The sequence below is a fragment of the Cryptomeria japonica genome, chromosome 9, assembly GCF_030272615.1.
Source record: "Cryptomeria japonica chromosome 9, Sugi_1.0, whole genome shotgun sequence".
Lineage (NCBI taxonomy): Eukaryota > Viridiplantae > Streptophyta > Pinopsida > Cupressales > Cupressaceae > Cryptomeria > Cryptomeria japonica.
The window spans coordinates 462,843,143-462,905,037 of record NC_081413.1 but is presented as its reverse complement, the minus strand read 5'-3'; the positions used below and the strand labels follow the sequence as shown (position 1 = coordinate 462,905,037).

The following is a 61,895-nucleotide window of genomic DNA, read 5'->3' as shown; positions in this document are numbered from 1 at the left end:
TGCTCACTTGTGGAAATTATCATTTTTTTTTCGAGCCATGGTCCAAAAGTTGTATACGCTACTGCTCTTGGTTATGAATATCGTCATCATCAACAGAGAGGGGAGGCTTATTTTCCATGGTGGGGGAGAATTTGGAATTAGATTAGATGACTCAAGTGTAATATTTTATGTGTGGATGTTGTGCCAAAATGAATTCCTTGCCTAGGATAAAAATTAGAAGAGAGCCTTTTAGGGACAAAAGGAATCTATGATCAAACAAAAATAAATAAAACACTTTGGCTTTAAACCATCCCGAAGTGGGTTGATTGTTTGTTTGGGATTGTAGTATTTTTTTCTTTTTGTGGTCTCGTTGTTGATTCTCTCGGATGCTTTTGGTTTCTCTATTGTGTTTAATGCTTATCCTTCTAATAGTAGAAAGGTTTGGACACTTTCAAAATCCTTACTTACCTTAATAAACGAAATTAAGAATACAATTTTTGATATATTAATATAATAAATATAATAATTAGATGTTTTTAAATATATGCAAAGAACAATGTGTTATCATTTTAATATTTTATTTGAGAAAAACTTTTGTATAATAATAAATTTCACTATTACATAAATAATTAACAATTACAATAAATATTAATACATCTTAAAAGACAATTTGACAATTTATATGAATACTTTAAAATCATAATTAAAAATAATAAAAATTTATATATAAAAATTGTAGGTTACACTAGAAACAGATTGACCATATGAAAATTTAAATATTAAGCATTATGTATGGTGGCCACTCAAAAATGATACGAAGGATGGGAATATCAAAATCCTAGAAAATTGTGAAAAGGAGAGACCGTTTAGCAGAATTCAATTAGAAAACAATAAATTTGATTAAAAATTAATAATGAAACAGAATGGACGATTACCATATAACTCCATCGCCATTAAAATTCAATTTATATTTAGTCTATGGCCAAGTGCGTGCCTGAAATTAACAGAACTTTGGTCATATTCCTTTTGTTCAAAATAAATATACTGCTTAATAGATTAAGTGAAACGAAAGCTAATGATACAAGCTAACTCTTGCTATGGAATGGTTGTCTCTTAACAATTATTAGAGGTAGTTCCGATAGTTAAAGCGACGTTTCTCTTTTCTTCTTTCGCTTCCTGGAAACACTTTGATAGTCTTATTATGAAGAGAGATTACGTTCAAAGTCAAGTGCGTACGCATATTCTAGGTTTGGCTGGTAGTTATACCCTATCATCCTATCCTTGTTGCGCATTTGAAATTAACTCACAAAAATGGATATATTTTAAAAAGTTTGAGAGAAAAATTTACTTTCTATCACATTGTCATTATTGAAGGTTTGTACTTCAATTGATTAAATATAATGGGCGAGAACAAGGATCTGTTTCTCATAGCAATGCTATATTGAAAAAAATATATAATTTAGACTTAATCAGCTTTATCCCCACAAACAGAGTTTCTGATGACCAATCACACCAGCCAAAACGTCATGTAGTTATAACATAATATTAATGCTGATTACATACATGTAGAGTTTGCTTCTATGTGGATATAAATTGAAGACCTAATCAATATTTGTTCCATGCACAATTGCTAGAACAATTAAAGACAAGATAAAAATGACAAGCATGTGGCTTCTTCTTGTTGTTGTCTTTTCTGCAATCGTATTTGTGTGTGAGGGAGTTGAGCTGTGCAATGATTTCTAAGGCGATAGCTGTCCATCTGCTGAGGACATTGTTAAAACAGTGGTAGAGAAACACATAGCCAAGGATCGCACTCTTGGAGCTCCTCTCTTACGCATGCATTTCCATGACTGTTTTGTGCGAGTCAGTAATACATTAAACCGCCCATTTGTTTGCGATGGGTCGGTGCTTCTGAATTCCACAGCGAACAACGCAGCAGAGCGAGATGCCATTCCAAACATGAGCCTGCGTGGATTTGAAGTAATCGATGAGGTGAAAGCACAAATAGAGAAGAAATATCCAGGCGTCGTTTCATGTGCTGATATTCTCGCACTGGTTGCACGAGATGCTGTCGTTTGTGCGGTAATAAACAAAACGCCAACACTGATATTTTTCAATTGATATTTCTAATCGTACTATATATTGAAAATGATTTCTGAACATATATATGGTGATTGTTGAGTGTTGTGAGTATACTAACTTTATATTGAAAATAATGAACAGAACGGAGGACCATTCTGGGAGGTGAGGACTGGTGAAGGGATGGAATGGTATCCATTATGAATGAGGCTTCCAACAATATTCCATCCCCATTTTTTAATTTCTCACAACTTCAGTCATCATTTGCAAGCAAAGGGATAAACATTTCAGACCTAGTTGTTCTGTCAGGTATATAAGAAATAATATGTTTTACTCTAATCTTAGTGATATTGTTGGATTTGAATTTGTAAAGTCTTTTTTTGGTTAATTTTTCGTTGTTGTGATGAATAGGTGCGCATACGATTGGAATTGGTCACTGCAATCTATTCAGCAACAGACTGTATAATTTTACGGGCAAAGGAGACATGGACCCTTCCCTGGATTCCAACTACGCTCAATTGTTAAAGAGTAAATGCACCAGCCTCGCGGACAATACAACCACAGTAGAAATGGATCCCAACAGCTCCAACGCTTTCGATAACGACTACTTCAGCAATCTGAAACAAAACAAAAGACTCTTTCAGTCTGACTCCGCCCTTCTTACAAATTCCATCGCCAAAGAATTTGTCGATAATCAGGTGAACACGGATAGTTTTCTCCAAAATTTAGAAGTCCATTCAACAGATGTCCGAAATCGAAGTGCTCACCGGAAACGACAGGGCAAATAAGGAGTCAGTGTTCCTTCGTCAACTAAGAAGCTCAGACGTATTGTAATAGCCAGCAAACTAACGGCTATCCACCAATAAATTTAAGTCTTTATGCAGGCATTGTTTTGTAAGGAGGGGTAATTAAAATTGTAAGGGCTTTTCAATTTGATTTTTTAATTCAGATTAATAAAAGTTTGCGTTATTGGGAGTGCAGAATACAATTGTTCAGCAATAATTTCTATTTAACCATAGCGACAAATGTGTTTTTGTCGGTGAAGTTCATTTATCTTCGTTTTGGGTTTCACTTAATAATCACAATTCATATATTTCAGATGGGGCTAGAAAGTGTCTTACCAATTTTTGTCATTTCTCAATCATTTGCAATTTTAAATTCTTATTTAAATTTTATAATTTTATATTTATTTGTTTTATTCAATTGATATGCAAAGTAATGAAATTCATGAGACTACTAGCTTCTACGATTTTCAGAACTTAAACTTCGAAGTTTTAACTCTAGTACAAAATTCTTGGAACAACCTTTCATAAAATATTCTTAAAATATGTTAGCAACACCCATTGATTTTCTTATGGAAAACTTCATATATAAGACCCCACCCTTAAAATTAACCTTTAAAAGAAGATTTTTAAATAATAAAAAATTATGCAAATTTAATACCTATAATAGACAATCTCAATCAATCTAATTTGCAAGACATAAAAAGCCTAGAAATGCCTTTAATTTCTCCCTTCCTCCTACCTAGGAAGGCCCTTACCTTCTGGGAAAGTTGACTGCTTTGTTTCAACAAACCTTCTTGAAAGGATTCAACACAAGCTAAAGGGATGGTCAAGGGTCCTTCTTAGTAATCTAGGAAATCTCCAACTTCTAAGACCTCTATTCAAAGCTCCCCAATCTACCTCATTTCCCCTTTCAATATGCCCTCAACATTGTCAGACAAAAAAATCTAGAGGTATTTCGTTTGTTCAGATACTGAGAAGAAGCAACATATCTCCCTAGTGGATTACGAGATGATTTTCTCTCACAAGAAGAATGAGGGATAAGACGTAAGAAGAACAAAAAAGATGAACATGGTCCTTCTCACTAAATGTAGTTGGAGTCTTGTTAAGGTCCAAGGACAACTCTAACTAGGCGAATATCATGAAAGCCAAGTACTTAAATGGTCGGAAAGGGATCTCTTTACTCCATAATGATTTTCTCCTTAGATTCTCTAACATATAGAATAAACTCTTCAAGAGTAAAGATACTTTGATAATGTGCATCTTATGGTAGATAGATAATGGCGAAACTATGATATTCTAGGAAGATCCTTGGATTTCTTCTTATCCTTGGAGTTTCATCTTGTTTTCTTAGCCATTTAGTTTGCCCTATCTAGGAGATTGGGCTATTTAGTAATAGACTATTAATATGCCTCCTTAAAACCTTCCAATTCAAGATTAGACTCCAATTAGTTTGATCCTCTGCTTCATGTTGCCATTATAGAGTTCCTTACTTTCATATCCAAACATAGATTCTACATAGTCAATTATAAGGATATGCCTATGTGGATAGACTCCAAAGATGGTAACTAATCTGTAAAATTAGGATATAACTTCCTATCCCCTAAATGAGCTAACCAATTCAATTCAATGAAAATATGGGTCGTCCAAAACCATGCCTAAAGTGTGCATGTCTTCTTTTAGATGACTTGACATAGGAAGGTACTCACAATAGATAGTCTCTAGAAAATAGGTATACAATTAGTTAATTGGTGTTTTATGTTTGAGGAGGATTGGGAAAGCTTAGACCAACTTCTTTTTCAGTGTGATTAATCTTATAAAATTAGGGAAAAAATCACTTGTCAATTCCTCATGTCTTGGTTTTGGAAAAAAAGATTTGAATAATTCTACTAAGAGATGGACCTTGATTATTCTCCCATCCTCTCTAAATAGAACTTTGGAGGTAGGATTCCATTCATGTTAGTTGGGGTTTCTAGAGAGAATGTAACAATAGAGTTTTTAGAGGCAAAAATAACTCATGGGAGGTGGTAGTAGATATAATCACTCATAATATAAAGGACAATACCAAAGGTGTTATTTCTCCCAAGCCTAAAAGGCTCCCTTCCTCTCCTGACATTAGCATTGCTAAAAGATAGGATAATCCTGATACCTTTAACGTTTTGTCTTAAAAAAATTATGCCTCAAGAAAGGCTACCCTTTGGCCCCATCCCTAGTTGGTCCAAACTTAATTTTGATGGCTTTGTAAAAGGGAACTTAATTATGTTAAGGTGGAAGCAAGGAAGGTTTCACTATTGTGGTTATTGAAGAAGATTATAGAATTGTAATGATGATGTATGCTCACGCTACTCTCAACTAGTCCATTTATGGCTTCATTGATGATTCTTGTCTCAACATGATGAGATTAGTGAAGAGTAGACTCAAGCATACCTTCAAGGAATGTAACACATCAATAGAAAAGAAATATCAAGGTCTAGACTAATATGTATTCTCTCTTGAAACATATAAGTCCCTTGATTACCAATAAAATTAATTTAATATACATAACATCTAATATCAAAGTCACAAAGGAAAACCTCCCCTATGATAATGACTCACACACTTATATAAGATATAACAATGAAACACCATGCACAAGAGAACAATAGATTTATATGGAAAAACCAAACAAGGAAAAACCATAGTGAGAGTCAACTCAAGGTATATGAAATGAAATTACAATATAGTTTTAGGTTCACTACCAAGGAAGTGTATTTCTCCCTAAAGGACTTATAGACTAGAGAGAACCCTAGGGTAAGATACAAATCTTTCAATTTGAAGATCACTTCTCTAGAGAAGGACACAATGAATATATGAATCGACAAAAAGTAGGAATTTAGCAATACTACCTCTAACAATATCCAAACATGAAGTTGTCCTTGAATATATATCTTTAGCAACCAGCTCCATGATAATCACCACACATTGAATTTGTCACAACTAATTTTTTTAAATGATATAAACATGTATTCATAGCACACATTGATTGAAACACACATCTACACTCAAATAATCACACTCATGCTTGCCTTAAATATCAATTTAATCTTCTATATATACCATCTTCATTGTAAATATTAATTAGGTCATCTAGAATAAAGGACAAGCATAGGTTCTATCAAATTGACCACCAAAATAAAATTATGGTGAAGATGGTGCAATCCACAAGATACAGAGGACCTAAAACATCTTAACATTTCTTTCAAGGAGGTAGGAACAATTCACACACTATCAATCATCCTCCAAATGTTGACAACAAGGTAACATGTAGATACACCAAATACCATGCCATAGGTTGGCCCTAAACATATCTTCCAAATGAAAAAATGTATTTTGGATCCCCACATGCCTAGGTAGAACCCAAAATCAATGCAACACAGATTTTTAAGTAAGCAAAGAGATCCAAGGATTCACCACAAGCCAAGGAGCAACACTAGTCAGCCAAACCAAAGCAATTATCCTAAAATACGGATTCCAATCATCATGCATTATAAAAAAAAATATCTAAAATTATGCAAATCATACTAGGATGTTCCATAAACATCCAACAATATTCTCAAATCCTTCCTTCACTTCTTCATATCAATATAATACCAGCACAACATAATAGGTACTAAACACTTCATTTCATAAATCTACTTAAACATAGAACATAATTTAAAGACCACACCATCATCTAGTAATTAAATTGAGGGACAACATAGAAATTTCTAAACATGTTCTACAAGCCACAACAAAAAAAAAATCAGTGCAAAGAAATGCAGAGCATTTATTAGACCACTTCTGATAGAGAACCATATTGTCAGCCAAGAAAAATTACTAGCCATATCAGCTGCAACACCAAGGACCTAAAAGGATAGGAGTGCAATGTCCACCAAGTTTCAACATTATATCCAAGTCCACAAGACCATATCTACAAATGTGGAGGAATGCAGAGCATTCTTCTAGGCACACATCAATGCATACATCTTATACCAATTTGCTCCATCAATGTTCTAGGTACCAAAGTATCCCAAAAACATCACCTTCTCATTTTGTACATCATCTTGATTATACTATCATGAATATAATATTAATATTAATATATCAACCTGTTTGAACATCAAGATATCATCATTTCCATCAATATTATCAATAGTATCAATACAACCAACTAGGTGCAAACATCAGACACCAAGGAGGTGGATATTTGCAAACCATTTGTGACCAATATACATAGAACAACATATACTATTAGACATTAGGTTGACATCAATGACAACACATATTGCCAGCAATGAGAACCCCACTTCCAACAACCCAATGACAAAACAACATCCCTATCATCCATATTGTTAAAGAAAATTATTAAAAAAGCCACAAGCACAATGGTAAATTTTTAGTTTACCTGACACTAGTGGCTTCTAGTGTTTAGAGATCTAGGAGTGCAATGTTGGGAGAGAAGGCCCTAGATGGTTGGATCTCCCATTCAAAGCTAATTTTTTCAAAATATGCAAAGCATTCTAAAAAATCCTCGCCTAAAGCCACCTACAAAACATAATAAATAGATGTAATGAAACATATGCAATGAAAATTTTGTACCATTCCAATATTTTATTTGAGAAAATATTTTATATAGTAATAATTTTTACTTTTACATGAAAGAAAAATTAACAATTTAATAAATTTTAGTAGACACATCAAAAGACAATATTACATTTTATATAAATACTTTTAAAATATATTAAAAAATAAAACATTATCTATAAAATAAAAAAGATTAAAAAAAAATTAAAATTTTATATTTAGATTTCTTATCTTATTTAAATATAAAACTGAAAAATACATTATATTCCAATCTTTCTTTCATTTAAATTTTGCAGCATTGCATAGAAATAGAAGAGTGAAAAGACATACAAATATTCTAATTAAAAAAAAAGATACAAGTATTACTGCTCATAAATTTCATCATAAGTGTTGCAAAGTAATATGTATCTTAGAACAAAAAGGGCGGGTAAGAGGGTTCCAATAGGGTTCTATAGTGGAGCATTTTAGCTTTGCATTTCGAAAAATTTACTGCTCACAGAGGAAAATGGAGTGGAACTAGAGGAACCAACAGGCATGGAATTGGGTAGGCCTTCCTCAGTGCTTGGATCGGAGGGGCTCCTCCTTGAGTCAAAGCTTATCATGCCCTTGGCGAGCAAATGAACAAAGTCTTTAGACACACGGAGATGTGAAAGGCCTAAGTATAACGAGTTTGAAATGACAGAACCATGATATGCCTCGTAAAGTTGGGCTATCTCGACACTCAAGACCTAAGCCTTACCAGAATGTTGTTTCAACCAAGTTCTCTAACTTGGAATCTTGGGAAAGCAAAGTGGCAACTAGTCCAAATAGCATTCCTCTTCAAACAAGAAAAACCAACTTTGTTTCGACCAAAGAGGTTTCTCCCTCCCAAAAGCAATCACCTTCTCGGCGCCTCCATTCTCATTTTAGTAGTCTTAGAGAGATGGATAGTCATAGAGACGATGGGGTTTCAAGTTTTGGAAAATCCTTTCCTCCTTAGCAAGTCCCTCCTTTCGATCATAAGTTCCAAAAATGGAAAAGGAAAGGAATGGGGAGAAATCTTTTTGTCCTTCTCTCGGATTCTTTAAACCCAAAAATTTTCCGCCTTCAGGGGAGTGCCTTATTTTCTCAATGGTGTGGTTGTCGACGAGATAGAAATAATATCATGTCTTGGTGGACTTCCTCGTTCCCAGTAATGATCTCAATCAAACCTTTGTAGAATGATTTTTTCTTTTTAGAATGTGTGGACTCCACCCTAAAATAAGTCATCATTAATGGTAGCCCTCTCTTCTTTCAGGGCTCGACCTTCTATTTCTTAGACTAGAAACTAGGCTTCGACCCTACTAATTACAGATTTCAGAAATCCCCATTATGCCTTTCTTTAGTTGGTCTACCTTATGAATTCTGGTGTCCGGAGGCCTTTCTAAAGATAGGAGATGCTTTAGGATCTCTAGTGGGCATTAAGGAAGACTTCCTAAATGGTCTTAAGGGTTATGTGGCTAATATCTATGTGGAAATAGATTTAAAATAGGGCTTTTATAGCGAGTTAGAGATAATATCGGAGGTTGGTAGATGAAAGCAGAAAGTTCAAAGGCTGAGGAAGGAGACTCCTCGTAAATGCATCCTTTGAAACCAAATAATGCTCAACTACTCTATGGTTTCTTCTAGAGGTGCACTCTCTCCCCTTCAAACAGTTGTAGTTCTAAAAAATAACGATAAGAACCTTGAGATGGGGAAGGATTGGCATCTCCAATAGAATCACCTGTAGTTGCTGCCTCATGCCATATTCAAACCCCAAGGGCCTCTTATCTTTTTGATGCTTTGATTGAGAATCTTAAATCTCAGTCTCTTCTAGGTTATTTTTCACCCTCTTCTTCTCAGCCTCCCCCATCCATCGCCCCACTCATTCTATCTCTGATTGTTAAGATTCAAAGCAACAAGACTGTGAGGAGTTTGTTTGGCCTAAAGAAAACCCCTTCTCTATCTCAAGGGGTTTTCAATATTTTTTCTCAGAATCCTAGAAAAGCCTCCAAAAGAAGGAATAGAGTAAGGTGAAAGTGACAAGGGGGTGCTCCTGCTTTAATAGAGACAAGCAAAGGAAAACTCATGGCCCTAACTAATATTTTACAGGAGGAGAAAATTATCACTAATGACATAGTAGAAGACCTGGAGGATGTAGATTATCTCTTACCTTCAAATGGAAAGGATTCTTCAGATAGAGCTCAAGCCATTTTGCCTCTTAGCCCCCTGCCTCCCTCCAAGAAGAGCCTCTCAAAGGAGCATCCTGATTGCTCGAATTCCCCACTCAAAGATACTCTGTCTTCCAAACAAGGATTTAATATTTCCTCTGAACTTTCAAACCCTCTTCTAATTTCGCCTTCTATGATGCCACCCGATTTGGAAATGTGCTTGGACCTAAAAAACTCAGAGACTTCTCCAAGATTATATGATTGATGATGAGGATATGGATCTTGTTCTACAAACTCCCTTGGTTATAATGTATTCAAAGATCAAGGAGAAAAGGAAACTAGGATTAAACTAGTTGATAGATGGAAATGTGAAACCTGATTATGGTCTTTCTCCTCCCAAGAAGGGTCGCAGATCTTTGAATGAAGAAAGAACTCAAGAAGGGGCAACAGATAGCCAATCTAAAATCATAGACCTTTGGAAAGTAGGGAAGGGTAATACCCTTCTTGAACAACAATGAAAATCCTTTCTTGGAATGTTAGGGGCCTTAATGCCCCTAACAAATAGAGGGTGATTAAGAGAAGGATTCTCTTAGTCATTGTAGATGTCACCCTCCTTCCAGAAACTAAGCTAGATTGTCAGCAAGCAGTATCTTTTGGTTTGGGAATCAACTCTCTTTTTCAAGCTTCTCTTCAATCCTTAGTTTCTTTAGAAGGGGCCTCGGGGGGTCTAATGATAATCTGGAAGCCTTCTCAAGTTTAAGTGGAAGGTGTTGCTTCTAACAAAAATTGGCTTCTAGTAAATATCACACACTTTCAAACAAATAAATCCTTCTTTATCATCAACACTTATGGACCAACATCTCCTCACAACAGGTGACTCCTTTGGTTAACCCTTGATGGGGTCATATCTCAACTCTTGGATCAATAGCTCATCATAGGTAGAGACTTTAATGCTATTAGAAATTCGTCAGATAAAAGGGGAGGCATTATCAGGCTAGGCAAATCTCAACAAGATTTTAATGATTGGATAGATAAGAATGGGCTTTTAGATATTGACTCAGGAGACAGTTCTTTTACGTGGACAAATAGGAGAATTTTTTTTAGCAAAATTTCAGAGAAAATTGATAGATGTTTCTGGTTGTGGGATCTCGGCTCCTTCCCTTTCTCTTTGGAGTGCTCGGTCCTAGCTTACTCAAGGTCTGATCACTTTCCCATTATGTTAACCCTTCAAGGGGTCTCAGACAACTCGAAATATCCCTTCAGACTTGAGAATATGTGATTGAAAGATTCAAACTTCCTAACCTTGATAGAAGACTGGTGGAAAGAAGAAACATTTGAAGGCTCCAAACTTTATTGCTTCATTTCAAAGCTAAAGTATGTTAAGCAGAAGTTGTTGCAATAGAACTCCCAACACTTCAAAAACATCTTCTCTTCCAAACAATCTTTAGAAGAGAGGATGGCTGATTTTAATGGAAAAAATATCTCTAAAGGCATGGATCAAGATTCCTTTGATCAAGAAAAGAAGCTTCTCATGGAATATGAGGATATGCTCTGTAAAGAAGAAATTTTCTGGAAGCAGAAATCTAGAGAAAATTGGGTTCGGATGGGTGATAAAAATACCAAGTTTTTCATTATGTGACAAAGATTCATAGAAGCATGAATAGGATCTCAAAGTTGTATTTCAATCAGAACCAATCTATAGTGGACCCTGAAGGGATTAAGAGAGAAATAGCCTCATATTACTCAAGCTTACTAAACAATGAAGATGGTTCCCATCTTATAGAGCATAGAAACTTCTTGGCCTTGAATCCAAAGATCATTATAGATGAACAAAAAAAGAAGTTTAATGAGAGATTTTAATTGGAAGAAGTAACTCAAGCTCTTAATCATCCCTTCGAGTAAGGATCTTGGCCTAGATGGTTTCCCTACAGACCTCTTTTAGAAATGCTGGCATATTTTTGGACAAGATATAGTTGAGGCTCTGGAGTTGGCAAGAAGATCAAGCAATTTGCTCAAAGAAATCAACAATATGTTTATAGCCCTTATTCCAAAAATGGAGAGATTCTAAATTAGGATACTTCAAGCGTATTTCACTTTGCAACACGGTTTACAAAATTCTCTCAAAGGTTATGAAAAATAGAATGAAACCCTAAGTATGGCTTGCATTATATCAGATGAACATATTAGATTTGTCCTTGGTGGTTCAATTCTAGATGGTGTCATTTTTTCCCAAGAAGCTATCCACACTCTCTAAAATATGAAGAGACCAAGTATGATTGTCAAATTATATATTTCAAAGGCTTATGATAATGTGGATTGGCAGTTCTTATGCAAAATTATGCAGGCTTTTGGGTTTGACAAAAAATGGATCAACTAGATATTTGAATGCATTTCTATGCCCAAATACTCAATCTTGGTAAATGGGAAGCCAGTTGGTTTTTTCTCCTCATCAAGGGGCATTTGGAAGGGAGATCCTATTTCTCCATTTATTTACATCATCATGGTGGAAGCTCTAGGGAGGGTTATCATATCAAAACAATCTAGCAACCTCTTGGAAGGAGTTAAAATAACAACAAATTTTGTAGTCACACATCAACAATTTGTAGATGATAATCTCATGTTGGGTGCAACAAAGATCAAGGAGGAAACTCAGCTAAAAATGCTTTTGGAATCCTTTGGAAAGGCCTCAAGCCAAATCATCAACAAAGAAAAATAAAAAAATTCTTCTTCTCCACCCTTGCCCCCTTAGAGGTTAAGATCCAAAGAATTTTGAATTGTAAAACAAGCATCCTTTGTTGTATTTACCTGGGCATTCCAATTGGTAGAGGATTGAGGAACTCAAAACTTTGGGATCCTCTAAAGCTAAAGATGGATCAGAATATTAATTCCTGGAAAGGTAAATGGCTCTCATGGGTTGGTAGGCTGGCAATGCTCCAAGCAGTTATTTTTTCTCTACCCATGTACCTTTTATCCTTTTTATCCCTTACTGCTAGGGCAAATTCTTTCATCATTAAAAAGATGAGAAAATTCTTCTGGGAAAGCACTGAAGAAAAACAAAAAATTGTTCTAATTGCATGGCATAAAATCTTCAAACCCAAGTCCATGAGGGGTCTAGGAATAAAAAATCTTCACTTGCAGAACAAAGCCTTGGGAGGTAAACTAGTTTGGAAGTTTATTAAGGACCCCAAAGCAATATGGGTAAGGATGATGACAACAAAATACCTTATAGATGGGGATCCTCAAAACCTCCTAATATCTAATTCTCATCCAAAGGGTTCTAGGACATAGAACTTCATTGTCTCATGCAAAATTTTAATTGCAAACTCTTTGTCTTGGGATATACATGATGGATCCTATAGCCTTTTTTGGGAAGACTCATGGGGAGGATATCCAAGCATTAAAAAATCTCTCAATATTCCAACAACTAAGCGCTATCTTCAACAACACTGGGGATCCCGAATTAGTGATTATTTGGTTTTGGACAGGGATTCTAGCATGCAAAGATGGAGCTTGAAGCTTTTGGAGGGATTGCCTATTCCTACTGTTGAAATCAACTAGCTTTCAGACCTCATTAGAGAAAGAGATATTAATCCCAAAAGAGGGAAAGATTCTCTTATATGGGCTTGTTCTAAAATAGGACAATATAATGCTAAAGATGGCTATAAGGTTCTAGCAAACTTTGGAAAATAAGAGGAACAAGATATTCCACTAAAACTCTTTCGAAGCAACAATATTATCCCAAAATCAAGAATCTTTGCATGGTTTGCCTTCAAAAAGAGGATCCTCATAGTAGAAAGATTCACTAAAATGGGCTATGAAGGGCCCTCAAGATGCATTTTATGCAAATCTGAAGAAGAGAATGTAGACCATCTCCTTTTAAACTACCCATTTGCTTCAAAATGTTGGTGATGACTTTGTGCAAAATTGGAGTGGATAACAACCCTCCCTAATGATATAGTCTCTTGTTTTCAATGCTGGCCACTTCCTTCTAAGGAAAGCACTTTAAGTCAGATTCTGGAAATCTCTCCTTCTTGCCTTGTTTGGGAAATCTGGAAAGAAAGGAATCGAAGACTTTTTGATGACAAAGCAAGAAGATTTGAATCAGTTTTATCCTCAATTGAAACATCAATTGTTGAGGCAGTAATTTGCAAACAAGCATTCTCAACAAAGTCTAGCAATTTTTTTTCTTCTTGGGATGATATAATAAGAAATAATTGGCAAGGGATCAAGATTCCCCCTTCCTTTGGGAGAAAACCTAGTCCAAGAAAGGATTCTATGTGGTCTCCCCCTACGCAAGGTTGGTTCAAGCTAAACTTTGATGGAGCCTCCAAAGGAAACCTAGGTGCTTCAGGTATAGGATATGTGGTTAGAGATCATTCATGAATAGTAATTGGAAAGATGGCCATGCCACTACCACCGGATACCAATAATATAGCAGAATTCAAATATTTGCTCCTAGGCTTACTTGATTGCCACAATCATGGGATAAGAAACCTCATAGTAGAGGGAGACTCAAAGATAGAAATCAATGTAATTAAATAATGAAGAACCCCAGACTGGCAGCTATAGGCAATTTTGGATAGCATAATTGAGGATTTGGTCAAAGTAGAGAAATATGAGGCTAAACATGTCTACAAAGAGGCTAACACAGAGGCAGACTCTCTCTCAAAAACTGCAGCAAAAGGCCTTTCTTTACATTGGTGGGAGAAGGACAGCAGTAACCATGGTTAAAGCTATAGAGAGTTTATCAATATTGCTCAGTAGTGGATTCTTGTTTTCATACGTCAGACATAAAACTTTTCCGCCAAGCTTGGTCAAAATGGCTATCTCTTCAAATTCAAACTTTTCTGCCATCTTATAATATTAAAATTGTCACGTCAACTATGACGTCATTCATTTTCGGCCTTCTAATAGCGAATTTTCCCACTCTCCTCCCGAAAAGGCAGCCTGCGGTCTGCCGTCATTCCATGTACGAGGCATGCATAGTCCATTGGATAGAGCTCGATTTTTTAGCCTGAAGATATGGCATGATGTTAGACAAATATTCCTTTCCACCTTTGCATGCGAATTCATTGCAAGGCATTTTGCATTAAATGCATGTTAAAGACAACGCTCATTAGCTTTTATTTGGCTTCCTTCGCAAGACTATCAACTAGATTCTCTCTACAACCGTCTACATAGAAGCTAAAACTACTACAGTTTTCTACGCGATGTTTGGGGAGGAACCGTTTGGGTTTATAATGAGCATCTACCCCAGACCAATCTCTTGCTTTGGAGCAGATACCCCCATCTCTCTCTCTGCCTCAACTCGCCAATTCTCTTTTAGACAAATCATGGACCTGAGATTGAAGAGGCTCCTCCTACTTCCTAAGCCAACGGTCATCCTGGCTGTTAAGCTCATTCTTGGTAGTGGGCATATCAGCAGAGAAGAATACCCCCGAGACAACATGAGCATTTTGTCCCAGTTTGTCACCTCCCTGATGGACCTCAAGCTTGATAAGCAGAAATTCTGGAACCTCACCAGAAGACTCTTCCCAAGTGACATCTTTCTTGAATTGCAAGAAGTCCTAAACAAAGCACGACATGACTCTGGTGCTCTGTGTCCGAGTGAGAGAATCCTCTTCAATGTCCCAGGAGAGCTGATTAAATTCTATCCATTTTTTCTTGACCTTATGGGAAAGGACTTACAAAAGCATAGAGCCTTTTTTGGCATGGCCCTCAAGTTTCTAAAATGGAGGTTTTTGGGGGACAATCCCGAGGACACGGGTAGGGAAGAAGAATTCCTAGACTTTACCAGACTCAATGGTGTTCTGCCTCCCAAAACAAAAGTAGAGGGTCACCAAGCGGAGCACAGTAGACGAGGTGGTGGCCGAAGTAACGGTCGTGCTTCTGGTCAAGGAAGGGGTCGTCCTCCACGAAGGGGTCTCGGAAGAGGCTGTCCCCCGATGCCTCCGCCCATGCCTTGGGGAGAGAATTAAACAGATAGGTTTCTAGCTGGTCTGTTCTTTTTTGTGGCCGCTACAGAGCTCATAGTTGGCTCTTTTTTATTTCTCTGTTAATTTTAAACTTACATAGAAACTTTAACGTAGCATTATACTTATAAATTTTGAAAAGATTTAAGAGGTTTTATGAAAAGGATAAATGAAGTGTAATCAACACTCAAATCCCACTCTAAGTCCAAAGAAATTTAGGGCTTTGGATGTGGTTTTCTTTTTCTATGCATACTCATGGATGTAGCTTTATTTTCACAGTTTTTAGGCCCTACTGGGCCATTTTAGAAATCTATGATTTTGTGGTGTAAATTCTCTTTAAAATCAATATATTATTCTGACTTTGGCTTTTATCGACAAAAAAAAAAGATACAAGTTTTAAGCCATACAAATATTCTTTATAAAGAAAAATATGTTGATTATAATAGAAATCAGATTGACCATATGAAAATTTTAAATATTGAGCACTATGCATGATGGCCAATCAAAAATAATAATATGAAAGGTGAGAATATTAACATGCTAGAAAACTGTAGAGAGGAGAGACTGTCGAAGAAAACAATAAATTCATGAAACAAAATGGAAGATTATAAGTTGTTCGCCAAGTGCGTGCCTGAAAATTAACAGAAACTTCGTTATATTGTTTTTATTAAGAAAACTATCATTCTTAGTTGTTTAAGTGAAATCAAAACTAATGATACAAGCTACCTCTTCCTCTGGTATGGTTGACTGTGAACAATTATTAGAGGTGGTTATGATTGTTAAAGAGACATTTCTGTTTTTTTAATTTTGATTGGCACTGGAGACTCTTGATAGAGACAATTTTACAAGGTTTTTACTATATGAAAAGAGAATACATTAAGTCAACCAGTTCCTTTTAAGATTGCGTACACCATGTTGCAGGTTTGGCTGGTAGTTATACCCTATTATCCCTGCCTTGTTGCCCATTTGAGAATAGAATATACTTTCGAAACTTCGGTATTCCATTCTGATTCAATTGATTGAACATAATTGATCAGAAGATCTTTAATTAAATAATTTTATGAAATCATGATTTAAATTGTATTTCAATTTTTATTTTTTTTGGTTAAAATGAATCTCTGTTTTCAGATCTCAGCTGAACAGATTTTAACATAGAATCATGCTGCTCTACCTAATAACAAAATAAACCTGTAAACGATATTAAATCTTCCCTTTTATATTTAATCAGCATGATCCATATCCGTAACGATCTTTGAACCCAACAAGCAGAGTGTCTGATGATCAATCATAGCGGCCAAAACGTCATGTAGTTAATATATAATATTATTAATAGTGAATGCACTTGTATAGTTTGCTTCCTTACGGATATAAATTGAGGGCTAATCAATATTTGTTCCATCCACAATTGCTAGAACGAAAGACAAGACAGAGATGGCGAGCATGTGGCTTCTTCTTCCTGTGCTTTCTGCAATCGTATTTGTGTGTGAGGGATTTGAGCTGAGTAATAATTTCTATAGTGATAGCTGTCCATCTGCTGAGGACATAGTTAAAACAGTGGTGGAGAAACACATAGCCAAGGATCGAACTCTTGCGGCTCCTCTCTTACGCATGCATTTCCATGATTGCTTTGTGCGAGTCAGTAATACATTAAACCACCCATTTGTTTGCTTCTTCTTATTTTTCTATGTCACTAATCAATCTTTAGACACTGTAAATTACAAGGCTGATGTTTGGGTGTGTTGTGGCTTAATTAGGGTTGCGATGGGTCAGTGCTTCTGAATTCCACAGCGAACAACCCAGCAGAGCGAGACGCCACTCCAAATCTGAGCCTGCGTGGATTTGAAGTAATTGATGATGTGAAAGCAGAAATAGAGAAGAAATGTCCAGGCGTCGTTTCCTGCGCTGACATTCTCGCACTGGTTGCACGAGATACTGTCGTTTGTGCGGTAATAAACAAAAACGCCAACACTGATATTTTTCATTTGATATTTGATCTTTCATAAAAGAAGGGAGCTTACGGGTTGAGTACAAAAGGCCACTGTATTTATATACATAAAGTTATTGTTGAATGTTATCATGAGAATACTAACTTCATATTTGAAATAATGAGCAGAATGGAGGACCATTCTGGGAGGTGAGGACTGGACGAAGGGATGGAATGGTATCAATTATGAGTGAGGCTTTGAACAATATTCCCTCTCCATTTTTTAACTTCTCACAACTTCAGACATCTTTTGCAAGCAAAGGGTTAAACATTTCAGACCTAGTTGTTCTGTCAGGTATATAATGAGCAGAAATACTATGTAAAAATTTCATATATTTCATATATTTCTCTAATTATTCATTAGAATTTTTGTTATTTTTAATAGGTGCACATACGATTGGAATCGGTCACTGCAATCTATTCAGCAACAGATTGTATAATTTTACGGGCAAAGGAGACATGGACCCTTCCCTGGATGCCAACTACGCTCAATTTTTAAAGAGTAAATGCACCAGCCTTGCGGACAATACAACCACAGTAGAAATGGATCCAAACAGCTCCAACGCTTTTGATAACGACTACTTCAGCAATCTGAAAGAAAACAGAGGACTCTTTCAGTCTGACTCCGCCCTTCTTACAAATTCCATCGCCAAAGAGTTTGTGGATAAGCAGGTGAACACGGATAGTTTTCTCCAAAATTTTAAGAAGTCCATTCAACTGATGTCTGAAATCGAAGTGCTCACCGGAACGGCAGGGCAAATCAGGCGTCAGTGTTCCTTCGTCAACTAAGCTTTTATATTGTTTATTGTATTTTTCAGCTGGTACATCGACCAATAAATTCAATAATAGTTATGCAGGGATTATTATTAAGATTGTTAGGGCTTTTCAATTTGATTTCTTTAGTGGAGCTTAATAAAAGAGTTGGTTATTTTAAGTGTGGATTGCAGTGGCCCAACAATAATTTGTATTTAACTATATTCACAAGTATTTTCATTTGTGGAATATTGAAAAGAAATTCATAAATGATTGAAATTGTGAATATTGCACATCTATGTTCTTTTAAAGTTCATTTGGATCAATCTATTTTGTAGACGATTGAAAAAGTCTAGAAATGATGAAAATCATTAGTTGAGAGTGGTTATAAAAGTGAACATCACACATCCATGTCCTTTTAAAGCCCATCTTGATCAACCTAATTTGTTGGTGATGAAAAAAGTCTAAAAATGAAGGGGGAAAAAATAAAAACCATTAGTTGAGAGTGGGTACATAAGTGAAAAAAGAAAAAGAAAAATTGTGAACAGGTGTATAATCTATTCTATTTTTAGACATAAATATACTTAAGAATTATTTTCTATTTAAAGATTTATATACATAATTTTAAAATTATTTTTATACTAATAAAGTAAATCTTTAATATTTTTACATTTAGAAAAATAATTTAAGAGAGGAAAAAGATAGTAGAAGAATAGAGGGACAAAAGGAGGTTAGAATGCAAATTTATCAAACAATGACACAATACGAATGCAAACAACCAACTTTATACCTTGTCTTTAGAATGAAGAGGGGAAAAAGACGGAAGAAGAATGAAGGGATAAAAGGAGGTTAGAATGCAAATAAATCAAACTATGATACAATACGAATGAAAACAACCAACTTTATACCTTGTCTTTCACCTCTCCCTCAGATTGAGCTTGATGAAGTGGAGGATGCACCCCTTTGATGCTCCACTTGATTTGCTCCTTTGATTGTTGTGGATGTGGATTGCTCTCCTTTTCAAATAAAGTATTCAAACACATAAAACACATAAAAACTTAAAATGACTATTTATACCTTGCTAATTCTACCTTCTTTGGATTGGACCTTCGGTGAAGTGAAGAATGCACCCCTTCCTCACTTGAGTGGATTGGTCCTTAATGGATGTGTGGAATTCTCTCCAAGTGCTCAACAAGATATGTTGGATTTGATAGGATTTTGGATGGATTTGAATTGGAAGATTGAAGGAAGAAGAGAGAGGAGAAAAATGGGCAGCATGAGAATGCTATGAGAAGAAGTGGATCCTTTTGTGAGGAAATGATCCTCCAATTTATAGATTGGAGGAGGCCAATGAAGGGCCAAGATTGATTTTCTTATGGAGGGTTGAGATTGATTTAAGATGGAAGGCATGGATCAAGGATTCCTTGAGAAAATAAACAAGAATATAAAATTCCTTGAGAAAAGGGGGGAAAGGAAATCTGAATTTCAAAATAAGGAATTAAAAATTCAAAAATAAGGATGCATTGAGGGATTCAAAGAAATTTGAATATCTCTGAGAGGCTCAATGTTGATGTGACATGATGGAGGGATTCAAAGAAATTTGAATTTCTTTGAGAGGCTCAAGGTTGATGTGACATGATGGAGGGATTCAAAGAAATTTGAATTTCTTTGAGAGGCTCAAGGTTGATGTGACATGATGGAGGGAATATAAAATTGTGAAATAGTGATAAGTGGGATTAAGAGAGATTCTAGAAGAATTAATTAGGCTAAATGGGGATTAGGAAAAGTGATTTGTAGTAATCACATGATTAGGTTAATTAATTAAAATTAATTAACCAAAAGAGATTTAGAAGAATTAATGTTTGAGATGACTTTGAAGGAATAAGAAAGAAATTTAATTTATTTGATAAATTAATTATTGGACTATTGTCACAGGATTAATTAAATTGTATTTAATTAATTCTAAGAGGAATAAGGATAACACAATTAAATTAATTAATTATGTTGACAGGCTTAAATTAATTAAATATTGGTTTAATTAATTTTAGGTGTCTACATTTTGCCCCTCTTTGATATAGCATCATGAAGTGATGTTATATCAAAGAAGAATAAAACATAGTGGATGAAAATGGTAAGTAACATGATGCCCCAGTCATGAGATGAGGAAGAATGACAAGGAGGAAGGATTAGGAGGAAGTAGTGGTGTGCCCCCTCGAGAGGACATGTGAGTTGGAAGAACATGGGTGTGCTCTCGAAATGGATTAGAGGACTAGATGAAGAGAGGAGGAGGATGAAGATGGATGGATAAATTGGAGTCTTTGAATGGAATAAGATGGATGAATGAAATGAAATGAGTAGATAGGATTTATTGTTGACCAGATATGGAGAGAACCTAAAATTGATATTGTTATGGATAGTCTACACCACTGATTATAAGAACCATGATGATATGAAGATCTGAGGCATGGATTGACTCTCAAACAAACATGAATCTCTTGCACACAACCATCCAAGTGTTGATAAACACTAATGCAAGGTTGTCGGATCGTACAAGGAAAACCTTCAAACATACCATACCATGAAAACTATGCCCCATTATACACTAGCCAAGACATACCAATATATAGGATGATCAAGGCAAGCATGAGCAAGTATGGTCCTGGGACACAAGATAAAAAGCAAAGCAGAAAGACCAACCATGCAAACAACATGCACATGACCAACTGCCATCTCTTGCCAAGAGTAGGACACGAATTTGGATAACCTTTCAGACTAGGGAAGGATACATCCCGATGGGCAGGTGATGGATTTGGATAAACTTCCAAAATTTGGGAAGGATTCATCCTGATGGGCAAGGTGTGGATAGATTGATGGATGAAAAAAGATAAGCTCGATGTGCGAGGTTTACAGATGAGAGGATTATTGCTTGGATTTGATTAGAATAGTATGGATGGGTGTTTGGATTAGGCACAAGTAGTGTAAGCTTAGGTGGATGGGAAAGCTCAATTTGATGGATTGGATAGGATGGAAGAAGGATAAATTATTAGATAGGATGAAAAAGGTGATGGATGATTGAGTAGGATTGGATTGGGGATGGGATTAATGATTGAATTGGAAGAGGTGGAGAATATGATTGGATGAGATAGGATTGGATTAAAAATATAATTGGATAGGATGGGGTGGATTGGTGCATATGGGATAGATGGACTGGAACTAATGATAAGGGAGAACCAAGGATTGGTAAGAGAATGGATGAATGGAAGGAGGAAGATATTGTTTGGATAGGAGATAGATGGATTGAGTGGATGGATATGGATGGGATATGAAGGAATAAAGAATGGAGGGTAGGATTATGGAGACCCAAGTATTATGTTGCAAAGCAGGAAAATGCCCCACTAAGGGTAGTGGAATGAAGTGTTGAACACAATGTACCACTAAGAGGGGTGAATCAGTGGTTCCAAAATTCTTTTCCTTTTTAAAACAACCTTAGAATACCAATTATTATCCTAAGCACTAAACAGCCAAACCGGTAAGACAAATGAACACACAAATGAAACCCACAACACCAGATATACGAGGAAAACCCAATATGGGAAAAACCTCGGTGACAAATGTTGTTGGAGACTACTGCTCCAATCCAACCTCACAAGTGAAACAATGAATTACAAAGATTTAGGGCACCAACCCCTGCACCAAGCTCCAACTTGGTGATGTATAGTGAAATACAATTTTGATACAGTTATAGCTTTTGGTTGCAAATGAGTTCTGCAACACTTGATCAAATAGATTTCTGTCAGTTAACAGTCTTCTCTTCTTCACTAGATCTCACACTGTCGATTATCAGATTACCCTCTCAAATTCTTGGCCTCTCTTCTTTCTCTCTCAGCCTCACAACACACTATGTAACACTTGGATGCCTTCTTGATCAATCACACTTCACCAGTTAGCTTAATTGTTAAACCTATAATAGTTTACTGATACTCTGTTTCTGTCGGTTAAACCCTTTCATCGGTTCGCCTGCAAACTCACTCTGCAGCTTTCTTAGAATAAATTCTAAGGAGGATGATCTTTTTCTTCTCTCAACCATTTCTTTCTCGAGCTCACATATTTATAATCTTGGATTCCCACCAAAAATTGCATTCAAACAATGTCGTGTTAGGTTTTTCCTTCTCCAACTCGAACCAAATCCTATTTGATTCGATCTGCTCTTCCAAGGATATGATCTTCATGACATCGATCAACACAAGAAATTCTTCACATTCCAATGTGCGTTTTCTAAATGTGGAGGTCTGCACCATGCTTTTCTTCTTTTCTCTCTCATACGCCATTAATGGCTTTGTTGTTTCTTTCAACAAACGGGTATGAAGATCAAATATTCTTGCAGGATTAGTTCAATCATTTGGCAACTTTCCTTCCTCGAGCCGCAATCCTCTGGCATCTTTCATGACTTGCGGGTTCTTCATAAAATTCGACCTGCTTGCTAACTTGTTACGTCGATGCACACTCCATCGACCTGTGCAATATCAGTGCCTCGCATCTAGCTGTCATGTTTATCAACATCCACCTCTTCTTGGATCTCTATGTTGGTTTGAAATTTTTTGTTGACCAAGGTTGACTATCGGCTTAGTTCACCTTACCGGTATAACCAACAAACATCCTCTATACTGGCAGCACATCCTCTTGATAATTCATCTTACCTTCTGGTATGTCTTCATGTCATCCTCTCTGTTCTACTCATCGGGTGTTGTTGTGATTCTTTTAACATTCGGCCTCCTCATCACAAACAAACAACCAACCTTCATCCTAGTTTGTGCCTTATCGGTAAGCCTGCTTTATTGACATATGACACAATTCATGTGTACCGGTAGGCTTCCTTGTGTCTACTCACTCACATGTGCATTTTCATCATATGTCTTGCTCTTCTTATACCAATCACCACTTCTTACTTACCGGTGACCTTGCCAAACTAGTTGACATCAATGACAACTTAATGCTAATAATGCCAACATGGAGGATAGGAAAGATGGTGGATAATAATGTGTGAGGTGAAAAGATAATGTGTAATGGATATGGATGGTAGAGGTATTAAGGCTTGTGTTTTCCAAAGAATGCATACATATACATTATTTTGCCCTCTATATGATCAAGACCAAAGATAAGAATGGAGGATTCATTTTGATAGGATGAGGGATATGAGATGGAGGATATGGATAGGATAACCAAGATAAAAGATAGGAAAGGAGAATGGACTTTGATAGGATGCAGATGGATGGGAGGATTGCATGGATGAAGCTTGCCCCCAACTGTAGAGTTCAAGAGGATGAGGGAATTACACATGACACTTGTTTGCCAAGTTTTCATCATGGTACTTAACCAAGGCACCACAAGAAGTGGTTTTCGCCATTAGATGAAATGATTTTTCTTTACTTCTTTTTGTTAAAAAAATTGTATTTTTCTTGATTTTTTTGATTTTTGTCTTTTGATTTTGAATTTTTAGAATAGTTTGGATGGATAAGGATGAGGATGAGTGGATATGGAAGATAGTGGATACATGAAGGAGGAAGGGAGGACTCAAGAATTTATCTCCATGGATGGTATCCCTTAGTATTTCTTTGAACTGGAGGTATGCTCATAGATGTTGATGATAATGAAATGGATAGGGGATGGAAGATAAGGATTGGACTAGTGGAATGGGATTGTGTAAAATGGATGGTGGATAATGGATGGGGATTTGAAAAATTTGTGGAAGATAAACATTGGCACACACCTTGAAGGGTGGTGGAGTAGTGGAGGAGAGTGTTTTGAATTATATGCAGGATAAAGTGTGGATTTTGGGAAATGTGGACCCAAAATAGAATAAGGGGATGATGGAGTTAGGATGGTGGATTTTGAAGATGGAGGAGAATTAGATGGAGGATTGGAGGACTTATGAATAGATGGAGCTTTTGGATTAGCAAGTTTGGATGCCAATTTTGATTTTACTTTGGGATGCATTGCTTCTTTGAGTAGTTTGGGAATCCACATAGTTTTTTATTTTTTCTTTCGAGGCCTTTGTGGCCTTTTTTATTTTTCTTTCTTTTGGATCATATTTTTCTTTTGAGCATGTCATTTTGAGGGGGCATGTTGATCCTTTGATTTTTGTTGATTTTGAGCTTTCTGCTTTTTAGATTGGGCATCCAAATTACTTCCAATAGAAAAGGGATGGGTGAATGAGGATGAATGACTTGAGGATTTTATAGATAGTGGGGTGATGGAAGGAGAGTGTTGGGAGCCATTCAATGATGTGTGCCTTTGTTGATCTTTCTTAGGGATTATTTGAGGCGATGGGGTGGTGGATGGAGGGATGTAAGGACCCAAAATGGATGGAAGGAATGGAGGATTTAGCTTTGAAATATAGGGTCCCAAAATGGATGTGGATGATGGAGGATGATGAGATTTTTATTTGCACGAAGGACTTGTGGATTTAGGAGGAATAGGGGATGTACTAACATCTTGAGCATTATCTTGAGGACCCTTATTATTTCGGAAATAAGATGTGAGTCCATTTTGAGGGGGATGAGATGTGGAAGGAATATTAGGATCTTTAGATGGATTGGGATTATGACATGGAGATGAAGGGATTATTTGATCTTGACTAGGGACGGTACCATGAGATGGAGTGGGAGGGGTGATTGGATCATGAGATGGAAGAGGATCATGCAATGGTGGGAGAGTATTCGATGTAGGAATCATATGATCATGAGAGGGAGTGGAGGGAATTATATCATTAGATGGAGGGGAGGGAGATTCATAATGAGATGGAGAGGATTCTATGCTAGCATGCTTTGGAACGAGCTTTTGGCATGTTTGGAGTTGTGGGGATTGTGTGATGGAGGAGGATACGAGAGCTTTGATGTGAGTAGATGGAGGAATGGGGGTATCATGAGGTGTGGGGGATTGGGATTTGAGTTGAGGTGGAGGTGATTGAGTTGGATGAAGGACTTGAGGAGATTTGGCAACTTTGTTTTGATGTGGGGACTTTGTCTCCTTTGCTAACATGTCTTGGATAAGATTATGGATGATGGATTTGGAGGACATGGATATATTGATTTTGGAGGATTAGGATTAGATGGAGGATTTGAATAATGGATCAGAGAATTAGGATTAATGCTTGGAGGATTATGGAGTAAATGATTTGGATGGGGAGTAGAGGTAATGAATGTGTTGTAAAAGGATGGGGATTGTGATATGGATGGGAGGGGAGATGGAGGTAGATATGTGGATGAGGAATAATATGGAGATACGGGTGGGGAATAAGATGGATTTCCCTTGTCAAATGTAGAGGAAGGATAAGAGATATGATACGGATTGGGATTAGGTGAAATGTGTTGAGGTGAGATGTGAACTTCCATGAGCATCTTCTCATACCAAGCTTTGAAATTCTAGGTAGCCCTATTTAGAATGAAGGATTAGATGGGAATTGGATGAATATGAGGATTAGGACTTAGTTTGAATGACGATGGGTCAAATTTGATTGGATTTGGTTTGGATTTGGTTTGGATTGGACTTGATTTGATTGAATTGGTCCTTGGATTAGGACTTGATTTGATTCAATTGAATTGGATTGGATGAGTCATTGATGAGGGATTGGATAATCAGATTAGAAAGATGGTTTGATTGCTTGATTGGAATTTTAGAGGTTTGATTAGACAGAAGAAGAATGATTATGGAACAATGGATAGATAATAGGAAGAATAAAGGGGGAGGCTACCCAAAATCGGATGAATGATTTGGACAAAAATATTGGTTGAGGAAGGATGATTGTTTGAATGGATGAAAGTGCATTGGGGATTGGAGAATTACTTTGATAGATAGAAATGGATTAAATATTTGATGATGCCAAGATGGAATTTGGAAAGAGGGAGGATTGATTAATTGGAGGAATGATGGACTTGGCAAGAGATATCAAGAAATGAATACATGTTGGCCATTGATGCACATAGAGAATCCAAACACAACGTGCTATCCTAGGAAGTTGGATGAGGAGGAAAACCTTTGCTTGCTGACTTAGGTACACACCCAACAGCTAATCAGAATACGACCATTGAGTCTCACACAATGGATTCTCACCACCATATTAGCCGACTCCAAATGCTAGTGGGGGCATGATGTGGCAAGTCTCTTAGGGGAGTTATTATCTCCCTTACACAAAGATTATCTACCTTTCAGAGGTGAACCGGGTGGTTTCTATTCCTAGGGTTCTTATTAAGGATTTTCGTTTGAAGACTACTCCTTGTAGTCACGCAAGCGTTATTGATGCCTATAGCTCTAAAAAGTACCAATCAAGATGTAGTCACACAAGTGTGATTGAGACCTAAAGGCCCTACAAAATGCCCAATATGAGAGTGAACTCTCAAATAGCTCCGTCCTCTAAAACTTTCATCTCAAGAGGCTTGTTTATTATAGTGAGTCACAATGCCCAGGTCCAGATGTACTCACTTGGGTCATTCCCCTCCCATCAATGCTGAACCAAATTGGGAGGGCAACCCTGCTAAGGGAATGCACATAATAAGCTAGAAAAGTGCTAAAGGTCTGGATTTCTGATTGTCTACATAGACAAGAGAATACTCTCCTACTTTCACACTTTTTTCAAACACTTCAAATGTTCTTTTATCCCCTAATTATATCTAAGTGCCTAATAAAATGATGAAAAGGAAAACACAATGTTTTGTTCTATCTCCTTAGGCAACCTGCAAGAACAATGTATTAGTAGTTTTTGTGATAATTGATCTTGGGCATTTGAAAGAAAAGAAGCTGCAAACACAAGATAATTAGCCCAAAAAATATTGAAAAATCAGTTTTCTAATGATTTTCTAACTAAGTTCAAAACAAAGTTTGATAAAAACTGATTTTATATGCTAAAATTTTGAAAATCTAAAGTCCAAAAATAAGGGTTGACTTTACACGTGCTAAAATATTTTTTGAAAAATGATATGAAAAATATAAAGACAACTCATTTTAGATATATAAATTCCCTTTCCAATGCATTTTGAATTTTTCAAATCCGACACCCGAGAAAAACGTTATAGCCGTTTTACTTAAATTGGTTTTTTACCTAATCGCACGTGCGAATTTAGTGTGCTCACACTGAAGTGTGTGCATAGGCCCTGATTAAGGTGTTTTGATTATTTTTTTACTCACATGCGTTTTGGCACTATTTGACATTTTTAATGAAAATAATTGGATTTTTTTTTTACCAAGCACATGCGCTAATTTGTAGTTAGACGTGCTGATTGACCAAAAACTGTAGAAAAGGTGCTAGAAAATTTAAATTTTGAATCGTTCATGTTGTTTGATAGTGGACATGCCGAACCAGTGAGGCAGACACGTTGTTGTTTAGATGGATGCGCTGAAGAGATAATCTGTGATCTAAAATCACAAAAACTCATAAAAACGTTAAATTAAGGGATGTGGGTCCCATCGAGCATGCCAAAATGAAGAGGGGGAAAAGACGGAAGAAGAATGAAGGGACAAAAGGATGTTAGAATGCAAATAAATCAAACATTGACACAATACGACTGCAAACAACCAAATTTATACCTTGTCTTTAGAATGAAGAGGGAGAAAAGACGGAAGAAGAATGAAGGGACAAAAGGAGGTTAGAATGCCAATAAATCAAACAATGACACAATACGAATGCAAACAACCAACTTTGTACCTTGTCTTTCACCTCTCCCTCAAATTGAGCTTGATGAAGTGGAGGATGCACCCCTTTGATGCTCCACTTGATTTTCTCCTTTGATTTTTGTGGATGTGGATTGCTCTCATTTTCAAATAAAATATTCAAACACATAAAACACATAAAACACATAAAACATAAAATGACTATTTATACCTTGCTAATTTTGCCTTCTCCTTCGGATTGGATCTTTGGTGAAGTGAAGAATGCGCCCCTTCCTCACTTGAGTGGATTGGTCCTTGATGGATGTGTGGAATGCTCTCCAAGTGCTCAACAAGATAGATTGGATTTGATAGGATTTTGATAGGATTTTGGATAGATTTGAATTGGAAAATTGAAGGAAGAAGAAAGAGGAGAAAAATGGGTAGCATGAGAATGCTATGAGAAGAAGTGGATCCTTTTGTGAGGAAATGATCCTCCAATTTATAGATTGGAGGAGGCCAGTGAAGGGCCAAGATTGACTTTTTTATAGAGGGTTGAGATTGATTTAAGATGGAAGACATGGATCTAGGATGCCTTGGGAAAATAAATAGGAATATAAAATTCCTTGAGAAAAGGGGGGAAAGGAAATTTGAATTTCAAAATGAGGAATTAAAAATTCCAAAATAAGGATGCATTGAGGGAATCAAAGAAATCTGAATTTCTTTGAGAGGATCAATGTTGATGTGACATGATGGAGGGATTCAAAGATATTTGAATTTCTTTGAGAGGCTCAAGGTTGATGTGACATGATGGAGGGATTCAAAGAAATTTGAATTTATTTGAGAGGCTCAAGGTTAATGGGACATGACAGAGGGAATATAAAATTGTGAAATAATGATAAGTGAGATTTTAAGAGAGATTCTAGAAGAATTAATTAGGCTAAGTGGGGATTAGGAAAAGTGATTTGTAGGAATCACATGATTAGGTTAATTAACCAAAAGGGATTTAGAAGAATTAATGTTTGAGATGACTTTGGAGGAATAAGGAAATAATTAATTTATTTGATAAATTAATTATTGGACTATAGTGACAGGATTAATTAAACTGGATTTAATTAATTCTAAGAGGAATAAGGATAACATAATTAAATTAATTAATTGTGTTGATAGGCTTAAATTAATTAAATATTGGTTTAATTAATTTTAGGTGTCTACAATAATTATTATCTTATTAAATTCAAAATTTATTTTGAGGTTGATTTACTTATCCTTGTAATATTTGTGTTTGACTAAAGATCAAAAATATTATATTTGACTCTTGGAGTTATATTCGATTATAGTTCATTTTTATCATCGCCTAAATATGATTATTACAATGCTAATATATGCACATATATTAGCCACATTTATTAGAGTACTGCATTTGCACAATCAGAGTTTGATAATCTTGCATGCCTTAGAGTGTTGTCCTCCATCTTTTATCTACTCATTATATCAACACCCTTACATATTTTAGTAAATGAGGTTAATTTTTTTTTCACATGCACATTAGAAACCACAAGAACTAGTATATATATGTCAGAATAGTATGAGAACATCAAGCCTAACTAAAATTGATAATCTAAAAATGATTACAAGTTTGATTTGAAACAACATATTGAATATATGAGAAAGACTAGAATTGCACTATGGATTGAATCTACAATTGTAAATGTGATTGAGATCAATTAATGGGGCTTTCACTATTCTAAAGGATTTCATCTTGGTATTAATAATATTTTTACATTGTTGGTTAATCGTCATTTGACATATCTCACAAAATTTTAAGTAAATATTTTCATTTATTTAGTTATCATTTCAAGATCTTATCATCTAAAGTAGATTCTTAAGATTTATTTTTATTTTTTACACTATGTATGTATCAAATGATTTTTATTATGTTTTGATTTATATAGAGGTTTATTTAATTTATTTTCTAAACCCCTCCATCCTTACAACTGCTCAAGTTTACATTTTGATGGTTTTATCTTCTAAACCTTTTTAATTGGAATATAGGAATGATTTATATTGCGTTATCCTTGACCATCTCTTTATAAATTATTATGTCATGAGCTCTAGGAGTGTTTGTCTAAACCTTGCTATGGATAACCACTCAAATGAAATTGACACTCTTTCGAGTTTTATGGATAATAATTCTCATCCTAACAAGATTAGAACTAAGTTGGGACTTAATTCATTAGGTTAATAACCCTTTCAAATAACCTAATCTAGTTCGTGGTTATTTTAAAAAGATTGAACAATACAATAATAGTGAAGTATGGTAAAAATTTAAAACGAAACTATAAATTTTATGGTAAAAAGATAAAATTACAATATAAGTTTTTGATTAGTGTGAAATAAGTTTTAAAGGGACCCAAAACCCATACAAAAAGAAATAGTCTTTAAAGATGAACTAGAAGCGAAGCCACAACAGATTAGTAGCAACATAAACAACAAAAAATAGGGTCTAAAAATCCAGAGATTAAACAATTTCATTCAACATTTGAACACTTGTAACATTTTCCTTAATAAAATCCCTATTCATATCAGCTAACTCCTCAATATTAGTGGCTTTAAACTGCTTAGCTTTATCTCCACTTCAGGTGCGAGCTGAAGGTACTTGATTAGTTTGGGTCTCACCTTCCAAGATAAGCTTATTTACCTTGCCTTTGCCATAGATTGAGATTAGGGGGGGGGCATGAGTGGTTGAAGGGGAAACATTAAGAGATTGAGCCTTTTCATATAGCCTCTGAAGGCCTTCCATGCTATTGGTCATGGCAATTCTTTTTATTGCAATGACAGCTCTCAGCTTCTCATCAACCCTCTCCATAGGAACCTCCAAGTTCATTATTTTTTCTTCATGGCTTTGACATCTATCACTAGTTTATAACTGAGATCAAGCAGGTTGTTCATGTTGTCCAAAGAAGGGGATGAATTATGTCCTGCAATAAGGTAATTGATCTTTCTTTTCAAACCAGAGATCTCCATGACCACCCAATTGAGAAAAATAGTTTATCCTTCCATAGCCACTTTCACCAAAACTTCTCTAGCCCCAAAATCCACTGTAGAGGAGACCATATCTTTACCACGGGGGTTGCCTTGTCCTGCTCGACTGGGATTTCAATATGAAAATCTAGATTTTGTTGATCCCCAACAATCCTAGTGGTATTTTTAATCTTTATGATCTTGGGAATTTTAATTCCTTGAGGATTCTCTTGTGGGAAGGGGGGGTTTCTTTTCACTCCAGAGGTAGAGCCTAGTTCAAAAATCCTATTATTACATTATGAGGGAGGAGGCCTTGGGGCTTTATCCTTTTTAGTGGAGCCCATGATATAGGAATCAGGAACAAACTCATCTGAGGGGGCATAGTCAAAATCAACCTTATCAGACACATCATTTTCAAGAATAAAATCCTTACGCTTACAAGAAGATTTATTTTTTATGGGTTCCAGGGTGGCAAAAATCTTCATCAGAGGTTTCAAACTCTGATGACTCATTTGCATAGTACTAATGAACATTTTGGGCATGGTGAATATTTTTATTTCTAGAGGCCAAGGGATGGGGCTTAATCTTAAGTGATTTGGAATGTTCAACAATCAAAAGAATCAAAACCTAGTGGAGAACAGGGGAGCTCTGATTATTGAGATGGGCATTAACACAATTAAATAGAGATGACACCAGATAAAATGGAATCGAAATGCACCTATCATGTGTAAAATGGTTGATAATAGTGAAGTGATGGGTAAAACTACTTTTGTAAAGACCATCCAAAGTAATGTACCTCATAATAACTTTGGCCACATTTGCCCAAAGGGATTTTAGGTCCTCATGATTGTAACCATCAGTCATGCGACAAACTTTCACTCTTTATTTCTTCTAGAAGAAGATGTCAAGGGCTTCCTCTGAAGCTTTTCCATCTCTGTAAAATTTCCTTCCTTCCATAAGCATCCGTATAACCTTAGCAATGAGGTTATCATCGACCACAAATTCACCCCCAAACATTTGAAGGGTACCATTATTCTATCATTTGATGAAGAGCCAAGTAGCGCTAGAGTTGTGGCCATGGAGTTTCTTAATGTAGGGAGTAATTTCTCCCCCAAACACTTCATCCCAAACCTCTGTCGTGTTCCTCCATTTTTCATATGATGTGGGCTCCAATCTATTTTCATCAGCATCTAATGGACCTACAATTTTGTCTGAAACTTCCTAGTTTCAATCCATTGGACCCTATGAAATAACACAGAAGAACCACGAAGGTTCTAGATTTGGCTAAAGAACAAACACCACCTTTTCTAAGAATATAGTGAAAAAACATCCTAGCCCAATTCTCCACATAAATGAAAAGTACATCAAAATAATCTAGATGACATCCCCTATATCAACACAATCTATAATCATCATAGATGAGATTTTTAATATTGACGGTGATGAAATTCTCTGGCCCCCACCGTTTACTATTATTAATCTTAACTCTAATATTGGCTAGGCAATCGACCACTAAGTTTCCTTCTGAAAACACTTGGGTGATAGTGAAATTATCCATAGACCTTAGCACATCTTGAGTATCTTCAAATAAAATTTTCATAGTCCAACTAGGGGTTTGTAGGCCCCATAGACAATTTACAATATTAAGGGAATCAATTTCCACCCAAATTTTCCTTTTGTTTCCCTTTAAAGAAATATTTAATCCAATGTAGGCTATCATAGACTCAGAATAGTGGTTTTTCTAGGTTGTCAAAGGGATTTCCACCACTGAGAAAAACCTACCATTGTGGTCATGAGCCACTACCACACAACTAGCATGCCCAAGGTTTTCCTTAGCCACCCCGTCAATATTAATTTTGATCCATCCAGTGGAAGGGAGGGACCACATCACCCCCTCCCTACTTTGTTTTAACCCTTGAAGAGGAACGAAAATATTCCTATGAAGATTCTAATTTCAAACCACTTGCAAATCCAAAGGGGAGACATAGAGTTTGGAATCGAAACATTTATCCACACAGGCCACCAATAAATTTTCCTTAATAGAACTTTGAATTCTCATAACTAGGAGATGGTTCGGGCATTCCATGTTCCTAAAGACTATTATTTCTCTCTTTTCAGAGCCCCCAAGCAATATGGGGAAGAATAAGGGATCACAAAAAAAAGAGAGAGGGATTTAAAGAAGGAGCTATCCATTACAACCAATAGTCCACAAGAGATCCATGGAAAACCCAATCTAATGACCAAAGGTTAAGAAAATGGGACCATATATCCTTCACATAATTGTAGCCCATGAAGAGATGAGAAGAAGTCTCAACATCCTCTTTATAAAGAAAGAACCTATGAGGGATAGCCATTCCCCTCTTGTAAAGATTGTCAATGAAAAGAATCTTGTTTGTCACCAGGAGCCAAAATAAAATATTGACCTTCAGGACCAAATGAGAGTTCCAAAAAAGGGCCCAAAAGGTCTAGGAACAAACACTTTTAGCTATAAATTGAAAGCTTTAAAGATAGAGAAGACCCCAGAAGATGAACCATTCACACCAATTCATCCTCCTTAGGGAAGGCAAGGATGTAGATAGTAGAAAGCCAATATTGCGAAGGGGCAAGAGATGAATCCAACTCCAAAAGGTTAATCCACTTGTTATTTTGAATATAGTTTGTAACCCAATGACCAACCTGATTTAGGCAAAAATCCTTAAGGTGAGAGGCTCACTCAAGTTGGGAAAGGGGAGAATCACCCCACCACCAATCATCCCAAAAAATAATCTTAACTCTACTTTTGAAGGACTGCCGAATACCTTTTTGAATGATAAATTTGGTCTTAGAGAAATTATTCCAAGGCACAAAGGAAGTTTCCAATTGTCTCTCATCATCCAAAAATGACTGAAAATTATCATAAACATCTAGATATTTGTTGTTGACAATGGAAATCCATTTATTATTATCCTTCAGAGTCCTCCAAAGTTGTTTGGCCATAAGGGCTTCATTAAATTCTTGGAATACAAATGTGGTCCTAGGCAACAAGATGCAACCTTTTCTTGATTTTTGTTCTAGTCCACAAAAAATTCTTTTGAATAAGTTCCATCTGAGAAACAAATTTCTTTGGAACATGGAAGAGGCTCATCATGTAGATAGTCAAATTTTGTAATGAAGATTTTATTAATTGAAGTTTTCCAGTTTGGCTGAGAAGAGCACCTTTCCAACCTACCAGTTTAGTTTGAAACCTATCAATGAGGTTAGACCAAAAAGAATCTAGAGCAGGCCCAACATAGAGAGGGAGTCCCAAATAGGTAGAAGGGACCATTGTAATCTAGCAACCAAAATTTTGAGCAATTCTGGTTTGTCTCTAATCTGGAGTATTTAGAAAGAAAATATAACTCTTTCGAAGACTAATTTTTTGCGTAGATGAATCTTTATACTATAAAAGAGCCTTCTTGAGATTCCTCACTTCCAAGATTGAACTATCCTCGACAAAAATAGTATCATCAATAAAGTGTTGGTGAGAAAAAATCAGTGGGGAAGATGATGGAGACAAACCCTTAAGGTTACCAATGCACACCTCCCTTTGAATGAGTCTACTAAGAGATTCACCCATCAAGATGAATAGAAATGCAGAGATAGGATCTCCTTTCTAGAAACATCTAGAAGCATGAAAAAAATTAGAAGGGGAGCCATTGATGATCACAGAGAATTTAGGGGTTGTCACCAGCTGAGAGATCAACTGCAGAAAATTACAACCAAAACCAAACACTTGTAACACCTTGAAAAGAAAATGCCAATTCACACAATCATAGGCTTTGAGGAGATCCAGTTTCAGAAGGAAACCAAGCCTCTTATAAGTTAACTCTATGATAATTATTACATTCTTGTTAGCAAGCAAATAATACATGAAGCTAATTCAACAAAACTAGATAGATAATAATGTGATATTTGAAGGGGATGCTGATATATAGAAAAGGCTAGAGCTCTACAAGATAAGTGCTAGTGGCAAGTTGGCATAAACATGTTGATATATATTAAGGGAAACATATTAAATATATAATAAATGAGAATACATGAACATGATCATATGAAAGCATATATAGATCCTATGTAAATGAATATAGGTCATGTTACGAGAGGTTCACAAAGGTATATGTGGGGCTCACTCTAGTGGTCCAACCTTAACTAAGAAACTTATGAGGACTGGTTACTACTTTCCTACAATGGAAAAAGATGCATATCAATTCATCAAAAAATGCACGCAATATCATATTCATTGAGACATGATACATGCACCAGCACAAGAACATTAGCTAATCACCATACCATGGCCTTTTTGTTAGTGGGGACTCAATCTCATGGGTAAGGTTCACCCTCCATCATCCAATGACTATAAATTCATCATCACAGCCATAGAGTATTTCACAAAGTGGATTGAATTTTTTCCTCTCACCCAAATTACCGGTAGGAAGATTGCAACATTCATCCTTAATTACATCATCTATCGATATAGTGTTCACCTTTCCATCATCACAAATAATGGACGACCTTTGAAAAACTATGATGTTCATGAACTATGTGATAGATTCCATATACAACATTGCTTTTCCACTCCATACTATCCCAAGGAAATAGTCAAGCCGATGCATCTAATAAAGCCATTCTTAGAATTCTCAAGAAGACAATCAGTGACATTGACTGCAATTGACACATCAACTCAATCTTTCCTTATGGACCTATTGCACAAGCATCCACACACCGGCTAGAGCTACTCCTTACTCACTTGTCTATGGTGTTGAACCCATCTTACCCATTGAGGTTGAGGTACTATCTTTACAACTCTCCTTGCACAATCTTATCAATGATAAAGAGTATAGAGTCTCTCTCTCTTGTAGGATTTGGAATTGCTAGATGAGCGCACACATAATGCATTCAATCACTCAAAGCATATCAATAATGCATGAGCTACAGTTATAATCATAAGGTGAAACCTCACATATTTGAGGTAGGTGACTTGGTCCTTAGAGAAAACTCTAAGAATTAATAGGATCAAGAAAAATGAGGTAAATTTGAGACTAATTGGCTTGGCCCCTACATTGTTACAATAGTTTATGGCTTGGTTGCATATCAATTATTAACGCTTGAAGGAGAACCTCCAGATGATCCTATCAACAACATGCACCTTCAAAGATTATACATATATCTTTTTAGATAATCTCATCAAAAAAACAAAAAAAATTTAAAAATATCAAAATACAAAAACATTATAAAAATAAAATATCATCACCCTGATGAAAACCTAGCAAACAAGCATCTTTTGTGGTACAAAAAAATTTAAAAAGTAAAAAAAGTAAAGAGAAATAATTTCATCCAATGGTGAAAACAACTTTGATGGCACCTTAGGAAAGTACCATGGGGAAAATCGGGTTACCAATGCCATGTGTAGGGACATTCTTTTCTCCTCTCTTCTTCATGACTTGTTATCCTGCTTGCACTTCACACACACTCACGTCCTATTAATCCATAATAAACTTATCCATCCCCATCATGGCTTGCCATTGATCTACCTAAAATAATTATGTTATTCATAGTAAAGCTTTTGTCATCTTTTACTTCACCCATAATAATTGGGTCTTATTTATAATTGGGGGCATATCCTTAACATTGCATAAATTATTAGTTTCATTGAGTTAGTTAGTTTTAGATGAGACACAAGTAGTACTGGGCTTTCAACAAATCAATATTTTGATAGACTATGGTCCTAACAAGTTTTGTGAGATCTTTGTGCCATATGTACATTATCAGGATACAATTGTAGGCATCTAAAAATGGCCAATGCTTGTGGTGCCATACTTTAACATGTCCACATGACCTTCATTTACAGTTTCTGCATCTTGCTAACATTTATTCTATGTCATGCATTCAATCTTTATCATTTGTCGACATCTTGTCATTCCTCTGCATTTTTTTCTATTTGGTTTAAATTCTCACTTTTGAATTATGTCTTGTCAATATAATCTTCGAATTGTAATCATTGGTCATGATCAATTTGTCATATCAATTGGACATCGCCAATCCTAATTGGTGTCAAATTAGGGTTTTGTCCTAGATTCAAATCATTTTCAATCAAGCTTCAATCATCTTTGATCAATTAATTGTTAATCAATTTCAATCACTGTGGATCTCTTTTCAATCTTCAGTTGTTAATCCCTTATCATTGTCGATCGATTTGTCATAGGTTCTTTTGTCATTCGACCTTCATCAAGTTGACCTTAAATAAATTTTTGATCGATTTATCATCGATCTCAATCAATCATCAATCCTTGTCACTTTTGGGATCAATTAACCATTGATCCTTTATCAATGATCATCTATTAATTTGATCCTTTTGTCATTTTTCATCAATTTGTCATTGATCTCCATCAATCAATCAAATGTCATGTTTTTATCAATTATCAAGTCATTATCATCATGATCAATGACATACATCAATTGTTTCAATCTTTGGCCCAATTCATTACTAATTCATCTCCTATGGTTTTTATGATTTAATCAATTAATCCTAATAATATTTTTTTTCCCTCTAGGTGAAGTGGATTTATTCATTTATCCTAGGTCTTCTATGTCACAATTAAATAAATAATTTAATTGGTTAATTTTTTAAGCTAATTAATAAATGATATTTATTAATTAGGTGTCATCTAATTTCCTAATTTGCTAACATTTCAAATTCAAATATTCCCTCCTGACTTTTCCCACTAATTTCTCCTACTTACATGCTTCCCTTTTGTCATAATTTATGAAGCTATTTTCATGGCCAACTTGTCACATTTTTGAAAGCTACTTTTGTTCAAATTTGTCTCAATTCAATGAGCAAAATTTGTGGCCAATTTGTTATAATTGATTTGCACAAAATTGCTGTCAATTTGTCATAAAATTGACATGGCCATTTGTCATACTTGTCATGAAAATTTTTCATAATTTGTCATTCAATAAAATGCCCATTTGTGAATCATTTTCCCTTTTTCAATTTTGGAGACTTTTGCCTATAAATTGATCTCTTGTCTTCATCAATCTTAACCAGGATTTGAGTACCCTTATGCTATTGTTTTCTCTTTGTAACTGTGCTTTCAATCCCACTTTGTATCTTTATAGGTGAGATCCACAAAGTCCTATTTGAAGGAGAAAGAAGAACAATGGAGAACCATGGAGGAGACATCTTTTTTTGTGATGGTTTGCATTTATTTTGATTTTCTTATCTTCATAGCTCTATTGAGTGTATTAGGATCTATTTCATTGTAATTTAGGTTTGTGGTTGCCTAGTTATATTGCTTTGATGATTATGCTTGATTTCCTAGTTACATTTCTTGGTAAACCCAACGTGAACATGCTTGGATCTAATATTTTTTGGAAGTTTTGTGAAGTCATAGTTTTTTCATAGAGAAATTGCAAATCCTTCTTCTAAAACCGTCCTAATCATTTGATCACATAATAATTTAAGTAGAAAATTAAATCAAACTATTTCTGGGTTATCTAGATCACATAATAATTATAGTTTTTGATTTGGATAAGAATTGAAGAAGTTATGGTATTTTTAATTCTACTTCTATGGGTAAGTGAACCAAGTTGTGGTAACAAAAAGGTGCCACTTTTTATATTTTCATAAAAATGCATCATTGGCATGAAAAGGTCGTCCAAACCTATGGGTTGGATGCCCAAGGGAAATCCAACCTAAAGGGTTGGTATTCTCCCAAGAAAATCATTTGGCGAGCACCAAATATGGCCCTCACCAAATGTGAAAAGTAATTTTTTTGCATTTGGTGAGTGCCAAATTTGGTGCGTGTCAAATGTTTTGCATTGTATAATGTGAAGGTTTTGTGAGTGTGTAGATTTTCCAATCTGGGCACAAGTTATATCCACCACCAAAGGAGAATATATACATAAAATATAACATTTAAGTATAGATCTATAGGACTTATAATGTAGATTCTAGTTTTTAAAGGATCATTTAAAATTTTAGACTTAGTCAAATTTTAGTAATCAGCATGTTCCTAGTAGCATTCTTTAGCTATGTATCTTACTCTCTTTATCTTCCCCAAACTCTAGACCTGTCCTTTTCCCTCTCTTGTCTCTCTCACTTCTCTATCCTTGACTCTCCCCCTCTCTCTTCTCTCTCACTCTCTTATTGTTTCTCTCCCCTCCCACTCCTTTCTCTTGGTCACTACCTATCCCTTTTATCCTCTCTCTCCCCATATCTAGGGTTTTCCCTCCCTCCCTATTCACCTCACTGTCTCTCCCTCCCTATATTATTAACCACCTTTCTTTCCCCCTCTAGGTTTCTCACTTATCTAATTATCCATCCTCTAGTTCTCTCCCTCCTTCTCCACCTTTTTCTCCCTTCTCCTTACCTCTATCTATTTATGCTCTCTCTCTCTCTCTCTCTCTCTCTCTCTCTCTCTCTCTCCCCAAACCTATCTATCTCCTCATTCTCTACATCTCTCACTTCCTCCATTTCTACCTCTCTATCCATCTCCTCTTACTCATCTCTTTGTTCTTATATCTCTTCTATTCTCACTTGCTCCCCTCTCCAGGTCTCTACCTTCCTTTCTTCCTCTCTCCCTCTCTATCTCCCTTTCCCACTCTCTCATCTTCTCTCTTCCTCTCTTATTCTCTATCTTCATTGTCTAGGTCATTACCTCTCCATCCCACCCTATCTCCCCTCTCTAGGTTTATCCCTCCCTTCCTCTCCACCTATCTACCTCTGCATATAGGTCTTTTTACCCACCTCTCTTTATCCCCCTCTATCTATCTCACTCCTCTCTGGCCATCTAGGTCTCTCACCTATCTATATTCCCCCTCTATAGTTCTCTCTCTCCCTCTCTCTCCCTCCTCCTTAACCCTATCCCTTTATGAACTCCCTCCTTTTCTCTTCCTCCCCTAACCTCTTTATCTCCTCCTTCCATATGTCTCTCCCTCCCTCCAAGTCTACCTCTCCATCCATCCCCACTTACTCCTCTCTTTGTTCTTGTATCTCTTATCTTCTCGCTCCCTCCCCTTTCTAGGTCTCTCCCTTCATTTCTTCCCCTCTCCCTCTCTACCTCCCCATCCATACATACCCCCATATATATCTCACTCCCCCACTTTTTTATTCTCTCTTCCTCTTTTATTCTCTCTCTCTACATTCTAGGTCATCAACTCTCTCTCACCTCTCTAGGTTTATCACTTCCTTCTTCTCCACCTATCTACCTTTGCATCATGTCTCATTACTCACCTCTTTCTCCCCCCTCTATCTATCTGATTCCTCTATCTTGGCATCTCAGTTTGTCATCTCTCTTTCCCAATATAGTTCTCTCACCTATCTATTTGTTCCCTCTCTAGTTCTCTCCCTCTCTCTTCCCCTCTATCTCCCTTCCCCTTTACCCCTATTTATTTTTTAATTCTCTCCTCCTCTTCTCTCTTTCCCCCCACCTCTTTGTATTCTCCTTCCCTAGGTCTTGTAGTCCCTCCATTTCTACCTCTCCCTCAATCCCCTCATACTCATCTCACTCTTTATTCTTTCATCTCTCCTCTTATCCCTCCCTCCCATTTATAGGCATCTTCATTCTTTTCTTCCCCTCTCCCTCTCTATCTCCCTCTCCCTCCTTATCCCCATCTCTCTCTCCCTTCCCTACTAATTCTTATTCTCTCTTTACCGTCTACATCATCAACTTTCCATCACACCCTCTCTACCCCTCTTTGGGTTTCTCCCTCATTCCCTCTCCACCTCTCTACATCTCCATCCATATATCATTACCAACCTCTCTCTCTCTCTCTCACCCTATCTACGTCTCTCACGCTTCTCTCTCTCTCTCACCCTATCTACGTCTCTCACGCTTCTCTCTCCCAATAGGTATCTTATATCTCTATATAACCCATCTAGGTATGTGCATGAGAACAGTGAGCCATATGACCCCTTAGGAAACCATTACTATCTATCTTAGGACACCATATGACCTCTTAGGACAACATATGGTGTCAGGGGTCATATGGTGTTCTATGACCCCTTAGGATACCATATGATCTCTTAGAACACCATATGATCCCTAACGAAACCATATGGTGTCCTAAGGGGTCATATGGTTTCCTAAGGGGCCATTTGGTGTATTATGGCCTCTAAGGAAATCATATGACCCCTAATGACATCATATGACCCCTAATGACACCATATGATCCATAGGGACACCATATAGTGTCCTACGGGGTCATATGGTGTTCTATGACCCCTTATGACACCATATGGTGTCATTAGGGGCCATATGGTCTCCTAAGGGGTCAAATGGTGTCGTTAGGGGTCATATGGTGTCCTAAGGGGTCATATGGTGCCCTAATGGGTCATAGAATACCATATGACCCCTTACAACACTATATGATCCCTAATAACACCATATGGCCCCTTAGGACACGATATGACCCCTAATGACACCATATTGTGTCTTGAGGGGTCATATGGTGTCACAAGTGGTCATGTCATGTACTAGGATGTTAAACGGGGTCATATAGTCTCCTAGGGGGTCATAGAACACCATATGACTCCTCAGGTCACTATATGACCCCTTAGGACACCATATGGTGTCGTTAGGGGTCATATGGTGTCCTAAGGGGAGATATGGTGTCCTAAGGGGTCATATGATGTCCTTAGGGGTCATAAAAGACCAAATGCACCCTTAGGACACCATATGACCCCTAACAACACCATATGGTGTTATTAGGGTTCATATGGGGTCCTAAGGGGTCATATGGTGTCGTTAGGGGTCATATGGTGTCCTAATGGGTCATATGGTGCCCTAATGGGTCATAGAAAATCATATGACCCCTTAGGACACCATATGATCCCTAATGATACCATATGACCCCTTAGGACACCATATTGATAAGTCGATGTATTGACATGTTTTTTTATCAGGACTCTTAGGTTTTTGGTATCTTTTGGGTTGCATTGTGATAGTAAAATATTGTGAATTGACTATATGTAATCCATGTTTTAAAACTGAACTTAAGAAATCATGTTTGAACTTTGTCAGTTAATTCTTGTAGCCATGCCAATTTATTCTTGCAGCCAAATGGTTTGTCCCTGTGATATGCGGATTATTTAGGATGATTTCATATGTGAGTTAATGAATGTATTAGTTAAGTAAGATACATATGCATGTCCTTGTATGTTGTTTCTATTTTAGTGCAGATAATAATTGATGCTACGGTGGAGGATTTTCTTTTGCGCCTAAGGATTGGAGAATCACGTTAAGATAGCTGGAGGTCAAACTGAAGGAGATTCAAGCGAGCGCAATGTATGGCATAATCAGAGCAGTTGTACTTCACCATGGGAGTTTAACTCTGGTGCATGTTTAATTTGCAAAATATCACTTTGGTGTGCAAAGACTGTGGTTCAGTTTCAGATCCACGGTTCCTGCACCCAAGCTCTCTGTTATCCCCTTCATCTGATAGCTATTCGCCTCTTCTTCTAGGCATAACTGGAGTTGTCCATTGTAGTTTATATTTTCTTTATAATAAGCTCTTCCTTCTTTTCTGAGAGTGAGACAGAATGGAAAGGGATTGAGCAAAGTTTTTGTCATGCATTCTGAATTTCCTCTTTTAGAATATGTAATCATCTTTTAGGAAGAAATAAATAAAAACATGTTATTCTGATCTATTAATAGTTCTGTGTTGAGAGTTTGATATCACTCATCCAAGGGGACCCACTTGGTGAGTGATCCCATGTTTATGATTATTAAAGTTATTTTTTACTTAGTTGCAGTATAAGTTCATGATTGGATTGTTTCTGTAGCCACTGCAAATAGATCCTTTAACTATTCCTGCAACCAAGGCAGAACAGTGTGATTCCTGTTATTTTCATTAGATCACTTCAGAAGAGTTTTGTAAAGCTTTCATTTATCCTTTTATGATTTCCATTCCTACCTTTCCTGTAGTAATTTAGAATAATCATTTAAGGAGCTTAGTGCATATATATTGCAGACCCATTTCAAGTTTTACATTCCTGGATTGACAACTAAATGAACACCAGCCATGAGAATAGTAAACTCTACCATATGAATGTCCAAACTTTGGATTGAGATTTCAATTAGAGGTATTATTATTGTCATTATAGTTGGGGTAGACATGTATATGACCCCTAATGATAGTATATTGTGTCTTGAGGGGTCATATGGTGTCACAAGTAGTCATGTCATGTACTAGTTTGTTTAAAGGGGTCATATGCTGTCTTAGGAGGTTATAGAAAACCATATGACCCCTCAGGACACCATATCATGCCATTAGGAGTCATATGATGTCCTAAGGGGTCATATGGTATTCTATGACCCATTAGGATTCCATATGACCCCTTAGGACACAATATGACCCCTAACAACACCATATGGTTTTGTTAGGGAGCATATGGTGTCCTAAGGAGTCATATGGTGTCATAAGGGGTCATACGGTATTCTATGACCCCTTAGGACACCATATGACCACTAAGACCACCATATGGTGTCCTGAGGGGTCATATGGTGTCGTTAGGGGTCATACAATGTCGTTAGGGGTCATATTGTGTCCTAAGGGGTCATATGGTGTTTTATGACCCCTTAGGACACCATATGACCCCTAATGACACCATATGGTGTCCTAAGGGGTCATATGGTGTCCTTAGGGGTTATATTGTGTCCTTAGGGGTCATATGGTGTCCTTAGGGGTCATATGGTGCTCTATGATCCCTTAGGACATGTCATATGGTGTCCTAAGGGTTCATATGGTATTCTATGACCCCTTAGGATACCATATGACCCCTAACGTCACCATATGGTGTCCTAAGGGGTCATATGACTTCCTAAGGGGTCATATGGTGTCCTAAGGGGTAATATGGTGTTCTATGACTCCTTAAGACATGATATGACCCCATACAACACTATATAATCCCTACAAACACCATATGGTGTCCTAAGGGGTCATATTGTGTTCTATGACCCCTTAGGACACCATATGACCGCTAATGACAACATATGGTCTCCTAAGGGGTCATATGGTGTTCTATAACCCTTTGGGACACTATATGAGCCCTAAAGACACCATATGACCCTAAAAACACCATATGGTGTCCTAAGGAGTCACATAGTGTTCTATGTCCCCTTAGGACACCATATGACCCCTCACAACATTGTATTATGTCCTAAGGGGTCATATGGTATTCTATAACCCCTTAGGACACCAAACAACCCCTTAAGAAATCATATGACCACTTAGGACACCATATGGTGACGTTAGGGGTCATATGATATCATAAATGGTCATAGAATACCATATGACCCCTTAGGACACCATATGACATGTCCTAAGAGGTCATATGGTGTCTCAAGGTGTCATAGAACACCATATGAAGCCTAAGGGAACCATATGACCCCTCAAGACACCATTTGGTGTTGTTAGGGGCCATATGGTGTCCTAAGGGGTCATAGAGCACCATATGACCCCTTAGGACACCATATGGTGTTGTTAGGGGCCATATGGTGTCCTAAGGGGTCATAGAACACCATATGACCCCTTAGGACACAATATGACCCCTAACAAGACCATAACACCATATGACCCCTCAGGACACCATATGGTGGTCTTAGGGGTCATATGGTGTTCTAAGGGGTCATAGAACACCTTATGGCCCCTTAGGATACCATGTGACCCCTTAGGAAATCATATGACCCCTTAGGACACCATATGGTAATATTAGGGGTTATATTGTGTCCTACGGGGTCATGGAATACAATATGACCCCTTAGGACACCATATGGTAATGTTAGGGGTTATATTATGTCCTAAGGGGTCATAGAGTACAATATGACCCCTTAGGACACCATATGACATGCCCTAAGGAGTCATATGGTGTCTCAAGGGGTCATAGAAGACCATATGACCCCTAAGGACACCATATGACCCCTTAGGACACAATATGACCACTAACAACACCATCTGACCCCTAATGACACCATATGACCCCTCAGGATACCATATGGTGATCTTAGGGGTCGTATGGTGTCCTAAGGGGTCATATGATATTATATGACCCATTAGGACGCCATATGACCCCCTAGGATACCATATGACCCCTAACAATACCATATGGTGTTGTTAGGAGTCATATAGTGTCATAAGGGGTTATATGGTGTTCTATGACCCCTTGGGATACCATATGACCCCTAAGACCACCATATCATATCCTAAGGGGTCATATGGTGTCGTTAGGCATCATATTGTGTCCTAAGGGGTCATATTGTGTTCTATGACCCCTTAGGACAACATGTGACCCTTAATGACACCATATGGTGTCCTAAGGGGTAATATGGTGTTTTTAGGGGTCATATGGTGTTCCGTGACCCCTTGAGACACCATATGACACCTTAGGACATGTCATATGGTATAATAAGGGGTCATATGGTGTCCTAAGGGGTCATATGGTATTCTATGACCCCTTAGGAAGCCATATAACCCCTAACATCACCATATTGTGTGCTAAGGGATCATATGATTTCCTAAGGAGTCATATGGTTTCCTAAGGGGTCATAAGGTGTTCTATGACCCCTACAACCACCATATGGTTCCTTGAGGGGTCATATGGTGTTGTTAGGGATCATATGGTGTCATTAGGGGTCATATGGTGTTGTTAGGGGTCATATTGTATCCTAAGGGGTCATATCATGTTCTATGACCCCTTAGGACACCATATGACCCCTAATGAAACCATATGGTTTCCTAAGGGGTCATGTGGTGCTCTTAGGGTTCATATGGTGTTATATGACCCCTTGAGACACCATATTAGCCCTTAGGACATGTCATATGGTGTCCTAAGGGGTCATGTGTTCTATGACCCCTTGAGACACCATATGACCCCTTAGGACATGTCATATGGTGTTCTAAGGGGTCATATGATATTCTATGACCCCTTAGGATACCTTATGACCCCTAACATCACCATATGGTGTCATAAGGAGTCATATGATTTCATAATGGGTCATTTGGTGTCCTAAGGGGTCATACGGTATTCTATGACCCCTTAGGACAACATATGACCCCTAATGACAATAAATGGTGTCCTAAAGGGTCATGGTGTTATCTAACCCCTTGGGACACCATATGAGCCCTCAAGATACCATATGACCCCTAAAAACACCATATGGTGTCTTAAGGGGTCATATGGTGTTCTATGTCCCCTTAGGACACAATATGACCCCATATGACACCATATGACCCCTCATGACACCATATGGTGTCCTAAGGGTTCACATACCACCATATGACTCTTGAGGACACCATATGACCCCTAAGAACATCAGATGACCCCTTAGGATACCATATGGTGTTGTTTGGGTTCATATGGTCTGCTAAGGGGTTATAGAACACCATATGACCCCTTAGGACACCATATAGTGTCATTAGGGATCATATGGTGTATGAAGGGGTCAGATGGTGTGCTAAGGGGTCATAGAAAACCATATAACCCCTTAGGACAACGTATAATCCCTTAAGACACCATATGACCCCTAACGGCACCATATGGTGTCCTAATGGGTCATAGAATACAATATGACCCCTTAGGACACCATATGACCCCTAATGACACCATATGACATGTCCTAAGGGTTCATATGGTGTCTTAAGTGGTCATAGAACACCATATGACCCCTACGAACACCATATGACCCCTTAGGACACCATATGGTGTTGTTAGGGGTCATAAAACACCATATGACCCCTTAGGACATAATATGACACCTAACGACACCATATGACCCCTTAGGATGCCATATGGTGTTCTTAGGGGTCATATTGTATCTGAAGGGGTCATAGATCATCATATGGCCCCTTATGACACCATATGACCCCTTAGGACACCATATGACCCCTGATGACACTATATGGTATTGTTAGGGGTCATATGGTGTCCTAAGGGGTCATATGGCATCCTAATGGGTCATAAAATACCATATGACCCCTTAGGACACCATACGACGCCTTAGGACACCATATGACCCCTAACGACACCATATGGTGTTCTAAGGGGTCATATGGTGTCCTGAGGGGTCATATGGTGTTCTATGACCCCCTAGGACACCATATGACCCCTTTTAACATCCTAGTACATAACATGAACACTTGTGACACCATATGACCCCTTAAGACACAGTATGGTGTCGTTAGGGATCCTATGGTGTCTTAAGAGGTCATATAGTGTCGTTAGAGATTATATGGTGTCCTAAGGTCATGTGGTATTCTATGACCTATTAGGACACAATATGACACCATATGACCCCCAATGACACCATAAGATGTTGTTAGGGGTCATATCGTGTCCTAAGGGGTCATATGGTGTCGTTAGGGGTCATATGGTGTTCTATGACCCCTTAGGACACCATTGTTAGGGATCATATGGTGTCCTAAGGGGTTATGGAACACCATATGACCCCATAGGACACCATATAACCTCTAATGACACCATATGACCCCTTAGGACACTGTATGGTGTCATTAGGGTCATATGATGTCCTAAGGGGTCATAGAATACCATATGACCCCTTAGAACATCATATGACCCCTTAGGAAACAATATTACCCCTTTGGACACCATATGATGTTGTTAGGGGTCATATGGTGTTCTAAGGGGTCATAAAACATGATATGACCCTTTAGGACACCATATGGTGTCATTAGGGGTCATATGGTGTCCTAAGGGGTCATAGAAGACCATATTTCCCATTAGGACACCATATGACCTCTTAAGATACCATATGGTGTCCTTAGGTGTCATATGGTGTCCTAAGGAGTCATAGAATACCATATGACCCCTAACAACACCATATAACCCCTTAGGACACCGTATGACCCTTAACGATACCATATGATCCCTTAGGACATGATATGGTGTTGTTAGGGGTCATATGGTATCTTAAGGGCTCATATGGTGTCTTAAGGGGTCATATGGTGTCCTGAGTATCAATACAACCACTACCCTCAACCTTATCTACCCTAAACAATGTTCCATCAATCTTGTACCCCATACCATAAACCTTATATCCTACAACCTATTATCTAAATCCTATACAAGTGAGAGAGAAAAAAGAGGGGAGAGGGAAGAGTAAAGAGAGAGAGATCTATGAAGAAAGGGAGAGGTGGGTAGGGAGTGGCTGAGAGACCTAGAGAGGGAAGAGTAGATAGGTGAGGGAGAGAGAGAATAAAATAAGAGAGATAAGTGCACAAAGAGAGAGAGGGGTAAGGAGGTAGAAATGAAAGAATTAGAGAGATGAGAGAGATATAGAGGTGAGAGATCTAGAGCCTAGGAAGAGAGAGGTGAGAGACATAGGGTGGAAAGATAGAGGTGAATGAGATACAAGGGGATTAAGAGACAAAGAGGGAGATGTAGATATGTAAAGATGGAGGGAAGGAGAAAAATTAGTATGGAAAGAGAGGTTAAGAGGGAGAGGTATTCATTAAGAGAACATAGATAGAGTGGAGAGAAAAAATAAGAAGAGAAAAGAGATGGAGGGAGGGAAGGATAGATATGGAGATAAGGAGGGAAGGTGAGAGAGAGAGAGGGAGAGAGTATAGGAGAGACCTAGAGAGGGGAGAGAGAAAAAATAGAGAGAAGAAAGGGGGAGTAATAGATCTAGATTTTTTGGTAGATAAAGAGGTTACAAGAGAGATAAGAGAAGGAGAGAGTTCATAAAGGGAGATGGGCAAGGGGTAATGGAGAGAGAGAGGTGGAGAGGAATGGAGAGAACTAGAGAGGGGATAAATATAGAGATGAGATATGTAGAGCATGAGAGAGAGATTTGTTGGCATATGTGCAGAGTATGTTGACATGATGATATTGTATGTTGTCATTGATGTCAATATGATGAAGAGTGAACCAGTATATTGAAGTAAGTACTTGCAAGAGAACTAGTATATGTGAAAAAGTGAAGTGGTATGTTTGTCCAAGTGAACTGGTATGTTGAAATGTGGACCGGTATATGTGTAAATGTGAACCGGTATAGGTGAACAAGTGAAGCGATATGTTTGTCCAAGAGAACCAGTATGTTGGAATTGTTGGTATTATGTGAACTGGTATGAGGACATGATGACATTGTATGTTGTCATTGATGTCAATATGTTGAAGAAGAGAGAACTGGTATGTTACCAAGAATTGGTACATGTGAGAATCGGTATAACATTGTGAACCGATATATGTGGCAAAGTGAAGCGGTGTGTTTGGGCAAAGTGAACCGGCATGTGGCTATGGGAACTGGTACATGGAAGCTTTGTATGACTACCAGTTGGTAGTCTCAACTTCAGGGTTTCTGGTTGAAGTACTTCAAGCTTGTGTGACTCAACTAGTGACTTTGTGTGATGAGTTAGCATTGTAACGAAGAACAGATCATGTTGCCATGTCAAATTTGTGTGCGTGAAGGATCTTGCATGAAGGAGATTGTTCCTATCTACCTTGGGAATGTGCGAAGTCTATAAATGGTGAAAACACATGATGGGTTATCAGCCACCATGAAAGCGATGGAAAACGAATGATGGAGAACGTCTTGAGATTGGTTCAAGAATGTTGCATTTAATGCAATGTGCTCAATAGTTAGGATTGAACCGTTTGAAATGCTTACCTAACAAGTTTAGGATTTAGGGTTTATGCTACCAACCTATCTGTTTCCTATAAGGTTGATGTTGTGTTTCTTTCTGAGTTTGTTGGCAAAATTTGTGTGTGTGCATCCAAGTGAAGGGATACATGATTCTTGCTAGACCAGAGGAAAGAAGTGATACCTATAGAGTGTAAGTGCAGAGGGTGAAGAGGAGCTAAAGTGGATCTGCATTGGCATTGAGTGTTGTTACTAGATCATTGTAATACCTGTTGACCTCTAACCACTTCAATAGTTGGGAAATCCCTTAACAGGGTAGCTTTAACTGGCTTACTGTAAATCCTTTAACAGGGTGACTCAAAACCATTGAGTTCTTGAAATCCTCTAACAAGGTAACCTTCAATAGGGTTTATCCCTTAACCGGGTATTTTAGCCATCCCTTAACCGGGTGATCCCTAACAAGATTGGTTCCTAACATAACCTATTGTATCAGTCTTTAACCGGACAAGGCTTCTAACAGAGCAGACTTCTAAAGAGTTCAAAAACATCTTGTGGGTATTCATCCCCACCGTGGTTTTTCCTAGTTGGGTTTCCACATGAAAAATATGTGTGTCATGTGTGGTGTTATTCATGTGATGGTTTAAGTGATTTGTGTCTGAAGGTAAATCATGTTGATCTAGCTGTTTATATTTTTGATGATAGATTACCTATTCAAGCACTAGGGTGAAATGGAAATGAAGTATTAGATTGTATGAAAAGATAAGTATCAACCAATTTATGCTTGTCTTAGTTATCCTGGGTTTTGCCAGTTGTATTCTATTTAAGACCGGTGCTACTGTTTGTCTGCCAAAGCATAGTGTCTACTGACAAACAGTTTTAGGAATGTGTTTTTGTCTGTACTAATTCACCCCCCCCTTCTCAGTACCGGTTTGGTACTATCCGTTCATCATTGAGTTATCAGGAATGTGAACCAGTATATGGAATGTTTTTTATCAAGGTTTCATATGGTATGACTACCGGTTTGTAGTCTTAGCTTCAGGGTTTCTAGTTGAAGTATTCTATACCTATGTGATTCAACCGATGACATTGTGTATTGTGCTAGCATTGTAATGAAGATTAGATTGTGTTTCCACATCAACTCTATGCATGTGAAGGATCTTGCATGAAGGAGATTGATCCTATCTACCTTGAGAATGTGTGAAGTCTCTGCAAATGGTGGAGAATGCGTGATTGGTTATTGCCTCCAAGATGCGGTGAAGAACAAATAATGGAGAATGTCTTGAGATATGTTCAAGACTGTTGTATTCAAAGCAAAGTGTTCAATGGTTAGATTGAATTGACTAAATTGCTTAACCTAAATGTTTAGGGTTTAGGGTTTATGCTACCGACCTATCTGTTTCTTATAAGGTCGATGTTGTTTTTCATGTTGAGGTTGTTGGCAAATGTTGTGTGCATATCTAAGTGCAAAGATACATGATTCTTGCCTGACCAGATATGAGAATAGATACCTACAGAGTGTGAGTGCAGAAGGAAGGAACTGAAGCAGATCTGCATTGGCATTGAGTGCTGTTACTAAATCATTGTAATACCTATTGACCTCTAACCACTTCAACTATTGGAAAATCCCTTAACAGGGTAGCTTTAACTGGCTTGTTGTAAATCCTTTAACAAGGTGACTCAAAATCATTGAGTTCTAAAAATCCTCTAACAAGGTAACCTTTAACCCTTAATCGGGTATGTTAGCCATCCCTTAACCGGGTGATCACTAGCAGGATCAGTTCCTAACAGAACGTATTGTAAAGTCTTTAACTGGACTAGGCTCCTAACAGAGAAGACTTCAAAAGGGTTCAAAGAACAGCTTGTGGGTATTCATCCCCACCATGGTTTTTCCCAGTTGAGTTTCCACGTGAAAAATATGTGTGTTACGTGTGATGCTTTTCATATGATGCTTTGATATTCTTTGTTAAGCGGTAAAACATGTTGAACCTGTAATTATTTACATTCCTATTAAAGTATTACTAGTGTATGCATATGGGTGAAGTGGAAATAAGATGCTAGATTGTGTGGAAAGCTGAGTTACTAGTTTATGTCTTTCTCTATGCTTAACCAGTAGTAAACTAGTTTAGACCGGTGTTATTTCTTGCCAGTCAAATGGCAGGGTTCTCAGTTTAACTGGTTCAAGAGAAACTATTTTTATTAGTACTGATTCACCCCCCCCCTCTCAGTACCGGTTTGGTACTAACTGGTCATCATTGATTTATCAATTGGTATCAGAGCTTCCTCTAGGTCCTCTATGTTGTAAGCTTAACCGCTTGAGGTAAAGATCCTACTCTAATGATGAAGAGGGAAGGTCCAAAGTTCAACAGAGACAACTTTAAAATATGGAAGGATAGAATGAAGATATATGTCAGAGGCATGTGTGCTCAACATTGGAGCTATGTTGAGAATGCTTATGTTATCCCTACCGGTACTCTCACTGATGACTAAAAGAGAGAGATTTTTAGAGAATGGTCAAGTCATGGAAGCCCTAATTAGTAGTTTATCTGACATTGAGTTTATTGATGTTCAGGACAAAGAGAATCCCAAAAAAGTGTGGGATGCCCTTGAGAATATCTATGGCGGTGATGAGCATGTGAAACAAGCTAAGGAAGAAAGCCTTAGGGGAAGGTTTGAAGACATGTAGATGGTTGAAGGAGAGACCATTCAACAATATTAAATAAGAATCAAAACTGTTGTTGGAGATATCAAGAGTGCAGGTGGTAAAATGGAAGATTCCACTGTTGTTAGCAAAGTTTTGAGATCCTTATTACCAGTCTATGCAATAAGGGTTCCTGCTATTCAGGAGTTGAGGTCTGTAGACAAGACAAAGGTATCCCTGGACTCCATCATTGCAAAGCTAACAACTTATGAGCTAAATAATTATGATGGTAGTATTTAGAAGACTGAATTAGCCTTCAAAGCATCTGTTGCACCATCCAGAAAAGGCAAAGAAGCTAGTACCAGTGTTGAACCAAGACAAAGTAGAGAAATGGATGATGAGGAGATCCTGATGGAATTTGAAGCTCTTCTTGCCAAGAGACTTCTCAAGGGAATTGGTAAATACAGAGGTAAGCTTCCTTTGAAATTCTTTTCTTGTAATTGGATAGGACATATTGTTGTAAACTTTCCTAATGGTGACAACAGGGATAAACCAGAGAGGTTCAAGAAGTTCAAAGGAGGAAACCGGAGAAACTGTTTTATAGGAGTTGATGAAGGTGTCACTGATGAGGAATCAGAAGATGAAGAAAATGAAGATATTGTGTTTGTAGCAGTCAAGGAAGATGTGTTAGACAAGAAGGCTCTTGTCTCCTACTTTGATAATTCCAATGAATGAATTATTGATAGTGGTTGTTCTCACCATATGACTGGCGACTAAAGTAAGTTTCTATCTCTGGAAGAGTATGATGGTGGTGTGGTTCATTTTGGTAATGATGCACCATGTATGGTAAAAGGAAGAGGGTCCATCTCTCTGAATGGAAGAAGCGGTGTTGGCAATGTGTATTTGGTAGAAGGTCTAAGGCACAACCTTTTGAGTGTTGCTCAATTGAATGATAATGGACTCACTTTGGAATTCAAAAATGGAGTGTGCAAAATCAAAGGAAAGAGTGGTGAACTGATGGCTACCAGTATGCAGACCAAAGGCAACCTATTTCAGCTAAATGCTAATGTCAGTACATGTCTTATGGCTAAGTTTGAGGATAGCTGGATATGGCATAGGAGACTATGCCATGCAAACTTTGACAGTATTTTGAAGGGCAGTAAGATCAAGGCAAATGTCAACTGGGGAAAATGTCTTCCTCAACCTTCAAAGGTAAACCTTTCACTGCAGACAATTTACTTGATCTTGTGCATATTGATTTGTGTGGTCCTATGAAAACTAGGAGTGTGCAAGGAGATAGGTATTTTATTATTCTTACTGATGATTTCTCAAGAATGATGTGGGTCACATTCTTGAAGGACAAATCTGAAGCTTTTGGAAAGTTCAAAGCCTTCAGAGAAGTTTTAGAAAAAGAAATCGGAAAGAGGATTAAGTGCTTAAGAACTGATCAAGGAGGAGAATTCACTTCTAGTGAATTCAACAAATACTGTGAAGAGAATGGTATCAAGAGGCAAATGTCTACCCCCTAGACTCCACAGCAAAATGGACTAGTAGAAAGAAACAACTAGACTGTGGTTGAAGCAGCTAGAACTATGTTGATCCAAGGAAAGGTTTCTCACACTTTTTGGAGAGAAGTGGTGAGCACTGTAGTCTACACAATGAACTGGGTACTCATCAAAAAGGGTAAGGACAAAACACCTTATGAGTATTGGACCGGTAAGACACCAATGGTAAGCTACTTCAGAGTGTTTGGTAGTAGATGCTATATCAAGAGGAGTGAACATCAGAGCAAGTTTGATGCTAAATGTGATGAGGAAATATTCCTAGGGTATTCCACAAAGAGCAAAGCTCTCAAATGTTTCAACAATAGGACTCAGAGAATTGTTGAAAGCATCAATGTTAGAGTTGATGAAACCTGTGAGAAACCTAAGGAAACTGATAGTGAGCAAGTAAGAGATGAACCGGTAGTAACCTTCTGGGAACCGGTTGCAAAATAGACAAGCACCAGTAATAGTGCTCCTACACCAGTGGATGTTGATGCTGATGAAGATGAGGATGAAGAAAAGAAAGAGGAAACAACTAAGATCATTCCTAGGTATGTAAATCTGAATCATGATCCAAAGTAGATCATAGGAGACAAGGATGCAAGAATTCTTACAAGAAGAAAGATCAGAGAAAACTCCTGCATGATCTCTGAATTTGAGCCTAAAACATTCAAAGAGGCACATAAAGATAAAGACTGGATCAAGGTGATGGAAGAGGAACTTGACTAGATAGAAAAGAATGGTACATGGTCTTTGGTACCCAGACCAGAGCATAAAAATGTCATTGGCACCAAATGGGTTTTCAAAAATAAGTTGAATGAAGATGGCTCAATGGTTAGAAACAAAGCCAGATTGGTGTGTAAAGGATATGACCAAGAAGAAGGAGAAGACTATAAAGAAGTCTTTGCTCCAGTAGCCAGATTGGAAGGAGTTTGTATGCTTCTTGCATATGTAGCATTCAAGGGATTCAAGGTATATCAAATGGATGTAAAGTTTGTATTTATGAATGGAATACTAGAAGAGGAGGTGTATATAGAGAAACCAGATGGGTTCTTCCTATCAGAAGATAGTGATATGGTGTGTAGGCTACATAAGGCCTTTTATGGACTAAAGTAAGCACATAGAGCATGGTATGAATGCTTGCACTCCCATCTTGTGAAGATTGGATTTGACAGAACAAGTGAGGATAGTAATATCTACCTGAAGTCAGAAGGAGATCAGATTTTGATTTGTGAGGTATTTGTTGATGACACAATCTTTGGAGGAGATGACAAGATGAGTCATGATTTTGCAGATGAGATGAAAAAGGAGTTTGAGATGTCACTTATAGGGGAGATTAAGTTCTTCATTGGACTACAGATTCAACAAATGAAAGATGGAATCTTTATCACTCGGTCCAAATATGTCAAAGAGGTGTTGAAGACCTCTGGCATGGAAGACAACAAACCAGTTGGTACACCGATGGTGACCGGTTGTAAATTATCCAAAGAGGATGACTTAGGGTTATTAAATGAGAAGGAATATCAATCAATGATTGGTAAATTATACTATGTAGTACACAGCAGACCGAGCATTGCACATGCAATGGGAATTGTTGCACGGTTCTAGAAAAGCCCAAGAGAATCCCACTTGGTAGCAGTCAAGTGGATTTTGAGATATCTGAAGGGAACTATTGACTATGGATTATGGTATCCATACAGTAATGATTTCAACTTGAAAGTGTTTATAGATGCTGACTGGGCTAGTAATGTGGATGACCAGAAGAGCACAACCAGTGGTGCATTCTTTCTTGGTGGAAGACTAGTCTCATGGATGAGTAAGAAACATAGCTATATCTCTCAGTCTATAGCAAAAGTGGAGTATGTTGCAGCATTTATGAACCACACCTAGACAATTTGGATGAAGCATGTATTAAATGGCTTCAAAGTTCCTGTATCTGAACCGATAAGTATATTTTGTGACAACACAAGTGTGATTAACATCTCCAAGAATCTGGTTTTACATTCTAGAACCAAGCACTTTGAGCTTAAGTATCATTTCTTAAGGGAAAAGGTTCAGAACAAAGAAGTTGTACTAGAACATGTTTCCAGTAAGGAGCAGTTAGCAGACATATTCACCAAGCCTCTACCGAAGGCTACTTTTACCTACTTGAGAGGTGAATTAGGGGTGGTGCCCCTTTAAGAGGTGAACTAAAGGTGTGTGCTCCACATCAGTCAGGACTTACATTGATATATTTTTCTCAGGATTGGTGTGTTGAAGGATGCTACTCCTTAGGGGGGGCAGCATAGTAGATCATAGACGTTTATGCCTTCACTTTGGCATTTTTGTCAAAGGGGGAGAAGATGTGAAGCGAAGAAGATATCTGTAGTATTGGGGGAGAAGATGTAAAGCTCAGAGATACCTTTGTATATTGCCATCAATGCCAAAGGGGGAGATTGTTGGCATATGTGTAGAGTATGTTCACATGATGATATTGTATGTTGTCAATATGATGAAGAGTAAACTAGTATATTGAAGTAAGCACTTGCAAGAGAACTGGTATATGTGAAAAAGTGAAGCGGTATGTTTGTCCAAGTGAACCAGTATGTTGAAATGTGAACCGGTATATGTGAAAATGTGAACCGGTATATGTGAACAAGTGAAGTGGTATGTTTGTCCAAGAGAACTGGTATGTTGGAATGTGAACCAGTATATGGAATGTTTTGTATCAAGGTTTCATATGGTATGACTACCGGTTGGTAGTCTTAGCTTCAGGGTTTCCGATTGAAGTATTCTATGCCTATGTGATTCAACCGATGACATTGTGTGTTGTGCTAGCATTGTAATGAAGAATAGATTGTGTTTCCATGTCAGCTTTGTGCGCATGAAGGATCTTGCATGAAGGAGATTGATCCTATCTACCTCGAGAATGTGCGAAGTCTTTGAAAATGGCAAAGAATGCGTGATGGGTTATTGCCTCCAAGATGTGGTGAAGAATGAATGATGGAGAACGTCTTGAGATCTATTCAAGACTGTTCTATTCAAAGAAAAGTGTTCAATGGTCAGATTGAACCAACTGAATTGCTTAACCTAAATGTTTAGGGTTTAGGGTTTATGCTACTAACCTATCTGTTTCCTATAAGGTCGATGTTGTTTTTCATGTTGAGGTTGTTGGCAAATGTTGTGTGTGTATCTAAGTGCAAAGATACATGATTCTTGCCAGACCAGATATGAGAATATATACCTGTAGAGTGTGAGTGCAGAAGGAACGAACTAAAGCAGATTTGCATTGGCATTGAGTGCTGTTACCAGATCATTGTAATAGTTGTTGACCTCTAACCACTTCAACAATTGGAAAATCCCTTAACAGGGTAGCTTTAACTGGCTTGTTGTAAATCCTTCAACAAGGTGACTCAAAAAAATTGAGTTCTAAAAATCCTCTAACAAGGTAACCTTTAATCGGGTTTAACCCTTAACCAGGTATGTTATCCATCCCTTAACTGGGTGATCCCTAGCAGGATCCCTTCCTAACAGAACCTATTGTAAAGTCTTTAACCAGACTAGGCTCCTAATAGAGCGGACTTCAAAAGGGTTCAAAGAACAGCTTGGGGTATTCATCCCCACCATGGTTTTTCCCAGTTGGGTTTCCACGTGAAAAATATGTGTGTTATGTGTGATGCTTTTCATATGATGCTTTTTTATTCTCTGTTAAGCGGTAAAGCATGTTGAACCTGTAAGTCTTTACATTCCTGTTAAAGTATTACTAGTGTATACATATGGGTGAAGTGGAAATAAGATGCTAGATTGTGTGGAAAGCTGAGTTACCAGTTTATATCTTTCTCTATGCTTAATCGGTAGTAATCTGGTTTAGACCGGTGTTATTGCTTACCAGTCAAATGGCAGGGTTCTCAGTCTAACCGATTCAAGAGAAACTTTTTTTATCAATACTAATTCACCCCCCCCTCTCAGTACCAGTTTGGTACTAACTGGTCATCATTGATTTATCAAGATTAAATACCTAGATGGGAGAGATAGAGGAGAGGGGCTTAAAGATAGGTGCCTAATGAGACATTAATGGATAAGTATAGAGGTAGAGAGGGAATGAGGGAGAAACCTATAAATTTGAGAGAGGGAGGTAGAGAGAGTAGGAGGGAGAGGTGACAACCTAGACAATGGAGAGAGGGAATAGATCTAATAGAAAAGAGATGATAAAAAGGGGATGGAGTAGACATGGAGGGATTCAGAGACCTAAGGAATGAGGAGATAGATAGGTTTGGAGAGAGAGAATAGAGGGAGAGAGTTCATAAATGGATATGGGTAAGGGAGAGGGAGAGAAATATGGAGATGGGGGGATAGAACTAGAGGGTGGAAAATTAATTAGGTGAGATACCTAGAGGGGGAGAGAGAGGTGGGTAATAATATAGGGAGGGAGAGGTAGTGAGGTGAATAGGGAGGGAGGAAGAAACCTAGATATGGGGAGAGAGAAGATAGAAGGGATAGGTAGTGACCAAGAGAATGGAGAGGGAGGGGAGTGAAATAATAAGAGAATGAGAGAGAAGAAGAGAGAGGGAGGGAGTCAAGGATAGATATGGGGTTAAGGAAGGAATGAAAGGTAGAGAAGTTGGGTTTACCTAGAGAGGGGAGAGAGAAGTGAGAGAGACAAGAGAGGGATAGAGACATGTCTAGAGTTTGGGGATGATAAAGAGAGTGAGATACATAGCTGAAGAATGCTAATAGGAGCATATTGATTACTGAAATTTGACTATCTGAAATTTTATATGATCCTCTTAAAACTAGAATCTACATTATAAGTCCTATAGATCTGAAACCACTCTCAAACATCTTGCCAATATATACATGAAATATAACTTAAAGTATAAGAAAGAAAAAAGATCACATTTCAATATGTCTTTTTTCTTTCTTATACTTAAATGTTATATTTCATGTATATATTCTCCTTTGAGGGTGGATATAAATTGTGCCGTGATTGGAAAATCTACACACTCACAAAACATTCACTTTGGAAAATGTAAAAAATTTGGCGTGCGCCAAATTTGTCGCTCACCAAATGTAAAAAATTGACTTTTCACATTTGGCGAGTGCCAAATTTGGGGCACGCCAAATGTGAAAATTCAAAATTGTCATTTGGTGAGCACCATATTGGGCGCTCACCAAATGGTTTGGATTGGAAACCACCAACCCTTTGGGTTGGATTGTACTTGGGCATCCAACCCAAAGGGTTGGACGACCATTTTAGGCTTGAGATGTGTTTGTATCAGAAGATTGAAAAATTTCACATATTTTTGGCCGTGCTCTCCATCAGGTTTGCACGTGTTTCAATTAAACTAAAAAAAACACCATAGCAACCTCAATCTCTCTCTTAGCTATCCAAGCATGGAATTTTTTTCGCATTTAGATTTCATTAAGGCTTTCATCTATAATTTCTTTTGTTAGTGTGTCCATTTTTGTCAAAAACCAACATGCACTATTTTGGGTATAGTTTTTTACACGTTCATCGTATTTTGAAGAAACTTATATTTTTAGAAACTAGACTCCATTCTACACAATTTAAAAAAAAAAAAATGATTTTTGATTAGTTATCAAAGATTTTAGGGGGGAGCATGCTCAAATTTCTGTTTTTCAGGATGTATCCACTTCGAAAATTAGTAAAAAAACATATACTCATTAAAAAATTAGCTGAAAAATATGGCATAAACTACAAGGTGTTAGCTAATTTCTCACCAAAGTGATTTTAAAAATTCAAAAAAAAAGTTAACATTTTAGGGGGGCCACAACAAATGCTATGTTATATTTTTTGCATAAAAATAGGACCATTTTTTGTGGCCCCCCTTTTTGAAGCCCTTAATCTCCACTATTTTCAAAAAAAAATTGTAGTTTAGAAAGTAGACTCGAAGCACTCTGATTCTTGTTCTTTTTGCATCTTCAAATTTGGAGTGTAACTATCTTCAATTTGTCGGTGAAGTTCAAACTTTGCTGATTTCAGAAAAAAAATAAAAAAAAATAAAAAATAAAAAAAATAAAAAAAATGTTGCATCTTAAGACCCCCTTTTGGTACCACAACTTGGTGCACATACCCCTATAAAAGATAGATTTTTCAAATAATTCATTCAACTTTCATTTAGATTAATTTAGGATGGTAAATTAATCTTTCATTACATGCAACTTTCAACTAGATTAATTTAGGATGGTAAATTAATCTTGCATTGCATACAATTTTCATCTAGATTAATTTAGGATGATAAATTAATCTTGCATTCATTCAACCTTCATCTAGATTAATTTAGGTTGGTAAATTAATCATGCATTCATACAACTTTAATCAAGATTAATTTAGGATGGTAAATTAATATTTCATTCATGCAACTTTCATCTAGATTAATTTAGGATGGTAAATTAATCATGTATTCATGCAAATTACATCTAGATTAATCTAGGGTGGTAAATTGGATTGGTTTCACATAGATTAATTTAAGAGGTCAAAGAATCACAATTTTGATGGTTATTTATAGTTCTTGAGTCTTTGACATTTTTGGTAGCTCTGTGGCAAATGTAAGTCAAAGTTTAAAGTGAAAACTACCAATGCATTTGGTGTAGGACGTGGTCAAAGGATTACATTTGAAACACTTGTTTGTATTTTGTAGCTTAAAGCACATTTTTATTTCTAAAGGTTAAAGAACCAATGTTTGCTATGCTTTCTTTTAGATGTTATGCATGTTTTAGCCTTTAGAGGGTCTGCCTCTCAATTAGCCTATAAGGTCAGGTGAGAGAGAATGACCCAAGTGGCAATGAGCTAAAGCCAAGCTCTTTTGAGACACTATAAACAAATGTGTTTGTGATGAAAGTTGCAAGCAACAAGTGTTATATGATACCACAATATTATTATGTCTTCCTTAGTGCCCGCGTAGCACGTTAAAAACTATAGAGCTTAACCTCTACAGATTAGGAGTCCTCCTTTAACAGAGTGGAAAACATTGTTGAGTATGGCCACTCGAATGGATGCCTTGACTACAACCCCTTGTTTTTAGAAACCCAAAACCTTTTTTTTGCTAATGGAGGAGGTCGGCCCTCTGAAGCTATCCCACACTTTTGAGGCCATAGCATTTCCTTGAGAAGTGATGACCTAAGGAATTTTAAATTTAGTATGCCTAAAGAAGTGAGTACTGTGGAGGGGAGCCAGTGCTACCAAGTTCCTAGGCTATTTTCTATGAGTAGGTGTGGCTGAGAGTAATCTTAAGTGGGAACCCAAAAAATATTGTCCTAGCTTGCCATAGGATTTGTTGTTGGATGTGCATGAGTGTCTTCTTTCAAAATCAAACAAACATTCCATCTTTTGTGTTTGTTAAAAGTACCATAAAAAAAAGGACATTATTAACTTATTAAATAAACATTTGGCAAACAAAAAAACCTTCAATAGAGATCTTAATCAACTTTGGTTCTCAAAACAAACAAGTGTCCAAACAAGATTCAAACAAAAGTCAAACTTGGTCCTAAATATTTCAAAGTATTCACCCAACATTTGAAAAGGGTTATATTAGCATGGCTTGTCAAGACATTGGAAATCCTTGTTTCAAAATTCATGTCACTTAGGGTTATCTTTTGCATAGTTCAAACCTAGGTCTCAAGTTAAACATTTATATTATATTCATAGCATAGTCATATATCTCCTCCTCCACTTAGGGTTAGAATAATTTTCATAAGTCCTCATTGCATTATCATTATCATAAAATTAGATCTTGGCTTAGGTTGCATGTTTCATTTTCCAAAGTCATTAGCCCTCATATATCCTCATTGTATTAGGTTTTATCATTGTGCAATCCATACCCTAGGTCTCATCTTAGGTTAGCATTGTCATACATTTTCACTCATATCCTTAGATCATTTTCATATTGTATCATATCTTTGGATCATTTTTATATCATATCATATCCTTATATCATTTTTATTTCATACCATATGCTTGAATCACTTTCATATCTTTATATCATTTTCATATCATATCATATCTTTAGTTTGTTCATATCATATCCTTAGTTCATATCATTAGGTCATATCATAGCATTAAGTCATATCACAACTCTAGGTCATATCATTGTATAATACCTTTGGGTCATTTC

The 61,895-nt window shown here is 37.2% G+C and overlaps 1 pseudogene; it reads left to right on the top strand.

Annotated features, from left to right (window-relative positions):
- Nucleotides 1-1,635: 1,635 nt before the first annotated feature.
- LOC131071655 (peroxidase 39-like) lies at nucleotides 1,636-18,355 on the top strand (annotated as a pseudogene).
- Nucleotides 18,356-61,895: the final 43,540 nt, after the last annotated feature.